The sequence below is a fragment of the Diospyros lotus genome, chromosome 12 (genome assembly GCF_014633365.1).
Source record: "Diospyros lotus cultivar Yz01 chromosome 12, ASM1463336v1, whole genome shotgun sequence".
Lineage (NCBI taxonomy): Eukaryota > Viridiplantae > Streptophyta > Magnoliopsida > Ericales > Ebenaceae > Diospyros > Diospyros lotus.
The window spans coordinates 35,748,456-35,800,777 of record NC_068349.1 but is presented as its reverse complement, the minus strand read 5'-3'; the positions used below and the strand labels follow the sequence as shown (position 1 = coordinate 35,800,777).

Sequence of the window (52,322 nt, the reverse complement as noted above, 5' to 3'; positions counted from 1 at the left end):
CGCGGCACATCCTTTGCTGGCACATCAATGGACTCTGTGTACTCAAACCGCCGCCTTTTCGTCCTTTGCGCTGACCCCATCGAGTCAGAGCACACGGGGCATTCAGTGACACAAGCCCTAATGAACGGCTCAGGAATTCCATAAAATTTGGCACCTACAGTCCACACTTGCTTAATTCTCTCTACCGTTTCCTTAAGCCCTAAGTGTTTCAAGTCAGCCTCACCATGAAAACTCATGACTATGTCTTGCCACTGATTAATGTGCGAGACGAATTGGTTCAAATTGTTCTTGAAGCACAATAATTGGTTACCATGAGGGTCGACGTGGATGTTGAGCTTGTCCTGGATGCGCTTCCACGCCGTCAGGTACGCCGTGTCCTCGTTCCGGTCCTTCCACACCGCCCGCCAGCTCTCCAGCACCGGAATCGGCGTCGCCGCCCGGATCTCGTCGGCCGTCGCGAGCCGCCCCTCCGCAATGCACCGCACCATCAGGCCGTGAGACTCCCTGTTAAACGTGTAGAATTGGCTCGACACGTAGGGTTCCGGGTTAATGTACCCCAGTTGGTGAACCCTAGGCCTCTCGTTGCCCTCGCTCGAAACGCCCCCGTTCCCTGGCCCTAACGCCACCGACCGAAGCCCGTCGGCCTCGTCCGACGTCTGACTCAGCGAGTCCTCCTCGTCTTCGTCCCGGAAAAGCACCATATCCGGCATCGGAGGCAGCGCGAAGGGCTGGTGATCCAGAATCGAGGGCTGCGATTCACTACCCTCGTCCTTCATCATCTGAAAAAAGCCTTCTTCCTTGCTCGTGCTCGGATTCATAGCATCCCCAACAACCCTCAAGCTTCTTCTTCGCTCAGCTTCTCCTCCACAGCGACCCCAACACAATAACTTCTCTTCTTCTTCTTCTGCTTCTCTCTCTCTCTCTCTCTCGGTTCCTTTGCTTTATTATACAGTGATTGTGATGACGGTGGTGTGTTCTTTCTGGGTGCTTAGAGTCAGCAAAGCAAACTCAAACCCAACCCCAAGAAAGCAAAAATGGATTGTCTTTCCCTCTGACTCAATCATATCCAACATTTATGCACAATCTCTCTATCCTATGTCGTCCTCCTTCTACTTCTTGTCCAGGTTTTTTGTTTCTCTCTATGAACATTTCTCCAACACTCCCAACTCTTGTGGGTCTTATTTATCATTCTTGTTAGTTTGACCCTACAAAGTTCATGAGTTTGATGAAAATGAGTAATGACAAAATTTGTTAGGTATGTTAGAGGTAAGATGCAATTGAGTTTAGTGATTGATACTATTCACCTCGTATAGTTAAAAAAACTTTTATTGAGGATTATTAAGTGATGTCGTCGTTGATTTTGCCGCCCTTAAAATTATAGATTGTATGGAGATTAAAGTGCCACAAACTAAAAATTTAGGAGCATAGAATTAGAATCTAAGTCCTTATTGCTAACCTAAATGGGTGAATCTCAAACTTGTTACATTAATTTTGAAACTTGTTACGTTAATTTTGATAACATCTTGTATAAATAACGTGAAAACATGATTATTTATTAAGAACAAATTTATCAAAACTTAATTTTACTGGGCAATAACATTGTTAGCTCTATTGTTCTTAAATTTGTGGATTGTATGGAGATTGTTGGGCGACGAGTTAAAAATTTAAAAAGCATATAAATAGAATATGAGTTATGATTATAAACCTAAATAGATAAATCTTATTCTTTTAAATTTAATTTTGATAAAATCTCCTATAAATAACAACAAACACATGATTATTTACTAGAAAAAGACTTCTCAAAACTTTTAATAGTCTCATCATCATATCCAAACCACTTGGTGATTCCATCTAAAGTGCAAAATGAGTATTCCTTTTTTTATTTGACTTTTTATTTTTTTTAATACTTGCATATAATTTATTATTTGGTGTTAAATGATAAATTATTAGTTAGTCATCAAAATCTCAACTCATTATTCCCAATTGTGCAAAATTACTTTTTATAAATAATAATTTCATTAAAAATAAAAAAAAAAAATTCATCAACATATTTATGTTAAGGCACGTACACTATGCATCGTAATAAAAAAATTATATTAAAATATATAAATAATTAATAAAAATATACAATAATATCCTTAAATTAGGGCATATTCGGAAGAGTTGTGATTTGTTTGTTTAACTTTGGTTTGTATAGTTTTGGTTGCTATTACATGTACATAATCAATATTTTAAGGGGTAAATTGCAAAAAAATATCTTTGATATTTGACAAAATTACAAGAATTGTTTTTTATATTTTTAAAATAGTAATAATTTCTCTTGATATTAAATAAAGAGGTATATAATGATTATTTTATTTTTTATTCTTCCTCTTGTCTCTTTTGATTTTATAAAAATAAAAAATAAAGATAATGAACTCGCTATGCTTATTGTTATTTATCGCCAATGTTCGCAATAAAAATAGTAGATTCTACACTGATATACAATAAACCCAGATACTCGTTATAGTTACTCAAATGCATCTGAAATTAAGTGTGAGTTTAAATATGAAAGAGAAAAAAATATACTTTCACACTACTAATATCATGTTATCTTGAATCTAGATAAATTCATAAAAGGTTCGATCAACTTATATTGCTACATCTAGGCTTGGTCAAACCTTAACAAGACAAAGAAGAATGAGAGGGATTACGTACAGAGGTGATCGGTAGCAATAGTGACAATTTAGTTATTAGAGAAAAGATAAAGGGAGAGAGAAAGATGAACCTTAGTACCAGAAAAAATGAGTCAATAATGATAGAAGTTTCGAGTAAAAAAAATGTGAAAATTAGAGGAGGAGAGAAATATTTTAGATATAAATATAAGAATACCTTGGTTATTTTAAAATTTTTAATTGAGGCTAATTAGTAATAATGAAAAAATTATGTGCCATTAAACCTTAGGTACACTTCTTATAATTTTACTAAATCTCAAGATATTTAACAAGTTTTTAAGGGGCTTTTCATAGGAATTTTAATTTAGTTTATGTTTTTATTTTAAAAACAAAAAGTGAATATATTATTCAATAATTTTTTTTATTTTTATTTTGTATTATGTGTGTTAAATTGTTCTTCTATTTTAAAGAGGGTCAAATGAATTATTATATTTTTTAGAATCAATGTCAAATTGATCTCCCCACTTTAAAAATTATAATATTATATAGTTTTTCACATTTAAAATTATAATATTAATAATAAAAAGTATTTTTGATATTTTTTTTAAAATTACCAAATGGCCTCAAAACCCTTCTAAAATTGTAGAAATAGCTTAAAAATATATTTTTTATTTTTCTTAATATTTTAATAAAAAAATATTAAAACAACAGATTGCATTTTGGTGTGTCGTAGTAATATCAAAGTTACACAGAAACAAAAATGAAAAATATTTAGTAATGGGGCATAATTCAAAAAAAAAATATTTTTAATACGAAATGAAAATAAATATTTAAAAAATATATATATATAAATAAGGTATGAGGAAACGTAAAAATAAATATATATTTTTTAAAATAAACATAAATAAGATTCAAAGAGAAAGTTCCACTCTTGGGAAATGGGAAACGGCTTCTCTGCAACCTTAAGTGACATTATATCATAATTAGATTAAATATTTTATAAGATCCGCAAAGAAATTGATTTTGAAATTGAAAAGTCGGTACGGTCCCGTCCAATCAGCCTATAAATACATACAGTTTGCCGAATGAAACCGACGAAACGCTCGCGAAGTTAACGTCATTTATATCTTTCCACGCCCAAACCTCGTTTTTCAATTTCCCTCCCAAAAGGTTCTATCGAATCTCTAGGGCTTCACTTCATCATCGAACCAGTCAATTCTCGACGTTCAGACACTCGTGAATCCGCCGACTGCTCGCTGGAAAACAGCCCCCTCCGGCCACTGTTTCTCCGGCGGTCAGGTTTTTCTTCGGACTGTACAGTTCAGTTTGTCAGAACCAGAATTGAAGTTCATGATCTCTTTGTTTGACGACAAAGCTGAAAGAAAAATTTTGGAGTTTACTTTCGGTTTGATTTTGACGATAGAACAAAGTCTGCCGTTGTCATCTCTGTGCTTTTCAAACGGAATCAATAGCTGAAAACTGGAGGTTTTATTTCAGGAAAACCAATTTTCTTTTTGTGTAAGTTTAGGTTTACGAGATAGTTGGACGTAATGCATGGTAGGCGGGTACGTCGAAGCGTAAGCGTTAGTGTATGAATTAGAACTAGTAGTTTAATGTGATCGCCCTCTCTGTCACCCCGTCTATGAATTAACGCACTAACTTTTAGTGGCGGAATAGTACTGATTTTCAGTGTTGAGTCATAAGTTTTCTATGGGATGCAGTGTTGCCGAATGGTAGGTTTTGCACAAGCAGATCACAGAATCATGGTTTGCATTTGATAACGCCATACCTGACAGGGGAAGCACATTTCATGCAGATTTGTGTTTTATGTGATTCATGCAACACTTCACAACTATAAACAGTATCATGCACGTGATTCAATTTTTAAGGGCTCTTGCGATGAGCTTGGCTTTGGAAGGATTGTTGGATATGGTGGCTTTAATGAATTACTCAATGTTCTTAAGTACACTCTATGAATTAGTCTCATGATGTTTTGATATGGAGTCGTCAGTATTCAATTTTTATGTTTATCTATTGCAGTTTATTAAATTCTTTATGGTAGCCATATTGCTGTGCATACAACATCATTTAGGTGTCAATGGTTTTATTATACTGCTCTGTTTTTTGTAATTATCTTAGGAATAGTCTGCCCTGAATGGTCCCATAGAATTTGATCTTGGTTGTTTATGCACTGGCGAAAAATCACTTGCGAACGTTCAAAACTTTTAAATGCATGGTCCAACCGCAAAGAAATTAATCAGAAATGACATATATATCAATTATCTAGTAATCAGAGTGATTTAATCCAAATCGACCAGGCCAAGTGATCTTTATATAACACAGAAAAACCATGTGGAGATTTTGCATTGTTTCTTAATTCAGTCTGTTCATATTCTTCATTTACATATCTGTTCACATTAAATGGATCCATACAAGCATTTAGTGGAGTTTCATAGCAGTTTGTCATTCAAATCAACGAGCTTTGGTCTTTCAGTTCTGGAATTTGCACGTGCAGATCTTTTATTCAGAATGCTAATCCATTTGCATGATAAAGGATGGGCAACAGGATGTTTATGTCTGTTTATATATTAAACATGTACCTAGTTTCTTCACCAGAAGTGGAACCTCAGAGTAACCAATTGTTATTTTCCTTATTCAAATGTTCTGATGTTAGATCAATAGATTGCTTGACATCATGCATAGCATAAGAGTATCCTTATCATATATATATATATATATATATTAATTCCCTTAATTATTGTTGTGGTGGTTTATGAATAATTAGAGTGTAGGGGTTCAAGTGATTTATATGGTTCAAATTCTTTTTTTTTTTAATTAAAGTTGAAAAGTTTAAAGATTATATTTAAAATAAAGAAAGGAAATGTTCAAGTTTGAAAAGTTTGGATGTATGCATTATGCATGAAATGTTAGATTAATATTTCACTTATAACTTGTTAAGGATTTAATTTGTTGAAAGCTGTTTTCACCCGTTCTGCATCTCGTGCCCTCTTCCCTTTGTTTATTATTTTTCGGATACTCTATGAACAAATTGAAAAGTGTTTGAGGGTGTTAAGTATTTTTGGGGAGATTAATGAAAAATTAGGTGGCAATGAGACTTGATATAGTTGTGGCCTTTCTATTCATTAAACCATGAGACAGAAACTGATATGGTTTGATTAGCTCTATAAAGGAAAAGAACACTATCAATGGACTAGGCTTGGTAGTACTTGCACTAGATTAACCAGGACAACCAACCAAAGTAGATACTTACCATATGGTTCAGATAGGGAAGCTTCGGAGAGCCACAATCAGGAAATGACATTAACACTAAGACAGCAAATAGAAAGATTTATAAATAACCAAAAAATATCCAAGGAATAATTGGATGATAAACTTGAAGAAAATCCAACTGATGTCATTGGATAATGAACTTGAAGAAAATCCAACTAATATAATTTGATCATTTGTAGAATCATAAATCAACTGCGAAGTCCTTTTTTATGTCCGTATAACTAATTAAGGATATGTGAAGTGAAATCGAGTTTGTTCTTTTATATTCATTTTGTTCTTTTGACTTTTTGTTTGTGAAATATTGTTAACTAGTTGCTTGCATTTTGGAAGAATTCATTTATCTTTTTCAGTGCCCCATCTAGTCAGATAAGGGCTTGTGACTGTTGTTATTGTTGTTGTGGTAGTGACAATTCCTTCTACGGAGAGATTGACCTTAACAATCAGCTTTTGCATATGGAAACAACATGTGGATCTCTTCTATCCGAATTACAGGTTTCAATTTCTGAATGAGTGCCTATAATTTATTTTCATCTTCTCTATTATTTAGGATTCATTCTTAATGGCATATTTCCTACATAATATTCTTCTTCAAATTTGTTGTATTAATTAGAAAATATGGGATGAAGTTGGAGAGCCAGAAAGTAAAAAGGACAAAATGCTTCTGGAACTTGAGCGCGAGTGCTTAGAGGCCTATAGACGAAAAGTTGATCAGGCAAATCAATGTAGAGCTCAGCTGCGAAAGGCAATTGCTGATTCTGAAGCTGAAATTGCTTTTATCTCTTCCGCAATGGGTGAGCGACCTTTACATGCAAGAAAGGTTAGGGATGGAAGATGCAACACCTTATAGAACTTATTTACTTTGTCATTGACTAAATTTTTAATCTGTTAATGTTTATCCTATTGACTTCACTCTGCGACAGAGTGCTGGAAGCTTGAAGAAAGAGCTTGAGGCCATTATGCCTGTACTAGAGGAGATGCGGAAGAGAAAAATTGAGAGGCGGAGTCAGTTCATTGAAGTTATAGATCAAATAAAGGATATCTCAAAGGAGATTCATGGATCAGCAGAAAATTTGCAAATGGTTGTCATCAACGAGAGTGATCAGTCCTTGAAAAGACTAGAGGAATTACACGTTCAGTTGCTTGCTCTCCAGAAGGAGAAGGTCTAATGTGCAGTTTCTGGTTTTCTTCACGCTCCACATGGTTCTCGTTTCACAAGAACTTACCACTTTGAAATTACTATTAAATCCTGTGACAATCCAAAATGGCAACCTTAAAGATCATTAAAATTCTACCCGTTGTTAGAAGTATGAATGAAGTCATTGATTCTGGGAAAAATGGCATTTAACAGGCACGTACTATGCAGGCACACATTAAGAGAATGATTTTTCTGCTAAAAAGCTGGTTGTTTTCAATTTCATTTGTAGATGTCACTTTGTAGAGAAAATCTTTTGGGCTTTGAGAGGGTTCTGCCCTTAACTGGATATCATAATTATACTGCAGGATGATCGCCTGAAGCAGGTGCTGCATGATCTGAATATTCTGGATTCATTATGCATGGTGCTTGGTGTGGATTTCAAACAAACAATTACTGAGATTCATCCCTCTTTAGATGATTCAGTAAGCACAAAAAATGTAAGTTTGAAGACAATGGAAAAGTTGTCTACCACAATCCAGAGGTTGCATGCGGTCAAGAAACAGAGATTGCAACAGGTTCATAATTGTTGAAAGTTTGTCTCACTTTATATTATGCTGTAAATCAATTTTCTGCTTGGCACTACTCACACTTGAAGCTGCTTCAGCTTCAGGATCTTGCAACTACTATGGTGGAGCTATGGAGCCTTATGGATACCCCTATCAATGAGCAACATGTGTTTCAGAATGTCACAAAGAATATAGCCGTTTCAGAAAGTGAAATTACTGAGCTTAACAGTCTCTCTGTGGATTTCATCAACCATGTATGTGATTTTAGTCTCTTTGGGCAGGAAACAAATTTATGCTTGCCATTTGATGCTTTAAGCTGCACAGTATTTACGGAATGAAGTGAGTTGTTGTATAATATTCCATAACAGGCTGAGGCAGAAGTCTCAAGACTGCAAAAGATAAAAGCAAGCAAAATAAAGGATGTTATCTTGAAAAAGAGGTCCTACCTAGAGGAGTTATGCAGGAAGGCGCACATGGTCTTAGAAGAACAAAGTGCAGCAGTTTATTCTGTTGGAACTATTGATTCTGGTAATTGAGTTGTCCCTACTATTCTTATAAAACCCTAATACTCATTTATCTTGTGTTGATCAATAACTCCTTGTTTGGGGGACTACATTAGTAATGGAATAGAATGGAAATGGATGGAGAGGTGTTTCCATCCATTTCCACCCAAAGACCTTTTTTTTTTTTTTTTATGGAAAATTAACTTTTGTGTTTTGACAACACTAACCTTAAATAGTTTTTTAAAAGTTCAAATTTGCCCTTGACTTGAGTATTTTACAGGAATTGTTGATCCCTCATATGTACTGGAGCATATTGAACTGCAAATTTCGAAGATTAAAGAGGAAGCATTTAGTAGGAAAGAAATACTTGACAAGGTTGAGAAGTGGTTAGCTGCCCGTGAAGAAGAGTGCTGGCTAGAGGAGTACAACAGGGTGGAAATTTTTTTGTTATGTTTATGGTTATTTCAGTTTAATTTTCCCATGCCCTCTGTTTAATGCTCTAAAATTTGCTAAACTGTATTTTAGGATGATAATCGCTACAATGCTGGAAGAGGGAGTCATCTTATTCTGAAACGTGCTGAGAAAGCTCGTGCTGTGGTTAACAAAATTCCCGGTACTTGCCTTGTTCTGTTAGAATTTCAATCCTTCAAATTTTTCCATAAGAGTATAATATATGGTCCAGTGACCAACTTATAGTTTTTATAACCAAGGTCAGTTTTGTTTGCAGCATTGCTTGTATAACTTTTCTTGTGATTAATTATACAGTTAAAACTTTGAACTCCCTGTTAATAAACCTTGATTTGAAAAGGTACAAACTTCAATTCTTTTTTTCTGCACTCATCAAGGGAAGCTCATTTATTTATCAACATACTAAATGCTGTGAAATACTGACCAAATTAGCTCATTATTTTATGAACATTCAGATAGCAAAACTGTAAATGCCGTTCGGCGTTAAACATGGAGCACAACACTTTCTATACTTTACGCAAGATAGAGTTGGTGCTTTTATTCTTTGTTGTCTCCCACTGGGTATTTTCATGAGTTTCGTGTTTCGTTGGCCTTGGAGCAGCAATGGTGGAGGCACTGACTTTGAAAGCCATGGCTTGGGAGAAAGAAAAAGGAGTAGATTTCTCGTATGATGGTGTAAGCTGTTTACCTTTTATTTAGTAGAATTTATGGGTTTTTAGTTAGATAAGTTGGCTCACATCACTTTGTTTTGAATGAACCCTTTTGAAGATGTATTGGTTCATTTCTCTCGAATTTTTCTTTTATTTTATGTACTTTTCATTTTGTTTCTTCTTAATTCCGGATGCTTTCTTACAATCTTCATTCTTCAGGTTCGCCTTCTTTCCATGCTCGAAAGCTACGCCATCTTACGGCAAGAGAAAGAACAAGAACGCCAAAGGCAGAGAGTATGAATCCTGCTATTTAACCACGCATACAGGATTTGTGGTTCTCTATATGAAGTATCTCTAAAATATGACCCCTTTTTAACCAAATATTTTCCACTTTTAGGATCAGAAGAAGCTTCAAATACAGTTGCTAGCAGAACAGGAAGTTCTCTTTGGCTCGAAGTCCAGTCTGTTGAGGAGTGGAAAGAAGGCACCAAGAACTTCAACTGGAGAAGCTGGCAGCAAAAGAATGTCTGTTGGAGGAGTTATACTTCAAAACTCAATTACTGGGAAAGCATCTCTTTCTGCTTGTCCAATCAAGAAGACCAGTTCTTTGAAGCAGGAAAACACCAGAAACCATCAACATAGTGGTAACCCTGCAGACCCGTCTTCTTTAACTGTTGAACATTTTTTTTTCTCTCCCGACACCCCATTTTCTCGGGGATTAATGTTCTTGGGAGGAAGAGTTTACATCTTATTCTAATTGCCAGAATGGGTATTTATTAATAACCATAACTGGACATATCCAGAATGCACGATCCAATGATTTGACATCGAACATTGTCATCATTTGGTTTTAGATCATCATATTTCATTGTTTCTGGTCATTTCCTCAACGATGATTTTCCTTTTCAAAGGAAGTGCATACAGATTTTGGGAATAGACAGGTTCCATCGGTTTATGATACAAATGTCTTATGTGGGAACTCTATATTTATGGGTGGTTATGTAGACAACTGTATGCTACCGTGATGATCATGGTTCATGGATATCCTCCATTCTCGGTTTTATTTGGTTGTTCTTATGCTTATTTTGCCGACTTTTCTTGTTCATCCTTTTGCAGGTAACCAAATCCCAGACACCGGCGGTTTTCAGGCGAAGCAGCAGACTTGCAATACACCAAATCCACATGAAACAAAATCACCAGTGATCATCAGGAAGCCTCTCTCACCAGTAAATTCTCCACTATTGTCCAGGGCTAGTACTGCAATTATTCAAGATCAGAGCATCGCAGAAAATGCAGCATCTCAGAAACCACTTACTACTAACAGAACACCAATGGCGAGCCCTGCCAAGCTAGTTTCTGCTTCAGACATTGAGAACCAAACCCCGAGAGCAATGCCAATTCCACTGCCAGACACTCCTCCGACAGTCACCATGCAGACAACCACAACCCCGGCAACACCTTGTGTTCCTTGCGGTGCTGACTTTGTTGAGTACTCCTTTGAGGAGAGAAGAGCAGGATTGGTCCCTCCGAAATCATATGTGAGGCCGGTGCTACAACATTGACTCAGAATGTTACAAAGTTCAGTACTTTTAGCTTATCATTCTATCTTCACTTCTCAAAACAATGGATTCCTAACATCTTTAGGCACTTTGACAAAAAGCAATCCGCTGCCAAACGGTGTTTAGTGTGTCCCAGAAAGAGTCTCAGCATTGGTTACTAGTGTCAATCTGCAGTATATTCAATATTTCATTCTTTGAAACAGTTGGATGAGCACAGGGCATTTTGAGTGTACTGAGTTTCCCATTTTGCAAGTTTTTATATACGGTTTTGTTCCTTGTTTCTATAATTTGACCCGAACCATGACTTTATAATCGCTTACTCAAACCCGTGACCTTATAGTCACCTAGAAACAATCTTTTTGCTACCAAACTTGCCTTCAAGCAATAAGCTGAAAATAATTTCCTAAAATTGTCTGGGGCTCCAGTCACTTTCATGCTTCTTGCTACATGTCAATTCCCTCATATAACACGTATAAACAGATCAACATAGCATACCAGTGAAATCATTGTCACCCTAGGAATAGAGCCCTAAGTTACTTTTATTGTTATTATTATTTTGATAAGAAAATAAATTCTAAATGATCTGAGACACGTTTTATCTTCTAATCTGGTGAGGTTATTGGCCATCTGGAATATTTGAATATACCCTACTAATTGGTACCTGAAATAGTGTGCTATTATTAACTCTCTCCTGCCTTTGAACTCGTGAATTTTATAGTAGATTATTACCAAAATTGTAAAGTTTATTAGGACAAAATTGTGATTAACACTTACTGGGAAAATTTTCATTATTTCATAAACAGGTGAAAAAAAAAAATTTAACGTTCAATATTTCTATCAATTAATAATCAAAAATAAAATAAAATTCAAGTTAGCTACCAAGTTGAATTTGTATAGCTCGGGACTGGTTTGTGTTTGATTTGAACCAAAAGTAATTATGTGAAACTAAATTGATGTAACCACTTTTGGGAGAAATTTTTTTATTACAACAGTATTCATAATTTCTTTTTATTATTATCAACAAGAACTTTAGTCATTATTTTTTATATGTGCATTAGATAAAGTCATGAGTTGGCATTACAACTCAAAAGTTATATGCATTCGATAAACATTTACAAGTTTATATCAAATTAGTGTAAATTTTATGAGAGTTGAGACTCTCATGACCCTAATGATATACTAATAATTATATGTTATATGTATTTCTTTTGACTGTACTTTGTTCTAGTTGTTTGTACCTTGCAGTTGTATTGAAACTGAAAGGATATAAAAGTTTATAAATAGGCTAGATCAATTGGAGAATACTTATAGTAGAAATGATAATTTGAATTCAATCTTCTCTCTCTACAATTTCCTCTCAATTCCTTCTTTGATTTCTCCCTACTCTCTCTTTGATTTCTCCTTGTTCTCTTTATTCTGTCTGACTTCCCTCTTAATTCTTCCGATTTCTCACTTCTTTTATGTTCTCTCTCCCTTAGTTTCTTCCAAACTCCTCTTAAAATCCTAAATTAAACCTAGGTACATGACATTTGGTATCAGAGTCAACGATTCTTGGCTGTAATTCATTCTCCTTCTCTAATTTCTCCCTACTCTTTCTCTCATTTCTCCCTGTTCTTTTTGATTTCCCTCTCAATTCTTATGATTTCTCCCTCCATTTCTATTCTCTCCCTTGATTTCTTCCAAATCCCTCTTAAAACCCTAGGTTAAACCTAGGAGAATGACAAAGACCTAATCTAATTGCAATTAGGTTTAATTTTAGATCTACATTTGACCAAATTATTAGAATTGAACCAGCTCAACCTAATTAAAATCTAGTGTCGTCTTGATTCCAAGATTGTATAGTAATGCAAAAAACTATCTTCCACACATCAACAAAATTATGCATGTAATAAAATTATACAGCTCAAATGAAAACTCATACACATATATGAATCTAATGATACAAAGTATCTCCAATAATAAACATGAACTGACTTGAACAAGTTAGGAAATTTTAGCGCCTATGAAATCTATTGAGGGATTAGCAACTTGCGATTATAATAGAAATCACCATGGGATGTGACCAAAGGAACCCTCTAATTACTATGTTATAGATTTTTGTGGAGCAAGATGCTAGCAAACGTCCATTAATGAACAATCAATGGATACGAAGGAGGGAATTTTATTATAAAGGATGTGGGAGGTCGATCTATCTCATACAAGTAATGTCTCTTTATACTTTAGAAAGTTTAGTTCATAACATTTATTTTTAGAAAATTTAGAGAACATCAAAAAGGATATTTTCTAATTCACAATATAAAGTTGAAAAATTAGAAAATTGATTTTTTTTTTATTTTTTAATAAAAGATTCAAATATTCAATAAAAAATTAAAAAAAACAAAAAAAATACTTTCTACAACTGAAGATGCCCTAACTTTTTGAAGGCAAATCCATCTGAGTAGGAAAGAACAATATTAATTTGTTTGTTAATACAACAGAGTGACACAAATGATCATTTTCTCTTCACTTTCCACTAAAGCACAACTTCTGCAGCCTTCAGAATCTCCATTTTAACTAAGGTACAACATTTCTTCTTCTTCTTCTTCATTTAATAAAAAAAAAAAAAAACAAAGGGTTGTCTCTCTGAAAGAACTGAGTCATTTCGATGTGTGTGTGAAGTCTGGCTCAATCCAAAGCAAATATTAGAATATCTCAGATTGACAATCACCAAAAACCTGGAAACCCAGAGAGATTAATCAGCATTGTCATTTCTGAGTAAAATTTTCATTCTCAATCTTTTTCTCACCCATTGACAATCACCAGAAAGATTAATCAGCATTGTCACCAACAACAACCTGGCAAAACCAGAAAGATTAATCAGCATTGCCATTTCTGAGTAAAATTTTCATTCTCAATCTCATTCTCACCCATTGTAGCAAAAGTGGTAATACTAAACAGCTAGTTGTTGCTCATGAAGGACATGCAGCAATGATTCGTCAGATCCTTGAATCTGACAAGGGAATTCTCAACTGAATCGGTGAGAGTTGGGTAGGAAATTTAGGGGTAATGGGAAGAAATGCAGGGGAGGAATAGAAGAACGGAGGATAGAGGGGGGAAGGATGAGAAAGAGAGAGAGAATTGAGGCAGGAAGGAACAGAATGTTCTGACTTGTATTGATTGATGCCTCAAATGAGCTGGATCAGTTTATTATATACTGATCCACGGCCCTGAAAGGCGTCATAGGTGGCCCAATTACAAAGAGTACAACTATCTTCAGCTTTTGTTTAAGTACAACCACTTAAAGCTATAAGTGCCCCCTACAATGTACAAGTCCCCGGTAGCCGTAGGTACATGACATGATTCATCAGCAATAATCCATGTCTAAACAAAAGCAACAGATTCTTATTCAATTTTCGTTCCTAGCCTGAAAACTAAATGCATACAATATATCGACTGCCTATAACGTCGTTTCACAATCTAAATGGACAATCATGGAAGGTAATTACTATCACTAGGAAGCCCATTCAGTTCTATGTTATTAGTTTTTTTGTCGCAAGGTCTCCACCAGGGTACTTTGTACTTACACCTGCTGCACCGATAGCAGAATCATGATACATAAGGAGCATGCGCTTTCAGGACTTTTCCATGCCAAGGAATATGAGATACCAACAAACTCCAATAATCTCAGTTCAAAAGAATCGTGTACTTACAATGAGAAAAGTCCACATGAGCACAGTCTATTTTAATCATGTCATTCCACAATGGTCCAGATCATCCTAAACAAAAACAGTGAAATGTAATAATAAAGTCAGTTTTCTTAAATACTTAAAAAAAAAAAATGGATAGCAGAGGCTTGCCTCAGACTACATACCAGAATATGGATACACAAAGGACGATAACAAGATATACAAGCTTAAAAATTCGTAGCTTCTTTTCCCAAGGAAGTTGATTGAAGATCTCAGTTACATCGACCAAATGTCGTTTCCTAGAGTACCTGATTATGGGTAAAGATGAGTGGCCTGCTCAAATTTTATAGAATGAAAATTCAGGAATACAGCACTTGAAGCCTGAAGGAGCAATTTGTTATGCAAGTACAGATAAGGGTGAACATTCGCTCGGTTTGGTTACCTAACCGACCAAAATGCCGAAACCAAAATAACCAAATCTGTGTAAAAAACCAAACAAATATGAAAACCAAACAAATATAAAAAATCGAACTGACCAAAAAAATAAAAAATAAGTGTTACTCGAGTAAGAATAAGGGTTGTTCGAGTAAAAATAGGTGTTACTCGAGTAAAAACAACTTTACTCGATTAACCTTTGCGAGCAAATTTTAGTTTAAAAATATTACTCAATTAAGAACAACTTTTATTGGATTAACCTTTGTCAGTAGATTTCAGTCCATAAATATTACTCGATTAAAAAGAATTGTTACTCGAGTAAAAATGATATTATTCAATTAAAAAGTTTCTTTTACTTGAGTAAAAATGATATTATTCGATTAAAAAGTTTATCTTACTCGAGTAAAAATGACGTTTCAATTAGTTCAGTTATATCGGTTTTTTTCAATACGAAAACCGAACTGAACCGACCCTTAGCTTGAACTGAACTAAACTGCTAATTTTGGTTGGTTCGGTTTGGTTATTTCGGTTAAACAGAAAATTTGCTCACCCCTAAATACATGTACATAGGTCATCGTTAAACCAGAGAAGCTTCACTATTGCTAAGAGTGTGGATTCTATTAGTTCCATACAGACATAGATCACAAGTTTAACACTGGAGAAGGGAAGATGATATGTCACATGAAGAGGGGACAATAGTAGTTACTCTGTTACATCAAAGTTGTGTCTTTGTATTATCTCAAAGATCCTAGTTCTGTCTCTCTTTTTCTTTCTCTTCTTTCCCCCTTCAAATTAATTTTTAGTTTAAAAGGATATTTATCGTCATGATATTCTTGGAGTCAAAGGCGAGAAAAAAGCTCACATATAAAGAAAGTTGAGAAAGAAACTTACAGTCTAAAATTGTAGTATGAGTATGGCAGACAGATCAAAAACATAAACCAATGCCCTGTTATAAGATGTAATAAGCACAGGGATCCATGAGTAATAAACTCTGGCATAACAGCCTTGTTTATCCTAGATGCAGAATCATATGGGTTGACATAATCCGACTCAAGGTCAACCAAGCACATGAGCTGCAATAAAAAGAAAAGAAGAGGAAGTTAGTACGTGAACGGCCAACTTAGCTTGTTAAACTAAAAATCTATAGTAAATCAACAAATTTACTATGTAAACATGAGTGGCACGAGATCATGAAAACAAAAGAAGAAGACTTGTTCACCTTCCTTCTGCAATGCCTTTAGGTTGTGAAGTAAGAGACACCATGCACTTTTTAGTTAATATGTTTCACTAGGAAATTTCTAACTGATCAACTAAGAGTGTCTTCAAGTAAAGGTGTGTCATGACCCAAGGGTATAGTAGTAATAGATATTAGATGTATTTCTTTTTAGTTGTACTTGCTGTAGCAGTTTGTACCTTTCAATTGAATGGGTTGGACCAGCCTATAACTAGCCCTTATCACTTAGAGAATGTCATGCTTTTGATGAATAATTGAATTCAGTGATTTCGTTCTCATCAATTCTCTCAATTCCCCCTCTGATTTCTCTGTTTTCTCTCTCTTTCTCTGTTCCTGTCTGCATTTCTCCCTCACTTCTTGCTGTATTTCCCTCTCTCTCAGTCTAATTCCCCTCAGTTTCCTTCCAAATTCCTATTCAAACCCTAGGTACATGACAAGGTGGAGTCCTGAAATTTTATTTCCCATGTTTTCAGTAACTAAATATGTGATTTTGGTTGATATTGGCAATGGGAGGCCAAAATTTGAAGCTTGAGTATGATGTTTGGAAACATTGGGGACATAGTCTAGAAACATTTGGGCAGGATACTTGGAATTTCGGAAGCATGCAGAGATTTTGAAACATGAAGGGGATGTTTCGAAATATGGCAGCCTAGGCCGAACTTGGGGATTTCTCTTGGAATCAAATTTGAAAGCCCGTTTAGCGAGCAATGTCAATGAGATCAAATACATGATTTTAAGGGGTTATATTACACACATTTTGGATAGTACAACAAAATGCAGCTTTTAAAATAAATGTTAGATTAAACATTGAATACAAATTACAGGGATTTTGAGACCAAACAAGAAAACATCTTAACACAAGTAGAAAGCAAGACATTTTTCTTAACACAACTAAAGGAAACAACCATATGTTAACATTAAATTCACTCAAACCACAAGCTTATAATTTTCAACCATCTTTATGCAAATACTCACAAAATTTCCCTTCCCCTCAAGCACCAGATATGGGAACACACAAAACATCTACTCAGCACTGATCACTGCTATAGCTAACACCCTGAATTTGTATCATCATTGCAAACCAAATCACATCATTAAGACACAAACTCATCACTTCCATCACGTAGCTTATATATAAACAAGCGATAAATTTGACAACTCCTCCAGAAAGTGTCCTATCACAAAACCGTGTAGAAGAAGTACAAAACGCCCAATTCAGAGACATAAATTCCCCATTGCAAAACCCACCTCGTGAAGCTATGAACGCACTGCAACAAATGAATAAATCACAGAGCCTACGAATATACATGTTCGTGTATATATATACATACCTGGAAAAGAATGATACCCAGAACGCCGATGACGAAGAAGAAAGAGAGTAGCCATGCGAACAAATCCGCCATGGCCGCTCCTCTGTCTCTTCTCTCCTCGTCGCCGTGTTGGTTGTTTTGTGCTTGGCTTCGCTGAAAAAGAGGAAACTTATGACGGTCGATTAGAATAACCAACAGTTTCAGAGATTTTACGTGCTACCGGCGTCAAGCTCTTGACACGCGTCCGCCGTCGACCGGACGGACCCAAATGACTTGAACCGGTGCGAATCGGTTTTTTTTTTTTTTTATAAATGGTATACAAATTTTTAATTATGTTTTGAATTAGAGACGAAATAAAATAATTAAATTATAAATTTTTTGAGTGATAATATTTTGGTTTGTATTTTAGATTGGTAATTTTTTAAAATTTTTGAGAAAAAGTGGTAAATAATTTTTCAAATAAATAAGTTCTGAAGCACAAAAACACCAAAATAGTGTCGTTTTGACATTTTTAAAATATTTTTTGATCTAAAACGTCAAGAAATATAAAAAAATATATTTTCATATATTTTTAATTTTTAAAATATTTTAAGATTATTTTATAATATTAAAAAAATATTATAAATATATTTATATTCTGCGATCACATTAGAGATGGAAATAATTCTATTTCTAATGTCACGACAATCATGTTAGAAATAAAAATAATTTATATTTATATTTATTTAAATAAGTAATAAAATTTATATTTATATTCGATCAAATAATTATTTATTTATAATTTTATATATTAAAATTATATTTACAAAAAAATTCTTATTTTTTGTATTTATGTGTTTATCTACATTTATTTTTATTTTTTTTGAAAAATATCATTTTTCTATTTTTATTTCATATTATATCTATTTTTGTTTATTATCTTATTCATTTTTCGTTTATGTTTTTATGTAACCTAGAAAATAATATGTATTGATTACATTTTTTAAATATTAAGAATCTATTTTACATTAAGTCTAAGCTTTTTTGTGTGTAATTTTTCTCTTATTATTTGGTTTATAAACATTGAATTTGATCGAATACTAGACTTAATGGTCTGCTTGAATTTAAATTAATTTTTATTCTTAAAAATCAAATAGTGAATCAAATTAAAGTAAAAAAAAATACAGTTCAAATTAAAATTAATCAAATTATATTGATTTGATTGTGAATCGACTTATTTAAATCATTTGCTCATAACTTAGAATTTAAGTTATATGAAAGAGAAATGAGAAACGAATACGATATGAAATGAAAATATGAAAATAATATTTTTGTAAAAGTAAAAAATATAAATGTAGAAGAAACAGGAAAATAAAAAATTACAAAGATTTTTATAAAAATAATTTTTAATATAAAAAATAATGTACTAAAGATTAATGGACAATATATAAATTTTATATTATATATTATAAATTCTCTTATATTTTTAAATTATATAATATAAAAAAATTTTAAAAAAAAATTCATCTCTAATCTCTTCGTTGATAGAACTACAAAATATATTTTTAATATTATAAAATATCTCAAAATATTGTTAAAATTATATAAATAGTTTAAAAATATTTTTTTATATTTATGCACTTTTTGGTACATAAAATATTTTGAAAATGTAGAAATAACACTCTTGAGCCATTTCTATAGATTATAGATCAGGACACTTTTAAATTCTAAACTATAAATTCTAAATATAGTCGAGAATTTAATTATATTTTTAATTTATTTGGGGAGTGAAAAAAAAAAACAAGGTTAGATGAAACGACGCCGCTTCGTCTTTCATCCTGTCTTGAGCACAAAGAAAAGCGAGGTGAGCATAAAGAGAGAAGAAAACCATTTTCGATCTGTGAAATTGCCCTAAGTCTCTCTCCCTCTTTCTCTCTCTGTGATCGAATCACCATGGCCAAGCAGCATGCAAACTGGTCTCCATACGACAACAATGGCGGGTACATATATTTGTTCAATTTATATTCTCTGCGTATTCAGGCATCTCAATTTATCTTTCCTTCTGTTCACGGCTCTGGTTTTTGATTCGTAATGATACTTGGCATGTGTATGCAGCACTTGTGTTGCCATTGCTGGGGCCGATTACTGTGTGATCGCTGCTGACTCTCGAATGTCCTCTGGTTACAATATTCTTACCCGGGAATACTCCAAAATCTGTAAATTGTTAAGTCCCTTTGCCCTCTTTTGATTTTTGTTTCGTTTCTTTGATTTTAGTGGGAGGGTCTTGGTCTCACAGGCTTGTAGTTTTTGGTATGGTTACTGCGTAGTGTTGTGGATTAGAAAATTTGTGCAAAAATCTAATTGGTGTTTGGTTTTTCTTTAAATAAGAAAGGAAAAAAGTATATTCCAATAGGGTTTATAGTCCTTTTAAATGATGTAGCAATGAGGCCTCAAAATTATGAGCAAAGATAATGGCGGGTTTGTTTGAAATAATTTTGTATCTCTTATTGTTTTAGTGCAGGAATTATTTTTATTATTATCATCATTCTGGAACTTGAACATGAATCATGCATGTTGTTATAAAACCAATTACTGGACAATGGATAGAGATAGACAAGATATAGCCGGTTGTATAAAGAGGGGAAATTTGAGGGCTCCTATCAAATCAATCAATCTACTTCTCCAAATGTTTTTCTGTGATGTTTCTTGTTCTTCATCTCTCCATATTGCCTTCTAGTACATATACGGTGAGGATTCAAGTCCTCCTTTGCAATGGGAATTTACGAACCTGCAATCAAGGCCAAGGCTTTCATAGTCCCAAGTCTTGACTCCCATTAACTGCATACATTGAATGCAGGGCTTAACATCCCCCATCCTCCTTCCGGGCAAAAAAAGGGGATGATTGAAATGAAAAACTGCAGTAAGCAACATTTCCATCAGTCTTAGGACAAGTTTCTAGGTATTAGCATCCAGCACATTTAAGCTCTTCTTAAATCCCCATTCTTGAAAAAGGTATTGAACATACCCTTCAATTCTGGTCTAACAACCACTTGATGAAGCTTAAAAATGCAAGTTATACCTACACTAGGATGTTTGCCATTGAGGACTTAACATTGCCAATCACCCCTCCTATGGAAAAGGTCTGTTCAAGCCAAGCCATGTTGTATCTCGAAATTTATCTAAACCCCATGCCATCCAATCTAGGTTCTGCTGGAGCAGAATTAGTATAAAGCTTCCTTAAATGTTTGCGATGCCTCTCCTAGTAAACAAGATTACCCCTTAGTGAACTTTAGTAAAACAAGATTACACCTTCATTGGCATTAGCCATTTTATGAAGTGGAAATGTTCCTATCAACTTCTTCCTCAAGGTTATCCTCTGGACTCTGTTTTGATATTCTACAATCTGTGGACACCAGAACCTGTTTAAATGTGATCTATACAGTCTGTTGGGCCAAAAGCAAAAGCTTCCAAAAAGAGGCAAGTGCATCAAGCCTATTTCATCAATAAGCATGGAATTTCTGAATTTTTTGTTGGCTATGTAACTTATAAATTGAGACACGCCAAAACTTGTCATGGTCTCACTTCTGTTCTTTATTCAAAAAAGTCTTGTTTTCATTTATTTTTTTGTAATTTAATACCTATTTGTATGTCCTATATTCATGACCTATGAAGCATGAACACAGACACAGGGATATGATAGTTTTCAAAAAGGTAGGATAAGACATTGTTGCCTGTCGAGATACATTATATTTTTAAAACATAATAAAGTATCAATAGATTCAAAACTATATTCCAAACTGACAAATATCCATTTAAAATTCATAAGCCAAAATTTCAAATGGATAACTTCAATCTAATTAGTAATCAACTCATAGTCCAATTGCCTTTTCCTGTCACAATCTAGTCGATGTTCAAAGAGCTGGAGAATTGAAGTGTGAAGGGTATGAAAACTGAATGATCATGCAATCAAAAACATTGGAAAGCAAAAGAATCATGCAATTATTGCGTCGGAAAACTGAAGGGTTCAAAACTTTTTAGTCTTTGAAGTGTCTGCATAGGAGATATGTGTCCTACAAATGTCCCCTCCCGCATCCTTCTAAAAAATTCAAGAAAGTGTAGGACATGCCATGTGGGCGTTCGATACATGTCGAAGTGTCCAACACACCAGCAGCATTGACATGGCAACCCTTAAGAAGTGTTTGTGCTTTATAGTTCATGACCTCATAGGAGTTATGATTTGGTTCTTTTATTTGGTCAATGGTTTGTTTAAAAATTGCTTGGATGTTCCTGCCTCCATTTATATGTATATATTTACTATGAGGAGGCAATCTGCAAAATAAAAGTGTACTATGTGACATGGCATTGTTTTCGAAACATGCTTTTGTTGACCTTGCAGGGCAGACAAATCTGTCATGGCCTCTTCAGGATTTCAGGCTGATGTGAGAGCTTTGCAAAAGGTTTTGGAAGCTAGGCACTTGGTGAGTGTGATGTAATATAAAACTGACAACTCTTATGCCTCACTATTACTTCTTAAAGTCGATTTGCAACCGTGTAAAGGTTAAAGGCATGGTTGTAGATTTCTTTACATTGCATTTATTATTATTTGAAATCTTGGAAGAACTTTTCATCATGACTCCGTGACTGGTTTGGAATGTTTATATTTTTTTCTCTAAATTCTGATTAGATGTACTACTTGAAGGTTATACCTTGTCATAATAACATCCAACTTTCAAGCTAATGTGTTTCCAGTAACAATTTAAAGTTCTTCCTATGTTCAGTCCAACCAAGAAAGGGGATTTTATTTTAAATTTTAGAGGAACCTGTTTGGTAGGGATGTAACAAAGATGAATTGAATTCATTATTTGCAGTTGTGAAATATCTTTTGCTCGCTCTTACCAGAAAAAAGAAATGCCTTTTGCTCTTTGAGGTTTGGGGAAATGGAAAGGTATAATGGAAGTGATATATCACTGCTTCTTTTCTTGGAACACAGATTTATCAGCATCAACACAATAAGCAGATGAGTTGCCCTGCAATGGCCCAACTGCTCTCAAACACCCTTTACTACAAGCGTTTCTTTCCTTACTATGCTTTCAATGTTCTAGGAGGTCTCGATAATGAAGGTAGAATTCAAAATCTTTTGGTCAATATTGATCTTTACAGTGTGTTTGGAAGAGGGGGGTGGAATGGAATGGAATTAGATGTAAAGTGTTTTCATCCATTTCCATCAAAAAGCTTACTTTTTGTCTCTCTCAAATTGTGAGAAAATGGGTGGAAAACTAACTTTTGTGTTTTGAAAACATTAACCTTAATAGCTTTCTGAATGTTCAAATTTGCTCTTAACTTTGTCACTATCTTTTCATTAAAAGGTTATAATGGTCATTTATTGATTAATATACTTCCATTCCATTCCATCCCCATTGCTGTCCTAAACAACGAGAAACATTTTCCATCACCTACTCTCTCTAATGAGGAAAAATATTTTTCTGCTCATTTTCCTTCCATCCCATTCTGTTACTAAATCTCTTCCAAACACAAGCCTTAGTCCAGTTTAGTCCAGTTTTATCCTCTCCATTAACATCACATATATCTTTGGAATTCTAAAGGAAAAGGTTGCGTATTCACATATGATGCTGTTGGTTCATATGAGAGGGTTGGGTACAGTTCACAAGGTTCTGGTTCCACACTCATCATGCCTTTTCTGGACAACCAACTGAAATCTCCAAGTCCTCTCTTATTACCTGCCAAGGTCTGGTTGGCTTAATTATTCATTCGCAAATCTATTTCCCCAACTTATCAATTATATACCAGTTAAATCTGAATGACTTTGCAGGATGCTGTTACACCTTTATCAGAAGCAGAAGCAATTGATTTGGTGAAGACTTGCTTTGCTTCTGCAACCGAGAGGGATATATACACTGTAAGCTTCTATCTAAATCACTTTTAATTTTATTTGCATGAATCTTGAATTTGATGGGTTATGCCAAAAAGTCTGCAAAGGGCATTCATTGTGTAATTTATTAATTAATATTAGTGAGGAATGCTTTAAAACATTTAAAGCACAAGGAATTGTTCTTCTAGAGTTTATGAGGAAAACTAGACCAGAAAAACAAATCGAGTTCTTTCTTCCATTTCATCATTATTTATTTTTGTTTGCACATCCAGTTTGGTCTACTGGCTTCAATTGTCATGTTGGTTATCTTTAAACATGTCATTTTTGGGATTGCTTGTCAAGTCTCTTTATGTACTTGCTCCTCTTTTTTTCTTCTTTTTTTTTTTTCCCTATTATTACATCTTGGCCTGTACTTTTTAGATTTTTTTTTTCTATTTCATTTTTATTACAAGTGTGGCCATTTTACTCCATATGTTTTGGTTCCCTCTTCTTGGTGGTGATATTTATGCAATTTTCATTTTTGACATTGCTTTTCAAGTCTTTGGATGTCTACTTGCTTCTGCATTTTTCTGGTTATTGCAGCCTGCCTTCTCACTTTTGGGTGACACTAAACAATTTTCAGTAATAACCATGTTCTCCCTCTTTCTTCTTCCAGATATTATCTTGTTATGATAATTTTACCTTGTCATTGGGATGGTGTGGCTCTTCTTTTTGACCTTGGTGATTTGCTAAAGTCTAAAGCACTGACAATAGCCATAAAATTGTTAGTCTGCCGTGAGAACACACCCAAAAAAAGCTGTAATTCAATGCTCAGACTCGTGCACAACCACAGTTGGGCCAGGAAAGAAGAAGTTAAGGCCTATATAAATTCAAAATGGACATCTCTCTCTCCGACCCAACAATCAATATGGTTTATGTCAATTTTTAAGTTGTTGCACCAAATGCCACTCATTTTGTTCTCTTTTTTATGTTTTCTTATTTCGTTTCAAAATGGGGATTACATGCCATGAAGTTGCTTGATTTAGAACATAAAGAAATGAGTGAGAGACTGTGCATGTAGAGCAAAAAGAATTAAAATCTAGCAAGTGAGTAATAATTTAGAATCTTTCATATTGAGCCTTAATATTCAACTGTTCTAGACTCTGGAGAGCACCTTAGCTAATATTCGCGTCTCTTCCTGTTGACACATTACCCGAAGCATCTGATGAACTCCATCTACTGGACACTGGTTTGTGAAACAAGAATTTGCATTTCTTCATTTCGTGCTGTGAGTGATGGTATTAAAAGGGAAGCAGGATTAGGCATTGCTTGTTTCAGCCGTGTAGTACCTTTCTTTTTCTAAGCATGCCATGTATGCAGGGGGACAAGCTGGAAATAGTGGTCTTAAATGCCGATGGTATGCGCTGGGATTACATGGAACTCAGGAAAGACTGATTTGTTGGCCTGATGTTATCACTGTTGCTTATCGTTATGAGCTGCTTCAGATGTGCTCAAACTGCAACTGTTGGCCCGGTCTCTCTATGTTTCTTTGCATCTCTATATCATCAATTGCCAGCTTTTGGTTTTCAATGGGACTCAGAGATGCCCCCCCCTCCTACCCTCTCTCCCATTTCCTGCTTGATTGTAGCACCTCAATTATGATTTCTATCTACCGGACATGAAACTGTGTAGTTATCATCAGCTCTTTGGGTGTGGTTTCACTAGAAGTGCTATGTGCTGAAGAAGTATGTTTAAACTGTGTTCTGTTCTGAATCTGGGAACAACAGGTTTGGCTAATCTTTTTATTTGATAAAAGACAATTGTGGCTCTTCACTCAGTATAGGAACATTATTTTATTTCATGCCATCATATCATGTTTCTGTTTTTGGCTGATGGCACCAATTTGACCATCTTTTTACTTTGATAGTTTAAAAATTATGGTATCGGTCCCTGATTTTGTCACTAAATATAATGATAAAAAAATAAATAGAGACAAAAATTTGTTTTTAAAATACAAATGAGTGAGAGATGGAAAATTATTTGTTTTTAAAGGTATTTTTTTTTTATTTTAATATTATTTTTTAAAAAGAGATGGGATTAGAGGCCGGATATTCTGTCTCTTAGCCAAAAATAGTTAGGAAATAGTTGAGTTAGAAAATTATCCATTTTTAAAGGTAGATTTTTTTTTTTTAATTTTAATATTATTTTTTTGAGTAGAGACGGATTCTTGATAGAATAAATAATTAGAGACCGAAAATTGTTTATTTTTATTCAAAATATTATTTTTGTAATAAAGAGCGGCAGATAATTTTTTTTTTTTCATTTCTAAGCAAAAAGTAATTAGGGACGAAAATTTAAAATTTATCTATCTTTAAAGATAATTTTTTATTATTTAAATATATTTTTTTTCACTAAAGAGGAAACATACAGACAATATATTTCTCTTTAATAGAAAGAGTTTATACAAATATCATACATACATTAAATAGAGGAAAAATTTGGAAAATTGAAATTATACAAGGAGAGTGAAAGAGGCTAACATGGCACAAACAAAAACTAAATTAAGATGGGTGTTAATGTTCAAAGTGATATGTACATAAAAATTGATCATCATCAACCACCTTCATCACAAAACCTTAAAAGATCATCATCATAATCATCGTCAGTTCCAGATGTAGTGCCCTTTGATGGCTTTATATTCAGTCAGCCCTTTGTACAACGCTTGCCAGTTGAGTGGCATGCTGCTAAATTCGTTATCGTAGCAATTACTATGGCCTGGGATGCTTTTCCGGCCCCTGCTGGCCGCCGCCGCCGCCGGCGGCGGCTTTGAGGAGTGCCTCCTGATCCTATACTGTTTGTTGGCCGACGATGGCTCCACCACGTCGTCGGCGAACCGGACCTTCTTCTTTGGATAACTCTTTCGTGATCCTACTGGGGGGGGATCATATATAGGTAATTAAGCGTATTAGGATTGAACTGCATCTCTCTCGTATATAACATGATTTAAGTCAATATGATTGATTGCATAACAATGGAAAGATTCACTAAAAGAATGAAATATAATACGAAGTAACAATTAAACTCTTGAATTTGGCCAAGAAATATAGGAGGAGGGTTGTTGAGGAAGAAGAAGAAGAAGAAGAAGAAGATGGAGATGATGATGATGAAGAAAGAATGGAAAATGAAGCTTTACCCAGTTCGTATTCCATCCTTTTCATGAAGTCAGAGAGGAAGCGTTTGTGAAGATGGTGGCCAAGAAGCACCACGCTTCCAGACACGGCGAAAACCGCCATGAAACCAGCCCCAACCGACGAACCATCCATCTGAATCAGTTTCTGTCCCAGATGGCCTCTAATTAAAACTTTCTCAGATGGCCTGCAATTGCATGCAGAGGAATGATAACAAATAAGAGGGAGAGATTGACTTGAATTAGCATTTTCCAGGAATAATGTGGAAGAAGGAAGAGAAAGGAAGGAAGGAAGGGAATGGATGAAGCGACGAGGGGTGTTGGTCAGTTGGGAGTTGATGAAAGAAATGGGCTTTCGTGGGTGGGATTGGGCTTTTTTATTGATATTATTATTATTCAAACTGACAAGACAACATGGGATGGGATTAACGACGCTCTTTTTGGTTGGTGGCCTCCAAAATATCTCTTTTTTTTAGGTCTCCAAGGCAACGGTTCATGTTCACGTTCTTGTTCTTATGTAAAATGACTGGTGTCCCTTTGGAAACCCCCTTTTCTAAGTGATTAGGCCAAATTTGACCTCAAATCAATTAGTTACTAATTAAATTTCTTAAGCTTAGTTATAACTCCTCGTTTATTGAGCTAATATGCTTATTATTTTGTGAATTATTATACATATTCAATTGCTTCAAGTTAAAAGGTCTTTGGGATTATAATTATGTTTTTTTAAGACATTAATGAAGAATTGACACGTGTCCTCCTAACATTAGGGGGGTAATATGATCGAGAAAGACATGATAAGCCATTAATTAGCGATCAACTAATCTTGTAAAAGTCTTTCATTTTAAACACTTCTCTTAATGATATTTTTATCCAGACGAATCTATTTATAACATTACCTAAAAGTAGATAAAGATGGGCAAATGCCAAAAAAATAACATTATAAAAAAGATTATATTTAGCGTCCAACCTTTAAGAGGCGAAAAATGGTTTTTTATAAAACAGAATTAGCATTAAAGATGAATTACATAAAAAAAACTTAGAAAATCTGCTAACAAGTGAGATTACTTGCTCTACTGCCACAACACCTACGTTTCTTCCTCTTCTTCTTCTGCACCTTGCTCTTGCTGCTGCTGCCATACATGGCCGCAGAGCTGGTCCGGCCTATATTACACGGAAACAGGAAACGTTTCTAATAGAAAACGTGAAAACGAATATTCTTCTAAAAAAATAAGTATAAATAAGGTTCGAAACGGGAATAAGAAACGTTTCGAAAACAGAAAAACGGCTCCTATGAAGTGTTTCGTGCAACATAAAATCCAACCCCAAGAGCATAGGCAAGTTCAAGAACATGTTGAGATGCTACAAATGTCGTTCTCGTCTTCTTCTTGGCTGTTGGCTCCGGCCGGCCCAAGAGGCTACAAAAACTGTTTTAAGGGCAGAAATTAAAATCTACGTACCCACCTGGTGATTAAGAACTTGGTAATCAATCTTTTGATTATCATTTGAACAAATTATACATATGTATATATATTGTATTGGATGCAGTGGGGCTTGGCATTGCCATCAGGGTCGTCAGAGATGTCTTGGCAAATGATGGTGTATGTTGTAGGTGAGGACTACACAAACCATTGGCCATAAAGGATGCTATTGCTGCACTGTAAATGGGGCTATGAGGAGATCCACAGAGTCCACCATGAACACACTGCTCCATTTGGGCTAACGGGGCCCAAATGGTCGCAAAGATGAATGGTGACGTGTAACTAAAATAATCAAAATGGGGCAGATATGAGTTGACATTTAGTCCCTCCCAACTCCCAAGTACATTCCATGACCTACCATGCCTCTCAATCACCACTTTGTTGCGGGCAAAGACCCACAGCAACTTCGCCTCTCTCTTAACTGTGATTACATACATCTATGGAACCAACAAAGTTAGTTTGTTATTAGCGATCCACACGCTTAATTAATCATCATCTAATCTCCTTCTCCTCCTCCTCCCGCTTCTTCATCTGTTGCTGCTCTTCTAATTAGCAGATTAATTTAACATGAACCCATGAGATTAAGTTCCATCATGAACCGATGAAATTATTGGTCAATAAGCTTCTTTGATTTGTGCCAATCAATGTACCACTCAAGCAAGCACTCTTGACTCAAAACCCGTGACCACCTAAAAGTAGTGAGTTTACTACCAATTTCTACGTTCACTAGTTAGGAGTTGTCAAAATAACTCTTTTTTTTTTTTTTCTTTTCTTATGAATGGTTGTTGAATCCAATTAAACTCTCTCTGATACTGCATAGAAAACTAGGCATAGAAAGCTTATTCTTGCACAATGATGATCAATCAGACGGGGCAAACACAAAATCCAACCTGTGTCAACGCCATCCGTCATTCATCATAGGGTCATAACTACAAAAATTAGAGTCGCCGGGTGCACACACTCAAGGTATCAAACCATATTGTTTGATTCTGTAAACAGCCTGCTCAGGCTTCCGAGATCAGTAGTAGGGGCATTAACCTCTTCGAAATGGTCCCAAAGGTTTTGAGCTGAGCTTTCTGATAAAGAGGCTGTGGAAATCGGGAAGCATGTACATGACAACAGGAGGAGAGCTTCCCGCCAATACTTAATGGTTAAATGCACAAGCCGATGTATTCATGATGGGGTAAGGGGTGGAGCTGCCCACAGCTTCACTTTCTTGTCGGCACTGGCGGTCGCTAAAACCAAAGACCGTTTATCTCCTGTTGAAAACATAATGTAACATAATGTGATTCTGTATACCAAAGGCGGATAGAAGATTGAAGAAGATAAGAACAAACATCCAATTCAAAGAAGCAAAAATAAGTCATAACAGAAGCTTTGTTTTTGCATAGCAATGAAGATTTCCAAAACAAATATCGGTTTAGGAAAGTAAAAAGAGAGATATGTGGAATCCTGCACATACCCACAAAACTTAAATTTGATTATCAGAATGTGAACGAACTGTACTGCGTGAAACCACTTTTTACATTTCATAATTTTTAAATATCCCAAACTTCCAAGTTAAAAGGCATAGGACGTATTCATGCAAATAAAAGATTCAAAACCGTTCTAAAACAATGTTAATTCAAAAATATATATATATATTAAAGAAAAGGAAGATTACAAGTCTGGCAGCCAACAATATTCAATAACCCAAGAGTCTTCTTACTTCTATCAGAATTGATAATCTATCGGAATGTACAATCAAGTACCTTGCAAATTACAGTGTCACTGATGAGGACGTTGGCAACCTCCTCTTAGTACATAAGAGGCGGTCATAAAACTGGTTGTAAGGCCCAACCATTGATTTGAGAGGTTTGGGATAAAGAAGGTTCTGGGAGTCGGGGGTATTTTTGCCATTGTACATAATGTCTCCTGCGGTTTTTTGGTAACCCTAATATGAGTTTAGTTTTACTTATAGTCTCCTAGTAGTCTTATTATTGACAGTTTCAGTTTTGGTTTTGTTTTCCTATTAGGAAAAGGATTTCCTTAACCCTAGTAGGAATATCATTACTAGGACTATAAATACCATTGTAATATCTTGTTATTAGTAAGTGGAACAACGTCTGCAGTTTTTTTCTAAGCATGTATGCTTTCTTTGAATTGTGTGATGCAATTCAAACCCCCCCCCCTCTAGAAGATATTCCTATCTCTTTCTTAATCTTTAAATTCCAGATTCTTGTTTTTGTAACCCCACTTCCATAGCTGTTTTCAGCCCTAAAATTTCATCTTTTCAACCATATTATACCTCTAAATTGTCTACCAACTCATTACATAGCTTAACTTAGCCCTTTCAAAAATTTTCCCTGGCCTATTAACCCTAAATAAAACCCTAATCAATCAGTCTTCTCATAGTACCAGATATGCCCTACACCACATAGTTTATTGAATGACACCCTTATTGTCTGATTTTGTAGGCACTTCAAGTGGGGGTACTTTTTGGTCCAATAGCCCTCCTATGCCAGGACTATACATTCTACTTTGCTATTCAAAATTTTCTACCAGAACCAACAATAAAATTACCCATGCAGACAAAATAAAAGACAAATAAGAAATAAAGTAGAACCAAAAAGGGTTGACATCAGCTGATGTAGGATCAACTCTCAGAAATGAAGGTTCGCTGGTGAGGGAAAGGGACTTTCAGTTGTACAAAGGATAAATAAGGCAGCTCCAGTCTGGTTATTTATGGGCACCCTTTGTCCTGGTTTTTGCCTCCAACTTCTTGATTAATAATAAAGAAACGCAAGCTTTTGCAGCCTGAAGGACAAAGACCAGTTTTCTTTAGGAGACTTGAGCTTATTATGAAATGTTTGGAACTAGGATTTGTGGAGGCAAATGAAAAATAAAGGAAAGTGTGTATTCTTATGTGCATGTGAAAGTGCATATTAATAAATAATTGCATTTTCTTTTCATTTTCCTTTCCCTAGAACAATCCTAGTTCCAAACATAGCCTAAAGTTTTTATAAGGCATATACCATGTGCTCTAAGTACCAAATGTCACAGTCGAACAATCTCACCTGTAATAAAATTTCACCCTATAAAGATTTTTTTTTTCCCCCAAGTAATCAAGTTTGGAGGTTATACAGGATTCTTTTTCCCTCTATGAAATTCTGGGCCAATTAAAAGTTGGACTGCCTACTTCCATTGCACCTATTGATCGAAAACAAGATTTGACAGCCAAATAGCATACTGTATTTTTTTTTTTTTTTTCCTTCCACAAGAAAGCTATGTAAGCATGACAAAAATGCATTCTGGAGAGTCCAAGCATTCACATGGCTTAAATGATATAATCAGGTTCTAGGAGGAGAGAAGAAATTACCACCAACTGGTATGGTACAAGGGGCCCAGGCAATGCCTGTGATGTCACCTGCATGATGGAGTGAAGTTAATACACAATCCCAGTGAAATAACAGACACACTGTGCACTCATCTTGTTGATAAGCTAAAGATCTTTTGCAAAGATGTAGACATAAAAGTGGCAAATTTCAAAGCCAAAAATAACAAGCTCAAACCATTTAAAGAGAGTACCAATCAGTTGCACAAACAATTCAAAGAAGACACATTCTGACTCTTCAATCATAAAAGCAGGTTTTTGCCCACCATACACCAGGCCCAGGAGAACAACAGGTATTAGAGATCTGATGTTTCAATGAACAAGCATACCAAGAGGATCATGGCAAAGCATGTTGGTTAGCCATGCTTGAAATCAGGGTGCATTATCTACCCCCAAAAGAATAGAGTTAATTAAAATGTATGTTTGGTACATGGACAACTCAATTCTCCATTTTGTACCCCCAAGTCCAGTGGATACAAAACAGTAGGAGGGTTATGGGACATGAGTCTGACCTTGTACCCAAATTTTGCAGTTGGATTCTCTAATTTTAGAATTTTCAAAAAATACAAAACACTCACTTTATTAGCAAAGAAAATTTTCTAGCCTCTTGAATGGATAAAAGGTAGAAATCTCCATTTTATTCAAAAATTTTATTTTAATTTCAAATACATTCCTAAATAATAACATCATTCCACACTAAATTACAATATACAACAATAGTAACAATGGCCACAAGTCTTAATCCCATAGGAGGGTTACCTACATGAATTCTAAATCTCAAGTCATCTCTACCATGGCCATATGCTGTAAGTGACCATTATATTCGGTGTCATGTTCAAGGATTTCTCACAAAATTTCTTGGTGTTTCTCTACCTCTTTTGCTACAAATTTCCTTTATTTTATCTACTTGCCTCACAAGTCCATGTACTAGTCATCTTCTCACGTGTCTAAACCATCTTAAACGGCAGGAACATTGTGTCTACACACCCATACCCAACTTTTACCCATTTCAATACCATTAAGGCATAAATTAAAATTTTAAGGTAGTTGAAATCTAAATACGCACACTCCCAAGTAACCCAAATCCATGTAACATAGGAATATGTCAACTTCAGCATACAATCATACCAACACACATGATCACTCTGTTTACATTTAGAGTGGTAATTAAGAAACATAAATCAGGAAACATATGGATGTCAGAAATAATTGCTTAAACCACTACAAAATGCACAAGCCAGTGACAATGTGAATACAATATAGGAGCTTAACATGGTATCAACTGTTATGATGGTTTACAGCATGATAAAGACAAGAGAGAGTAGAAATAATTTTTTAACAGAAAGGATATGCCCATTGTTTAGTTTCCTGCTCAAAACACTAATGTAAAGAAAACTTATGAAGGATATAATCACTAAATCTATTGGTGTTTACAATTCATTTACTGGATTGTACTGTTTGTGGAAGCAGAATGAACTCTAATATCTGGAAGGAGAGATGGGGAGGAACATGGAACAGCGAAAACCTAACTAGGTTGTCATGGTTGATCTTCCACATCAGGTCAAAGGAATGCTAGGCTCAGTTTAGGAGAACAGGATAAAGAAAGAAATAAAAAAAAGGAAAATCTGAAAATCAGAACATACCATCATGAGCTTTGTCAGCTGTGTCCAAAACCTGCCCAGTTTCAGCACTTAACCACTGCAATGTGGAACCATGGGTGGCCGCCAGTACTTTTCCATCAGGGGAAATATTAAGCCGGTCATAGTACAATGTAGTCCCACTTGAATCATGAAGTGGTATAGGAAACACCTTCAAAGTCTTTGGGTCCTCATCAAGATGATAGCGAACTTCAAAAGAACAGATAAAACGGATCAGCACAAATGACATAAGGCCAAAGCTATTGGAAAGCATAGGCGAGTAGGTGGGCTAGAATCATAATTCATGGTTACAAAGTTGACCAACTTTAATTAAATAAAGAGATCACGTAGTCAAAGTTCACAATTTTAGCTACCATCTCTTCTATAAGTACTATAGCTTATGAACTTTTCACTAGGAGATGCATGTTCATTATATGGATTATCAAATGGCTAAAAAATTGTAACTACATCTAACTAACTATAGATCGGAAGAGAGAAATGTATAGAGAAAGCATTTAAAATCCAGCCTTGTGGGGGTAGTCAATGTCACAATAAAGCACGGAAAACTTCCAGACAGAACATATCAATGCCCAGTCTTCATGCAGCTAATCAAATTATAATTCTGCACCATGTTTGACATATTGAATAGAATCATGATGGAAGTAATCCAACTTACACAATCAGTTTCTGACTGTCAAATGCACAAAAAGGAGACACGAAAGAAAATAGATATTACAATCCTGAATTGTCTCTTAGAGGGAGATCAGCCCAGATACGCTATTGAGTATTTCATTGCTATTATAGTAGGAAAATGCAAAATCACAACCATATTACAGAAAAATCAAATAAATTTTCATTTCAAGATCAATCCAAGAGAAGAAGTGGCAGCAAAAGTATTAGTATAGTTGGATGTCTTAAACAAGCCACACTTGGAAGTAAGGTGAACATTAACTTAACATTCTCATAGAAGAAGCATCAAGTACAAAGATGCATTGCATATAATATCCATGAGGAAACGGTTGAATTGATTGAGAAAATAACAAGTTAAATTTTGCAGCATTCAAATCACAAGGAAAATAAAGAAGAACAGCTTGATATCAAGTATGAGATTCATGTCATCATAGTTCTTGAGGCATCTATCTTGTCCCTCGAATATAGCCAAGCTAGCACATAAGGACACCCCAAACACAGCACTGTGAGCATTTTGCTTTGCTAACTAACTATATATCAATTTTATGTAAACTTTCGTGACTTTTTCTGTTTTCTATTAGTAAACATTTACTGTGTTTTCGAATTAGGTAAAATAAAACCTAGCAATAACTTGATATATATATATATATATGTTTCACTGATTGGTTTCAATTGAGACAGTTGATACAAGGGAATTGTTTCGCTAGAAATGAAAATGAAAAATTACAAAATTCTACATACCATTGATATTCCAAATTCTTATTGAACCATCCTTGGATGCTGTAATGATTTGTTCGGAATTTGGAGCGAAGCACAGCCAAGTTACCGCACTCTGACAATCCACAAAACTAGTTCCATAAGTGAAAAAGGATATATGTGTGGAACAATTAAGAATATAAAAAAAATTCATCAAGTGGAACATGGATAGAACAAATAATTGCAGAATTTTTCATCTATTTAGAAGTTTTAAGGTGGAATACATAGAGAATTCTTCTTTAATAACATAGATATTGAAAAAGGATTTAAATTAAGTAAAAGATTTAAACCAAGTACATTCATTAAAATGAATGAGTTGGAAACCCAATAGGCTTGGCCACCAAAATAGACATATAGAGACATATTAACTAGGAGTTCCAAAAGACATTCATAGCTAGGAAGTTCAAGAGATTTAGGCTGCGTTTTCTTTGTTGTTTTCAAGTCATTTTTAGTTTTCAATTTTCTAAAACAATGAAAATGGCAAAATGCATTTACTTTGTCATTTTCAAAAATGCATTTTCGAAAACAAGACAAAATTTTGTAAAGGAAACCCAAAACAATTTGGTTGTTTTCAACCAAAACAATCTCTAAATCCAAAACAAGGAAAACACAAAATCTATTTTCCATGTAAAGCTCTAAAAAAAGAAAAAGGAAAAAAAGAAAAGAAGGAAGAAAACAATTAAAATTTAAAAAATATAATATATCTATATTATAATTAAAAATATAGGATAAATATAATATATTATTAAGTATACTACACATATTATGTATAATAATATTTAATATAAATTATCACTCTGCAATTTATTAATCAAGTTTATTGTTTTATTTTAATAGTAAAATTTTATTAAAAATAGTTAATTATATCATTTAATAATTTAATTTATTAAATAAAATATCATAAAATAATTTTTCTCAAAATTCTAAAGTGAACACATTTTCTAATTTTTTGTTTTAAAAAATAATTTTTTAAAATGACAATAAGAACACGTTTTCAGTTTTCTAAAAATAGACTACAACAACACATCCAGCATTTATCCCACTATGTGAGGTCGGCTACATGAATTCTAGACTTTCATGTATTTTTGTCCTTTGTCATATCTTCATTTAGGCTCATATATTTCATATCGAACTTTAATGTCTCTTCCAAAGTCTTTTTCGGTCTGCCTTTATCTCTTGTTTGACTAATTGTTCCATTTCATCAACTCTCCTCACAAGAGCGTCTATTGGTCTTCTTTTCACATGACCAAACCATCTTAGTCTAGTCTTTCTCATCTTCTCCTCGATCGGCACTACTCCTACCTTATTACGAATAAACTCATTTCTAATTTTATTTTGTCTTGTATGGCCGTACATCCATCTTAGCATCCTCATCTCCGCTACGCTCGTCTTTTGCTCATGCTGGTATTTGACTGCCCAATATTCTGAGTCATACAACAAAACTGGTCTTATAGCTGTCCAATAGAATTTTCCTTCAGTTTTAATGGGATTTTACCATCACATAACACCTCCGATGCATTTCTCCATTTTAACCAACCTGTCTTAATTCTATACATGACATCCTCATGAATTTCTCCATCTTTTTGAATCACTGATCCCAAATATCAAAAATGGTATTTTCCTTATATGATTTGGTCTTCCAATTTTATTATAACATCCCCCACTCTTGCATTATTACTAAATTTACATTCCATATATTATGTTTTTCTTCTACTTAATTTAAATCCCTTAGATTCTAAATTGTTTCTTCACAACTCAAGCTTAGTGTTCACTCTCTCTTTTAATTCATCCACCAACACTATGTCATCTACAAATAGCATACACTATGACACCTCTGTCTGAATGTGTTTAGTGAGTTTATCCATTACTAAAGAAAATAAGTATGGACTTAGTGCAGAACCTTGATGCAGTCCCATTATAATTTTAAACGGTTCAGTATCCCCTTCGCATGTTCTGATTCTTGTCTCTGCACCGTGATACATGTCCTTAACGGCTTGTACATAGGCTATTCGTACTCATTTCTTCTCTAAAACCCTCCATAATACTTCTCTAGGGACCCTATCATATGCCTTTTCTATATCTATAAACACCATACGCAAGTCCTTTTGATGATCCTAAAACCTTTCCATTAGGCGCCTCAATAGGTATATAGCTTCCATTGTTGATCTACCAAGCATAAAACCAAACTGATTTTCTGAGACGTTTATTTCTTTTCTGAGCCTCTGCTCTATTACTCTCTCCCAAAGTTTCAGGGTATGGCTCATTAACTTAATTCCTCTGTAATTTTTAAAGTTTTGAATATCTCCTTTGTTCTTGTATATAGGAACTAAAGTACTCTTTCTCCACTCATCTGGCATCTTTTTTTATTTAAGGATCGCGTTGAATAATTTCGTTAACTAAGAGATGCCCTCTTCTTCCATGCATTTTCATGCTTCTATTGGTATATTATCCGGTCCCACCGCCTAATGATTTTTCATCTTTTTTAATGCTTGCCTTATTTCTTTTGAACTTATGCGTCGATAAAATGTATAGCTCACATTCCTTTCGGAGTTACTAAGATGTTTCAACCTAACTCTTGTGTCCCCACCATTATTGAATAATGAATTTAAAACTCAAAATTGAAAATTGAAAATGCAAAGAGAACGCAGCCTTAACTTTCAAGTACTGAAACGTTCATAATGGAAATACACTATTACAGATTGGGCATCTTGATATGAGATTGTGAAGTAGCTGATAGTGCAAAACCAGGAGTGAACAAGATCAAATCCAAGCTAAGTTGAATCCTAGAGATAGAGTTGCTGGATCCCTTGCATAGTTACATCTATCTTCAAGAAGCATCATCATCCCTCACTAGTTACAATTCTAGTTTTCTCTAATAATACTAGTTATTGTTCTGGTTTGCTAAAAATAGAGATACTCGATCTTTGATTATGGTTATATCTAATACACTGATGTTCTTCAAGGAAGCCTCATTTGACATCAACAAAACCTTGCTCCAACTATCTGGGCTCAGCAACATCAATCTTATTTTGCCAAAAAGAGGAAAGCACCTGTTATCAAATTATGCTTTACATTATCTGTTTTGAACTCAGAAAGATCAGAAATAGCCGAACTTCCTAACAAAATATCACATCTAGCCTATCAACCTTAAGGTAGTATCGTCAAGTTGACAAAGCAAAGCCTGGCAAAATACATTTCAGAGAAAATTAGTCCCGACTGTTTGGGTCAGCAACATGAATCTTATTTTATCATCAATGAACCTTTTATCAAGTTACGCTTTATATTATATGTTTTAACTCCAGAAACACCAGAAATAGATTATTTTTCTCAGTATTAAGTAAAAAAAAGCAGTCTAGACCTAGAAATTCAAGTTCCATGATCAATGAAGAATACAAGGAAATGACAGATAAAATAAGCTTTAAAGAAATGTACTTAGGAATAGTGAGCCAACAAAATGGAAAACAAGTGACCTTGTGCCCCTTGAGCTGCATAGCTTTTGAAACTTCCTTAACTGAGCCATCCTTTGCATATACAATCTCCCAAATCTGTAGAGTAAACAAACTGGAATCTTTTAATTGGTGACCCTGACAAATAAAATACTATATGCTCTTCAACACTTACTGGTACAATTGATTAAGAACTCACTGCAATTGTCTACTTTTCTCAAGTTAAAACCTAAGGGTTCAAACCCCCAACTCTTGGATGTTGATACCTCAAGAGACAATAATGGCAATAGTAAGCTGCTGACTAATGTATAAAGGAATAACTTAGGGAGGCAAGGAAAATGAACATGATAAAGAAACAAATTCCACAAGAATTTTTGTTAGATGATAGAAAAAACCAAGTTGACAACAAAGCTAAATTTCTTCTAAGAAATAGTCCAACACCACAAGCAACTCACTAAATTAAAAAAAAGCACTAGGAACAATATAACTTCAAGTCCTTTTAATTTTTCAGATAGATAACAACTATAATACCGCCAAAGTGCTAAAAAGGTAGCCAAAATTATGCAAAGGGCAACAAAGGTTTAATAAAAAGACATATGTCAAGTCCTTATTAGAGAGACAAATCAAGTCCAAAAACACTTTGGGGGAAAAAAAAAAAGATTTACTCACAACATGCATGCACATGTGCAGCTAGATCTAAGTTTAGATGGTGGCATGTCAATAAAAGCATAGAACACTGTATATGGAAGCAGAGAACTATATTAAACAACACTAATGTTGAGTACTCAATGCATATGATCAACACTTTCACAACAGTGCCTTTGATCATGCCTGAATACAGATGCAATATTTAGCACTATGGAAGCACTTTTCATCACATAACCTCTAGGATCAATAATCTTATATCATCAAATATTAGTGATAATTACCTTCACATCAGCAGTAAAAGCTGCAGCAGCAATAAAACGCCCATTAGGAGATATCGTGGCCATGGTGTTTTTGAGCTGATTTGTGTCAACATGGCCCAAGATCTTCCCAGTTTTCCCATGCCAAAGTATGATATCAGTTGCTGAAAAATAAGAAATACTTGTAATAAAGTTTTTGTACAAGCAGAAAGAATAAAACACATTTTCAAAGGAATGAACCAGCTGTGCCTATGCAATCTCTTATTGGGTATAATTTGAGATGAAAGAGCATGTTTAATCCAATAACTAGCATGTCAGCAAGTGGGAGTCCAGGAGAGATGAGAAAGTTAATAATGATGAAATTGTTCAGGCATATGTAATAAAGTCCCATTAAGGTTGATCAGATAGGTATATCCAAAAATTACTCAACTTGTTTGGGAAGAGAGCTGTTAATGTTTGCCTCAAGTAAGAGTTTAGAATTCGATAGGAAGCGGTCAAAGCTTCAAGCGTCCCTTACACAGATAGACGGTTTTTGTTGTCAACTGTAATTTTGTTATTAGTTGAGGGGTAAAGCGGTAATGTCTAAACCCGGTATTTGTATTGGGTTGTCCACCCTTTGTTTCTATAAATAAGGGGAAGGTGTAGGCGCTAGAGATATCATTCTACGAGTGCTTGTCAGCAGCAAGGATTCCTAATCTTGTTCCTATTCACGGAACAAGATATGATTGGTGTATTTATTTATATGGAATGTATCTTTCAGATTTAGATTGATTGGTGTTTATTTCTATAAGTTGTTGTATCCTAAAGGCTGTATAGGTTTCCTAATCTAGGTTTAAAATCTTTCTTAAAATGTTTTTAGCATCTTCCTATTCTATATGCCTAGTAAAATATCTATATACCTTCTCCTATATGTAGATGATATGCTGATTGCTAGTCAATCAGCCATAGAAATCCAAAAGTTAAAGCTGAGATTGAGATCAGACTTTGAAATGAAGGAATTAGGAGAAGCTAAGAAGATACTAGGCATAGAAATCAGAGAAAATAAACAGCAAAGACAGCTTATTCTATCCCAAAAGTCCTACCTAAGTAAGTTGGTTAAGAAGTTTAATATGCTTGATGCAAAGGAGGTTCCAGTCCCCTTCAAGTCAAACTTTTCCATGAGCAGTCCCCAAGTGATGAATCAAGCATGAGGGAAATGAGTAAGATCCCTTACTCAAATGCAGTTGGAAGCCTTACGTATAGCATGGTCTGTACATGGCTGGATTTGGCACATGCTATGAGTGTGTCTAGCAGGTTCATGGCCAATCCAGGTAAGGCTCACTGGAATGCTGTGAAATAGACATGTAGATATGTGAAAGGAACATTAGATATGGCTTTGTTTTATGGTGGAGCAAATTTGGAAGAAGAACTTTGCATTTTAGGGTTCACAGATGCTGATTATGCAGCAGATCTAGATAGGAGAAGATTCTCAACCGATTATGTTTTTTAGCTATGGAATTCAACCATAAGCTGGAAGACCAACCTGCAGCCTGTAGTGGCTCTTTCCACCACTAAGGCTGAATATACGGCTGTCACGGAAGCAATTACGGAAGGTCTTTGGTTGAAAGGGATTGTTAGTGAACTCCTAGGAAGAGATGTTAAGGTTAAGTTGATGTGTGACAGCCAAAGTGCTATCCACTTGGCTAAGAATCAATCCCACCATGAAAGAACCAAACACATTGATGTTAGGTATCATTTTATTAGAGAGATCCTTGAGAAGGAAGAAGTAAGCCTAATTAAAGTTGCTGGAGAAAATAATGCAACTGATATTTTTACCAAACCTGTTCTTTTGTCCAAATTACAGCATTGTTTGAGTATTTTAAATGTTTGTTGTGTGAATGATCAGGTGTAACAGCAGGTCCCAAAGGAGAGCAAGACCAGTTCTGAAGATTGGATTGTACTCAAGGCAAATGGTGCAGAGTTGTTAATGTTTGCCTCGAGTAAGAGTTTAGAATTCGATTGGAAGCAGTCAAAGCTTCAAGCATCCCTTATATAGACAGAATTTTTTTATCAACTGTAATTTTGTTATTAGTTGAGGGGTAAACAGGTAATGTCTAAACCCGGTATTTGTATTGGGTTGTCTGCCCTTTGTTTCTATAAATAAGGGGAAGGTGTAGGCACTAGAGATGTCATCCTACGAGTGCTTTCTATTCTATTGAGAGAAAAGGATAGAGTTTGAGTAGTTCTTTGTAATCTCGGGTGAGGAACGATTGTACTCGTGGGGATTGACTGCTGTGTGTGTGTATTGATTGAATTCAATAAAGAAGGCTGCTCTCGGTGGGAGGATTTAAGGCTGGATGTAAGTTCATTCCATGAATGAACTGAACTGAACCAGAATAAAGATTCGTGTTCTTCGTGTGGTTTGATTTACATTTTTGTCAATTTTCATTTCTATTCTCTACTACATTAAATTCTGTTCTTTCATTTCAAATTAGATCGTCAGTGGGTGCAATTGAGAGAGGTGTTAAATCCTTCTAAGTAATCGGTTTCCAGTGTCCCTAGTTAACAAGAGCAAATTATGTTGGACATAATTCATGGTGGTGGTTCTTGTACTTGACAAAACTATGGCTGATTTAGTTCACAAATCATATTATACACAAAATATTAATTAGAAGTCCTAAAAGATAATGAAATTTATTCCATTCACCAGTGGAAAGAGAATTCACATTGGGTAAAGAGTCATAAGAGAAGGAAGAAGCAAGATCTTCCAGGTGGAATGGAAAACATTTTATTTGTCGGACAAGGGTGTTGAGGATGTATACCAGAAGAAAGAGAGTTTGTACCAAGGAAGGAGGACGACCTTCAGGTGGAATAGAAAACATTTGATTTTTCGGATGACAGTGTGTATCATTCTGCTGGAACAAAGTAAGCCAAGAAACTAGATCCATTCAAGTAATGGAGATAGAGTTGCTAAAGGTGAGCAAATCCTATCTCAAAATCTCTCATTGTCTCTGGAGAGTAAGGGTATGAAACACCACCAGAGCAAGGAAGAGAAGGTTTGAAATCAGATGCCTAGATAATAATGAAGGCAGTTATTTGGCTGTGAATGGGAGCTATTCTACTAGGACAATTCCTCACAGAAAATTGAAAGGTACAGGTCACACCAGCTACAGCCAATGATTGGGTTGCTATTCTAATTAGACATGATTTTTTAACATAATTTGCATGTCGTATATTGCACTAAAATCTACATTCTGTTAAGACTTCATTTTCAATTGTCATATGAAACTTTTATGCATTAAAACTCCCTTTCCCTGCATATTATTTGTTGCCCCAACCATCATTATCGTAGCTTACTATTCACTATATCTTTATGACTCATTCCCATTTTTAGCCATTTTCCCATATTTTGCCTTTTCAGTTGTTTGTGTTGGACTCCCCTATTGACATCAAACTTATTTATTTAACTCTTATAATTAATATTATTTAATACATTTTTAAATTGTTATATATTTTGACAATTTTGAAAATTTAAATGACATTATTCTTTTCATTGATTTTTAAAATTTAAATTTCTCTCTCTATATATATATTTTATTAACTAATACAATTCCTTTTCTCTCTCTATATATATATTTTATTAACTAATACAATTCCTTTCACCAATTTTTAAATTATTTTATTTAATTTTATATTTTATTATCTATTATGAAAATATGTTTTGGCCATTTTTAATTATCTAGGTAGAATTATTTTAATTCAAACAATAATTATTTCTATTTTTCAACTCTTTTTAAATCTATTTTTGAACATGGATTTAGAAAATAAAATATTATTTTTTATTTTTAAAATTTGATATGAAGTGTATGGGCCTAAATGAAGATATGACAAAAGACAGAAATACATGGAAGTCTAAAATTCATTTAGCCAATCCCACATAGTGGGATAAAAGCTGGATATGTTGTTGTATTTTTATTTTTTTGACAATTCATATTAATCATAAAATACTATTTTAATCATAAATTTGTTGTTAATGTTAACAAATAATTTTGAATGAATTTGGTAATAGAGATATTTTGGTAAAAAAACTCTTATCTTGGTGCTTATCATATGCATTAACAAACACATAAAAAGAAAAAGTACAATTATTAGTGGATTCCAAAAAATTTAACAAACATTCTGATAGAAATCTTGGAATGTTTCACAGCCTTATCTTGACCATTCTATATCTTGATCCGAAAAGCATTCCAATCTTATCTTGATGCCTTTTATCTTACTCATTTTAACAAATGCCCCCTAAGTGAGTTATATCCCAAATTTTGTATTTATACAAGGGATACAGTAAATGGCTTGTTTGTGCCATCTAATATAAGCAATGTTATGCATATGTTTAGAAGTCCAATGTAAATGTAGGTGTAAGCTCTCACGATGAGGAGAAATAGAGCTACCATGTACATGCTATTAAACATGTCTAGTATGAACTTGCAAGGAACCCAGACAAAGTATGTTGAACTCAAACACCTCCTTCATGTGATTTCAAGTATCGTGGTGCGTGACCTAGTTAAATGTTACGAGATTAATGCTAATTGATCCTGTTCTAGTTATCATCTCATCTTCCCCTTCAATTTTTAGTCATTAGGGTAGTGAAGATGAGTCGCACTAGGAATTAATCAAATTTAGTTGGATTATGTCCAATTAAGCTTAATTCCTAATGAGTAAAAAAGAAGAGGAAAACCTAATTTATTTTTAGTCCATCGACCCACAACAATAGCTTTGGACGTTTTTCCCAAGGTTAGAAGGTGAGTAATCACTCATGGCGAACCTAGGGCAAGAGCAGGGCGTCACAATCTACCCCATTTCTTGTCTCTTATTTTTATTTATTATGATATTATATGTCTTCTTTTGGGATTCTAAGACAATGGATTGTACTATGCCCATGATGTGGCTTGATAAATTGGTCTTAGACTTTGGTTCTTTGTACACATCTTATTTCTGATTCATGACATATGCTTCCATTGTTGACTTCCACAATAGATACCTTGATTTCTCTTATTTGACATTTGCTTAATCACCTTCTTCTAAAATTTCACAGTGTGGCTCATAAGTTTTTGTCTTTCCGTATTGTTCACAACTTTAAACATCTCCTCTATTCATGTAACTAGGCCCTACGATCCTTTTTCTCCATTCATCAACTCGATTTAAGCATAACATCAAATGGTTTTGTTAACCATAACATGCCTTCTTCTACCATGTATTTCCATGCTTCTATCAAGATAATGTCTAGTCCGACTAGTTTAACATTTTTCATCTTTTTCATGTTTCACTTCTTTCAGACAAATACCTCTACAGAATATACAATACCTCTCTTTTACAAAATTACTAAAAGGACACAAAAACAAAAAATTGAGTTAATATTCCCAAAAGTTAGTAAACATTATTTGTAATGTTATTCACCAATTTAGGGTTAAGTTCCTCTGTACCATTAGCAAACTTGGTTAGACATAATGGTCATATCATGGTTTAAGTTGTCATAAACCATCAACTTAGGCTTATCTTCTCGCACATATAGTGAGAGGTCTATTACTTAATGATGAAGCTATGGATGTTCAAAACCTGTTTTTCAAGTTAAGTTGCATATATCAGTTGCTAAACAGCAGATGAAGGATATAGAGTCAGTAAATACCTTCTGAACATGATGCAACAATTGTACTCCCATCAGCAGTACCGTACATTGCCACAGTTCCTACAAGTGTGAGAATAGTGCTTTTATCATGCACTTTATGATGCGCCCATTTAATTTCTGGCTTCGTTTGCTGCTTCATTTCCCCACCAGCTTTGGGCTTTTCTTCCCCATACATGTACAAAGAAGAACCAGTGTGAGCATGGGAACCCACCACTAAAGAAGATGCATCGTCAGAAAATGTAACTCCAATTGGATGAGATCCAGTAGGCAAGTTAATTCTCAGGAACCTGAATAAAAATGAAGAATATTATATATCTAAAAGAAAAGAAGAAAAAAAGATTCAGCATTGGTAAAAATATGTGGCAAATGCTAAAGGGGCATGAGTGCATCAGATTCATACTTAAAGCTTTTACTTGATGCGTCATCCAGCTTAAATACCCTGACCATTCCATCAGCGCAAGCTGTGTGAACATGTGACAAATGAATGTTACATATAAAGAGCATCTTGCTTGACCTTAAAAATAACCAAAACAAACTCTCACTCATTGAATGAGAAAAAGAAACAAAAAGTTCTTATTAAATCAAAGCATACTCAGCTTCCTGCAAGAAGAAATTGCAATAGTATCTAGAAGTTAAAAAGAATGCTGTTAAAAATTTTAAAATTCATGTCAGTGTCCTAAGCCACCTTAAATCAGTATACAGCTGATGGACAGATACAAATAGGGATCATGGAAGGATTGTACTCTTTCCAAGGATAACTAATACAATGGGCCTGTTCAAGGACCACCAGGGTCACCATCCTCATCTTCTTGCCAACGGCCACCACTACACCCACGGCAACCCCTCCTTTGGCACCATTGTCAACTGGAACTAGAACAGTGTCAAGGAGGATTCTGGGGCCAAGAATCTGAGTTCATGACTGGATGTTGTAGAGATTGATGGTTGTAGATAGCCTCCTATGATCTATGCTTCAACAAGAATCATCAAGCCTTAATCCCATTAGGTGCAGTTGCAGTCACATATGGATACTAACTCATTAATAATCTCTATTTATGGCCAAATCTTCAATTAAGCCATTTTAACACATATCATGCTTAAAGAGTTTCTCACCAACTTGTTCTTGATCTTCCTCTACCTCTTTCACTAATAAACTTCTTTCATTCCATCTACTTTTTGTCACATAAGCATCTATCAGTTTTCTTCTTGTATGACCAAACCATCTTATCGTGCAGCCACTCCGACCTTATGACATGTAACCTCATTTCTAAGGCTTTGTTTGGGAGAGATTTAATAGTAAAATGAAATTGAGTGGAACAGAATGTAATTTCTTTTTTTACTCTTTTGGGAGAGGGGGGAATGAAAGTGATAGAAAATGTTTCTCCTTTGGGAAAGCAGTAAAAATGGATGGAACAGAAGATTATTAATTAATAAATGAGCACTATACCCCTTTAACAGAGAGATAAAGTATTACAAAGTCACGGGCAAATTTGAACTTCTAAACAACTATTAAAGTTAATGTTGTCAAGACACAATAGTAAGTTCTCCATTGCATTCCATCCATGCTGCCCCAATAGTGTTTCCATCCATTTCCATTCCATTCCATATTACTATTCTCTCTCCCTAGTGAGAAACTGAGAATAATAGACATACCTATCAGGAGACCAGTGGACACACCTATAAGGAGACAGGATGAATTGTAATAAATATGTGTGTGAGTTAGTGAGTGTGTGTGTGAGAGAGAGAGACAGGAGGAGAGCTCAAAAAATAAACAAAAAAACATGAGAGGAACTCTTAGCATGACCTATGATATAATAGCCCTACAAAAAATATGACCATAGATAGAGATGATTAGTGAGTTAAAATCCATATGCCGATCTCACTTTTTAGGATTAAGGCTTAATATGTTGTTGGTGTAGTAGTTTACCAGTCAGACCACCACTTTAGGCCATTGCCTAATCAATGCACAATAGCTTAGTGCTTGATGCACAACTAATGTAGGTACTATAGCTTTCAAAAATTTCATCATGTCTGCATATGCATAAATCTGAAATTGCTCTAATAGAACTAAAACCTGGACAATTCAAGCATTTGAATGCACAATAAAATGTGTAAGACTGAAATCCTTAACACTACCTGTTGCCAAACTATGCCCATCAGAGGAGAAACATAACCCCGTAACAGAATCCCCATGACCTTTTAATGTATTCAAGTCCAATGGATGATGTCGCTTGTTTGCCTCCTACATTTCACAACCACCACATCACACAAATAAGTATCAAGAAAGAAAGAAATGAGTAATTATTTGATTTATTTGCTTTGATTATCATTCAGGAGAAGACATTCACCAACTTATCATGCTCCGCAATTAGAAAAATAACGCTATATTTGAAACCAGAACTTGTGAAGAGAGAAAAGCAAAAAAGTATTGGAAAGGAAATTGAATTCACTGCAGCTAATTTTATTTACTCATTTTTTTTATTGGGTTAGAAAAGAAGATGAAAATATATATATATTTATAAAAAAAAAAAAAGTCACAGAAAAATAAACGCATGCAAATAATTATACAATCCCTAGCTCGTGAAATAGCCAAGTAAATAATTGGAGCATGAACTAAAGTGAGTGGACTCATTCTATTTTCAATTCATTGTTTGATTATGGATGGAGAGCATGGGAGAATCATCCAGGCTCCTTGTTCTAATCGCATACCCACAGTATCATATAACAGGACAAATCAGAGTGTTCCCTTGTTTTCCTTTTAAGGCCTGTCATTGTTTTAGAATGCTAAATTTATCCATCAATATTTAGTTATTTTCCTTTTAAATCTCTTCTGCATTCATTTGCTAAAAGAAAATTAGGAATACCTATCAAAATAATTGCTCCCTCCACCATAAACAGTTGCCTCCCTTCTAAACTATCCATTCTACTTCTGAAAACTACTCTTTGGAGAATTTCATGAATGAGCATTGCTGCTGAAGAATATGAAGGCATCAGTAGGAATAAAACTAAAATAATACTTGAATTCTTTGTTTCCTCAATAGTTTTTATCTCGCATACTACTCGTAGATACAAAAATTCTAATTTTTGTATAGATTTGTGATGTCATGGTTTGAGATCTTCTCGACAAAGGTAGCTGGAAGTAGAACACAATTGAGCATCCGCCTCCAGTTAGTTGCAACGCCACTATTTTTCACAATTAAGACGAAAACCAAAAGCATCAACTGAGAAAATTATAACGAGCATTCAAACCGGTTGTTCAATCCATACGCTTCATAACTCCATAATAGACACGCATGTACGCATACGTATACAGAAACACTGGAAATGGAAATGAAGCGTACCTTGCATACTGATAACAAGCCTTTACTCTCCGAAAAACAAATACACTCAAAAAGAAAACCAGCTGAATCGATCACTCAAGCCAAACAAAAGTCACAATTCCTTAAATATGCGGAAACCCTGGGGGGGATGGAAAACGAAGAGTACCTTATCGGAAGCGGCGTGAGAATGGGACTTGGACTGAGATTTCTTATGCTGTTGAGGAGGCTTTGCAGGAAGAGGCTTCTGGATGGCCTCCGGCGGTGCGATCGACTGGACTTCGGAGGTTCGCTTGCGCAAGTAGTTCCCGAAGAACGCGAGCGCGATCAATGATCCGACGACGACTGAAAGTACCGCCACCGGAACAGCAGACGCGTCCATGATTTGGCGTTACGAGATTGTAATCAGAGAGAGAGATAGGGGTCTTGGAGGGTTTGCAGAAGGGCTTGGGATTTACGCTGGACGTTCGCACGGATGTTTGAAGATGATCAAATTCTGATCAGAAGCTTATTAGAGAGACACGTGCCAGAGACTTCTAAAATTATATTAAATTTGCTACACTTACACCATTATGCACCTCTTGAACTACACAATGGTATAAAAATATCTAAAATATTCTGCATTGGACTGCGCCTCACAGTGATATTCTGCATTGGACTGCGCCTCACAATGAGGCTCAGGGATATTTTAAACATTCTTACATTATTGATACAATAGTATAAGAGTAGCATTTTTCTTAAATTTCACGACAAAATCTATCTAAATTATGTTAATTATTTTTATATTTTGTAAATTAATAAGCATTTCTTCTTAAATAAACGTGATTTACTTAATAAAAAATTATAAGTGACGACACCCAATATGAGAGTGGATTTATTTTTTTGAATACAAAAAGGTTCAAATCAATCAAACCTATTAGGGTTTTGAACCATATTAATATAGGTTTGTTTGAATTAAAGTTTGTAAACCCTTCAAATTTTATGTAAGTTCAAATAAACCAAACTAGAGAAAATGAGAAAGAGAGAAAAAAAAATTGATTTAGAAACTTAGTTAATGGTTTATATGAGAGACATGATAGCAATTAATGATAAAAGAAATATATAACAACTAACGATAGAGGAAAATTGGAATCTAACTAGTAATAATGAAGGAAAAAATAGTGGCGAGACAGATTGTGCCAGTTAATAATGAAGAGATATAAGCGAAATAGACAGAAGTAAAAATGGGAAATATGGGAAGATAAATAAAAAAAAATATTTTAAAGTGTAAGGATAAAATTGTGAGGTATTATCTTAAAGATGAAGAAAGTCAGTGGCATTCTTAAAAACTAAATGATGTTTGGTGCAATTTAGGCAAGCCTTAGGGATAATATGTAAAATTTACTCTTTATTAATATTTATTGAGTAATTTGCAATAGCTATTCTTTAAGATTTACCTTAATTGCAAATACAATTCTCACGTTTTGGAATAACAATAGCATCCCTTGTTGAGAATAAGACAACAAACTAAAATACCGTTTATTTCTAAATAAAAACATGTGTAATGGTTGTTGAACCTCAAATAATGGATCGCGAATTGCTAAGGTTCAATCACAAACCTTAACTTAAGGTTCACAACAAAGATATATTGAAAAGATAATGAGGAAAAGAAAAAATATAAATAAATTAGAAATATAATAAGAGATAATAGGAAGTAAAAAAGTTAAACGCAACTAGGCATTGGTTTCCTTCTCTAGTTGACAGTAGTATTTCAATGCTAAAATAATTGTAAGTCTACAACAAAAGTTGTCCTTGCGACACAACGATTGTGGTAACTTCAATTGATGATGCTAATCCCTTATAACATTTGTGACAATCACAAAGAATAATCTATAATGCATATTATTTGTTTTGTCGAATAAGAAAAAGCTCAATGAGACAACCATTATGGCTCAAAGCTCACCACGATTACTATGGAAAAATCGACAAGCCAATGTGAAACAACTTGCAGTTGTTTCTACTCTCATAAAGCCTTTGCAACCCTGTAACTAGGGTTAAAAGAAAACCTATCCACTATAAATAAGGGAGAAAGATATAAGAATAAGAATAAAACAAAATATTATTGCTATTACTGTGAGAAGTTAGAGGTGGAACTTTAACCTGAAAAGCTAGCTTTACAGGTGGAAGGATCTTCCTTCTTACATATAGCCTAGGTTTCCCTTGTGGAGGCGATATGGGATTCTCAACACTCCCCCCCACGCCGAAACTTCTCCAATAATTGATACATGCCTAGATGATCGGGTAGGGTATTGGTCCATGACCACAACAACCAAGGGTTAGCTCTGATACCAAATGAGAAGTTAAAGGTAGAACTCCAACTTGAAAAGCTAGTTTAACAGGTGGAGGGATCATCCTCCTTATATATAGCCCAGATCTCCCTTGTGGAGGCGATGTGGGATTCTCAACAATTACCAAAAAAAAAAAAAAAAAATGACCCTAACAACATTTAAAGGCATTTAAAAGTTAAATGTGCCAAACAAACAGAAATATTAGCATGGGTCTTAGTTTGAAAATAGGAGGCATTCATTAGTTTTATTAAAAGTATGAATATTAATCTAACCCCATGTCAAAGTACAAGGGCCACCCCGGTAAGTCACTTATCTTTAAGCACAATATAAGACATAACAACTCCATAGTATATATCATTGTAGATAGAGATGTATGAAAATTTATTATCAAAAATATATATATAAAGATTTAGAATTCATCTAGGTGATTCCATTTAGTATGATTAAGACTCGGGATTGAGATTTTTGTTGTAATTGATTAGGAACGCATTAAAGCCATATTGGGTGCAAAAGGTGAAATCACTCACCTTAAGGGCCCCCCACACACTGCCCCACACACGAAAGGTGAAATCCCTCACCTTAAGGGCCCCCCACACACTGCCCCACACACGTAGGAGGGGTTAATCATGGTACACGGCAGCGCACCAGGTAGGAGGCACAATGTATGGTGCCCACAAAGAGCCACCCCCACAGGAGAGTGAAACTCTTACAAGGAACGCATGGTTATTGGCATTAGAGCCATCTTGATAATATAGGTGGTGTTTGGAACTTATTCAACGATAAATTTTGTTGTGCAAAACGTTAGGCATACATGGCATTAATATATAATGTATATTGAGGAAATCATAGAATGTTAATATGTACTTGCTTTAAATTCACGTATTTGACATACATGTCAAGCAGGGCTGACTCAAGAATTGGTAGGGCCCTAGGCAGTCTAGCTGTGGCGCAGGTGACCTCCTCGCTTTCTTTTTCTATATCTCTCTATCGCCGACTGTTGTTCTGGGTTTGCTTGAACCTTAACCGATGACCACCCGTTTGCCGTCGTTTTCTTCCTCGTGTCGACATCCGCAGTCTCCTCCCATCTCCATCGGGTCGTCAACGTTTCTTCTTCCTAGTCCTAGGTGGTCGGTGGCCTTCTGAAACAATGAAGCTTATGGGCATCTTTATGGAGAGTACTGGAGATAAGTGAGGAGCATTTGTTTGCTCCATCTTCTGAGCAAAAAACAGGTTGAATCCTTCCAATATGCGAGGGAAGAAGAAAAAGTTATCTTGATCGAGAAGATTATAAAGTCGTGATCTTCTTTATCTTCAATGGTGAACTTGACGCATCTGTTCATGTTGCTGACGAATAATGTAATGTGTAGGATCGCGTTGGGGAGCAAGTATAGTAGGAAAGAATAGGGAATGAAGATCAACGAGTTGTTGGCGAGGATTGTAGAGCTGATGGGAATGAATCATGTGGGCGATTCCATTCCATGGCTTAGTTGGATCTGGCCCAGCAGTTTTTTTGGGCCTCTCCCCCCATTTCTTTGGGGGCCCTAGGCATAGGCCTTAGTTAAGGCCTGCGCCTTAAGTCGCCCCTGATGTTGAGTGGGTAGGCCTTTTTAACTCTCGTATCTTATCTTTGTTTAACTTGTACCTATTAGAATTATTAGTATAAGGGTCATGCTATTTGTACATCATTTATGTAAACTTATTCTGATACATTACCTACTGTTACCTTGGCTGATGGTATCAAAATTGCAGTTAAAGGGATTGGCCAAATCACACCCATCTCGTTTTTCTCATTAAATTATGTTTTATATGTTCCTGATAGTCCTTTTAATTTGATTTCAGTTAGCCAACTCACCAAAACTCTTAATTGTTCTGCTATCTTTATTCCTACCTCTATTTGTGTTCAGGACTAGGGTACAAGGCAGATAATTAGCGTCAGGCGTGAGTTACAGGGTCATTATCATTTTGTTGTGCCTAGTTCGCTGATAACTTACACTAGTGCCGCTTCCCCAGATCTTTTCTACTATTGTCTCAGTCATCCTAATCTCTCCAGACTAAAGAAAATAGTTCCTAGTTTGTCGTCATTGTCTATATTGAATTGTGAATCGTGTCAGCGTGGTAAACACGCTTGTAATTATTTTTCTCATCGGGTCAATAATAGGGGTGAGACTCAATTTTCCTTTGTGCACTCAATTTTCCAGTTGTGTTAATTCTACTATTGGTTTTTCATAT

At 34.9% G+C, this 52,322-nt stretch overlaps 5 protein-coding genes across 7 annotated transcripts in view; 2 read left to right on the top strand and 3 right to left on the bottom strand.

Moving 5' to 3' along the window:
- The window catches only part of LOC127786683 (uncharacterized), a 2,460-nt gene extending 1,296 nt beyond the window's left edge, over positions 1-1,164 (bottom strand). Inside the window, exon 1 of the mRNA XM_052314253.1 lies at positions 1-1,164. This exon is cut by the window's left edge and continues 1,296 nt beyond it. Within this exon, the coding sequence (XP_052170213.1) occupies positions 1-818 (818 nt within the window). The 5' untranslated portion in view covers positions 819-1,164.
- A 2,586-nt stretch (positions 1,165-3,750) lies between these two features.
- LOC127813935 (65-kDa microtubule-associated protein 3-like) lies at positions 3,751-11,119 on the top strand. 3 transcript variants are annotated; one of them, XM_052355080.1, is made up of 13 exons: positions 3,751-3,953; positions 6,350-6,437; positions 6,556-6,762; positions 6,866-7,105; positions 7,446-7,655; positions 7,745-7,900; positions 8,015-8,174; positions 8,430-8,581; positions 8,675-8,762; positions 9,219-9,292; positions 9,487-9,561; positions 9,665-9,911; positions 10,384-11,119. In XM_052355080.1, exons 2-13 carry the CDS (start codon positions 6,399-6,401, stop codon positions 10,827-10,829), a joined length of 2,094 nt encoding a protein of 697 aa, XP_052211040.1. In that variant the 5' UTR covers positions 3,751-3,953; positions 6,350-6,398; the 3' UTR covers positions 10,830-11,119. The 3 variants fall into 3 exon arrangements, with proteins under 3 accessions (XP_052211040.1, XP_052211041.1, XP_052211042.1); XM_052355081.1 differs by having other exon boundaries at positions 3,751-4,139; XM_052355082.1 differs by having other exon boundaries at positions 3,751-4,172.
- Positions 11,120-13,260: 2,141 nt separating this feature from the next.
- LOC127814070 (protein cornichon homolog 4-like) lies at positions 13,261-17,634 on the bottom strand. The gene is made up of 5 exons (XM_052355303.1): positions 17,492-17,634; positions 15,818-15,999; positions 14,677-14,799; positions 14,516-14,581; positions 13,261-13,660 (listed from the first exon to the last, which is right to left on the bottom strand). The coding sequence occupies exons 1-4, from the start codon at positions 17,561-17,563 to the stop codon at positions 14,557-14,559; spliced, it is 402 nt and encodes a 133-aa protein (XP_052211263.1). The 5' UTR covers positions 17,564-17,634; the 3' UTR covers positions 13,261-13,660; positions 14,516-14,556.
- A 1,648-nt stretch (positions 17,635-19,282) lies between these two features.
- LOC127787285 (proteasome subunit beta type-1) lies at positions 19,283-25,151 on the top strand. Its single transcript, XM_052315253.1, has 7 exons — positions 19,283-19,449; positions 19,565-19,672; positions 21,846-21,927; positions 22,440-22,569; positions 23,053-23,195; positions 23,280-23,366; positions 24,699-25,151. Exons 1-7 carry the CDS (start codon positions 19,403-19,405, stop codon positions 24,771-24,773), a joined length of 672 nt encoding a protein of 223 aa, XP_052171213.1. The 5' UTR covers positions 19,283-19,402; the 3' UTR covers positions 24,774-25,151.
- A 3,642-nt stretch (positions 25,152-28,793) lies between these two features.
- On the bottom strand, positions 28,794-48,254 carry LOC127786903 (uncharacterized). The gene is made up of 10 exons (XM_052314643.1): positions 47,936-48,254; positions 46,586-46,691; positions 44,853-44,913; positions 44,453-44,739; positions 38,815-38,954; positions 37,910-37,984; positions 34,425-34,515; positions 33,000-33,203; positions 31,342-31,389; positions 28,794-29,242 (listed from the first exon to the last, which is right to left on the bottom strand). The coding sequence occupies exons 1-10, from the start codon at positions 48,146-48,148 to the stop codon at positions 29,157-29,159; spliced, it is 1,311 nt and encodes a 436-aa protein (XP_052170603.1). The 5' UTR covers positions 48,149-48,254; the 3' UTR covers positions 28,794-29,156.
- Positions 48,255-52,322: the final 4,068 nt, after the last annotated feature.

What these genes read in the sequence shown, in the direction of transcription:
- LOC127813935 (XM_052355080.1), top strand. Translation starts at nt 6,399, where the DNA reads ATGGAAACAACATGTGGATCTCTTCTATCCGAATTACAG. An exon ending in TGTTGGAACTATTGATTCTG is followed by an intron (nt 8,175 to 8,429) that starts GTAATTGAGTTG and finishes AGTATTTTACAG; the next exon opens with GAATTGTTGATCCCTCATAT. An exon ending in TGTGGTTAACAAAATTCCCG is followed by an intron (nt 8,763 to 9,218) that starts GTACTTGCCTTG and finishes GCCTTGGAGCAG; the next exon opens with CAATGGTGGAGGCACTGACT.
- LOC127814070 (XM_052355303.1), bottom strand. Translation starts at nt 17,563, where the DNA reads ATGGCGGATTTGTTCGCATGGCTACTCTCTTTCTTCTTCGTCATCGGC. An exon ending in TCATACTACAATTTTAGACT is followed by an intron (nt 14,800 to 15,817) that starts GTAAGTTTCTTT and finishes ACCCATAATCAG; the next exon opens with GTACTCTAGGAAACGACATT. An exon ending in CTTTGTGTATCCATATTCTG is followed by an intron (nt 14,582 to 14,676) that starts GTATGTAGTCTG and finishes GTTTTTGTTTAG; the next exon opens with GATGATCTGGACCATTGTGG.
- LOC127787285 (XM_052315253.1), top strand. Translation starts at nt 19,403, where the DNA reads ATGGCCAAGCAGCATGCAAACTGGTCTCCATACGACAACAATGGCGG. An exon ending in CCATACGACAACAATGGCGG is followed by an intron (nt 19,450 to 19,564) that starts GTACATATATTT and finishes ATGTGTATGCAG; the next exon opens with CACTTGTGTTGCCATTGCTG. An exon ending in CCGAGAGGGATATATACACT is followed by an intron (nt 23,367 to 24,698) that starts GTAAGCTTCTAT and finishes CCATGTATGCAG; the next exon opens with GGGGACAAGCTGGAAATAGT.
- LOC127786903 (XM_052314643.1), bottom strand. Translation starts at nt 48,148, where the DNA reads ATGGACGCGTCTGCTGTTCCGGTGGCGGTACTTTCAGTCGTCGTCGGA. An exon ending in GCATCAAGTAAAAGCTTTAA is followed by an intron (nt 44,740 to 44,852) that starts GTATGAATCTGA and finishes ATTTTTATTCAG; the next exon opens with GTTCCTGAGAATTAACTTGC. An exon ending in CTTTTACTGCTGATGTGAAG is followed by an intron (nt 37,985 to 38,814) that starts GTAATTATCACT and finishes TTTACTCTACAG; the next exon opens with ATTTGGGAGATTGTATATGC.